Below are 72089 nucleotides of genomic sequence, written 5' to 3' on the forward strand. Positions count from 1 at the left end.
GCGGGCAGCCAGGCCGCAATACTGTGAACGGACAGGCGTTCTACACTAAACAGGCACGCTTATTCCAAGCACACTAACCTATAAGAAACGGCGTGGCGTAGAATGTAGAAAGGAAGGCACGAGTCAGCCACAGCATTGAATGGTGCATCAGCAAATGGCCAGTTGCAAATAGCAATAGTATGTATCTCAAGTATGGGGACTGCCCTCTATTACAACGGATTTGTTTCACAGGATAACCAGATGAAATAATTGTTGAGCCGAAGGAGTGGTAGACAAATCTTTTTGTAGCAAGCTTTGGAGCAGGCAGACCGTGCGTCTTATGCTTGATTAAGAATATACAGTGTTATGACTATAGCCGAATTATATGCAAATGCCTGTTTCGTTTCTTGTGCTCATATCATGTCATTTTGACACGTGAGCATAAATTAGAGGGCGAGGAGAGCTTTTATAGTGCTTTTATAGTGCCTATATATGCCTATTTCGGGCGTTGTAGCCTCAATTCGTATATGTGCCTGTAAATGTCTGTTTTCAAAATCGATGCCTATATAAACGCTATTTAACCTGAAATTTTGCTTTCAAATACCACTGAGCCCGGTATTCATGTTACCGGGCAAAATATAGGTTTCGGGACACTGTGTGGTGCAAACTACTCTTTATTTCACGAGTTACGTTTAGAACTGTCAAACTCAGAAGGCATTTTAGCCAAGAGGGAGGTAGACTAGCCTCTACACATGTATACCATCCATGTCGCGTCGTCTGCTCAGCCTCTTTCCAGTGTGCGCTCAGATGCGTAGGGAGCAGGAGGTGCCTCTGTGCAGCGGCAGGAAGATGAAGAATGAATGCGAAACTGTGGAGAGTCATCAGGGGAAGTAAGGAAGTAGAGTGCAGATAAAAAAAGCAATATCTATGTAGTTTTTGTTTTTTGTTTGTCATTTACTTGTGGTGCTTCACTGGGTCACCTGAAAATATTTATTTAGGCAGTGGAAAATGTTGCCTGCCCAATGAAAAGGTTTGTGTCACTAGAAATTTTAATTTGATCATTAGAAGCGGCGAAAGCATAATCTCAGGAGGTGAGCTTGAAACCTTCGCCGCTAACTCTAAGAAGACTTCGTAAGTCCAATTCCTTCCCCGCTATTGGTATGAAATTCACTCGGAGCTAAAGCATCACACGACGTGCATGAGCACGTCATGCGCGCGTAACCTACACTCGCATGAGATGCCCATGTCAGCCCGTGCGTGCAAGTGGTGTTCTGCCGTCTCGATGTTCTTTTGTATTGTACTGCGAGTTTTTTTGAGATGGATCCCTATCTGCAAGCACGTTTGGAGAGGCTGGCTTGGATAACGTATCCTTACCCCGATACACAGCGTCACACCGCTGCATCTTCTGCTAGGGATGATACACCAAAACCACGCCCAGCGTTGTGAATGCTGGCCCCGACACAATGCGCAAACTGCGAGAACACCAACGCAAACAAAATGAAGGCACCTTAGTCTCGCGTCTTTCTCGATATGAAATTAAATAAATAGGGCGAATAGATTTCGCCTGTGCGTTCTAACATTTTTGTAAACTTTCATGCTTCAATTTAGGCAACAGTTTGTACAAATTACACACGTTGTCTCAAATAGTTCTCGCAGTGTCACGTACTACTTTGACATAGGCAGGACCCTTCTATCACCTTCACCATGTTGGGGCGAACGCCCATGAGATGAAGGTGAAGCCGTGTTCAGTTTGGCCTATGACCTCTTTATGCCACGCGTAGTACTGGAAATCTTGGAAAATGAGATCTTGAGCGCTCAGTGCATTCATTCCTTTACGCTTCTCGAAACTCTTAAGTTTGTGTAACGACCCTTAAAGTGTTCACAGACAGAAGAAAAATTGAGCCTGTGTGGTTAGGCCAAGTTAATACGCCGCAAAAAAAAATCCTTCTGGCGCCTGGCACTCTGACTATTTGCGCATGTATAGCCCTTCTTAGCTATGGCACACAGAAAGAGACCCAGAAGCATATTTCTACGATGGTGCACACTTAACTGACCATGCTGAACTAGAAATGGATAGACCGTATTCTGCGAACCCCGCGGAAAAACGCATGTTTATGCTAAATCATTACCCGTTTGTACAATTATAAACTAGAACATTTTTGCTTGCTTTCATGTCGTAGAGACAGATACCACACCTGTTTATTGGAAAATTTGAGTTTTGTCAAAGATTATTCTGCCTATATTCACAATTTTGGAAGCCTGAAAGAGTGTTTTGGCCACCTATTATTGGTGCCTAAATCCCGGTTTTTCAGTGCCTATAGAGCTGGCCTCTATAGTTACGACCTACCTGACATGTTTTCGCAACGCCGAAGCAAAGATGATGCCCGTTTAAAACATCTACCGTACCTCAAGAAAAAAATTGTTGTTCTGATAACGTCGAGCTCGTCAAATTGGTTATGAAATGGGTGATGAAAGAGAACTGGGGCAAGTCCGTGAGAAACAAAATTTATTATTATACAGGCAAAGCAATTTTCATAAACACGCACCCATAGATGTGCTGCTGAGCAGTGTTCTACATATCAAGGCAGTCGAGGGTAGCTTGTACAAAAGTGTAATTGTGCCTATCATAAGCGGCACAGTCCACACGCTGGATGTGCTGCATAGAGCGCCCCGCGGCCTCAACCAGCAGAGCATGGCGATGTTCTGTCTTGGAGATCCCTCCCGGTGTCATGAGGAGATCATCCCTCCGCTCGCTTAGGAATACCTTTACACCTGCCTTGAACTTTGAGAAGAGCTCCTCAATCGGATTGAAGAAAGGGCTGTATGGCGGTAGCCACTTGACTGTGTGGTCGCTTGCCGCGAGGACAGCCTGTTCGGCGCGGCGGTGCGCTGGTGCGTTGTCAAACAGGAACACTGCCTGTATTCCTGGTTCCTGCTGTGAAACTTTACTCGACACTTCTGCAAGAAAGTCGTTGAAGACAGCCCAGTGGACCTTGTCGGCAATTGTCCAGTGGAGAAGGCCATTTGCTGACATGCAGGCTGTAACATTTAGATTCGCCCCTTTCGCACTAGTTGACAAACGGCATGCTGGACCACCTCGTTTCGCCCTACCGAAACTGCGCGAGCACCATACGTTGAAGTTGGTCTCGTCGTCTGCACCGTCGTCTGCATGACTGCCCGTCGTCATGCAGATGACGTGCAGACGTTCTACAATGCAGATGACAATCCCACGAAATAATGAATCGAAGAATTGAAGATACGTTTTAATTCGTGTTAGAATACCCTAATGCTGCTTATTTATGAATTAAAGCAATTGCTCTAAGTAAAACTGAAGCAGACGACATTCTGTCGTAGCTGTTTTCGGCGAGTCTCTTTCGCGCAGACGACAGGACGACGTTGTGCGACGCAAGCGACAAGACGGCGTAGTTTCAAGTTTCCGGCCAAGTCATCGTTAGGTCAGCGCTTTTGCAGTCCTGAGAATAAGTGAAAGTTTGCGCTTCGACCACTGGTGCTATGGAAGACCGAGACTCTCGGCGGCCCGGAAGGCCACGGAAGGCGCCTGCAGAACCGAAGAAAAAGTACGCTCGGGTTTCTCCTGTAGATTATTGCCGTATAATAGATGTTCACAGGCGCGGAGGTGATTTAAAAGTGCTCTCCGAAACACTGAAAATCAATATAAAGACCGTGCGTTCTATTGCCGCTAGTGATCGTGACACAACTAAAATACGTGGTGGTTCGTCGAGGAAATTTGGACCGGTTGTGGTGGACGCCCTGCAACGAATCGTACAGGGAAACCCATCCTTCACACTGGAACAAATAAAGAGAGCTCTCAAAGATGAGATGTCTAACATTGAAGTGAGCACGTCGACGATTGATCGGCTTCTCGATGGCCATGGTTATTCGGTGAAGCTGCTGACCCCGAGCCCCGTAGATAGAAATCGCGCCGACGTGAAACAGCTGCGGTGCCGATATGCCCAGTGGCTTCAGAGCGAGGGAACTACGCTAACACGATACTACATCGACGAGACCAACTTCAACGTATGGTGCTCGCGCAGTTTCGGTAGGGCGAAACGAGGTGCTCCAGCATGCCATTTGTCAACTAGTGCGAAAGGGGCGAATCTAAATGTTACAGCCTGCATGTCAGCAAATGGCCTTCTCCACTGGACAATTGCCGACAAGGTCCACTGGGCTGTCTTCAACGACTTTTTTGCAGAAGTGTCGAGTAAAGTTTCACAGCAGGAACCAGGAATACAGGCAGTGTTCCTGTTTGACAACGCACCAGCGCACCGCCGCGCCGAACAGGCTGTCCTCACGGCAAGCGACCACACAGTCAAGTGGCTACCGCCATACAGCCCTTTCTTCAATCCGATTGAGGAGCTCTTCTCAAAGTTCAAGGCAGGTGTAAAGGGATTCCTAAGCGAGCGGAGGGATGATCTCCTCACGACACCGGGAGGGATCTCCAAGACAGAACATCGCCATGCTCTGCTGGTTGAGGCCGCGGGGCGCTCTATGCAGCACATCCAGCGTGTGGACTGTGCCGCTTATGATAGGCACAATTACACTTTTGTACAAGCTGCCCTCGACTGCCTTGATATGTAGAACACTGCTCAGCAGCACATCTATGGGTGCGTGTTTATGAAAATTGCTTTGCCTGTATAATAATAAATTTTGTTTCTCACGGACTTGCCCCAGTTCTCTTTCATCACCCATTTCATAACCAATTTGACGAGCTCGACGTTATCAGAACAACAATTTTTTTCTTGAGGTACTGTAGATGTTTTAAACGGGCATCATCTTTGCTTCGGCGTTGCGAAAACATGTCAGGTAGGTCGTAACTATAGAGGCCAGCTCTATAGGCACTGAAAAACCGGGATTTAGGCACCAATAATAGGTGGCAAAACACTCTTTCGGGCTTCCAAAATTGTGAATAAAGGCAGAATAATCTTTGACAAAACTCAAATTTTCCAATAAACAGGTGTGGTATCTGTCTCTACGACATGAAAGCAAGCAAAAATGTTCTAGTTTATAATTGTACAAACGGGTAATGATTTAGCATAAACATGCGTTTTTCCGCGGGGTTCGCAGAATACGGTCTCTCCATTTCTAGTTCAGCATGGTCAGTTAAGTGTGCACCATCGTAGAAATATGCTTCTGGGTCTCTTTCTGTGTGCCATAGCTAAGAAGGCCTATACATGCGCAAATAGTCAGAGTGCCAGGCGCCAGAAGGATTTTTTTTGCGGCGTATTAACTTGGCCTAACCACACAGGCTCAATTTTTCTTCTGTCTGTGAACACTTTAAGGGTCGTTACACAAACTTAAGAGTTTTGAGAAGCGTAAAGGAATGAATGCACTGAGTGCTCAAAATCTCATTTGCCAAGATTTCCAGTACTACGCGTAGCATAAAGAGGTCATAGGCCAAACTGAACTCGGCTTCACCTTCATCTCATGGGCGTTCGCCCCAACATGGTGAAGGTGATAGAATGGTCCTGCCTATGTCAAAGTAGTACGTGACACTGCGAGAACTATTTGAGACAACGTGTGTAGTTTGTACAAACTGTTGCCTAAATTGAAGCATGAAAGTTTACAAAAATGTTAGAACGCACAGGCGAAATCTATTCACCTTATTTATTTATTTTATATCGAGAAAGACGCGAGACTAAGGTGCCTCCACTTTGTTTGCGTTGGTGTTCTCGCAGTTTGCGCATTGTGTCGGGGCCAGCATTCACAACGCTGGGCGTGGTTTTGGTGTATCGTCCCTAGCAAAAGATGCAGCGGTGTGACGCTGTGTATCGGGGTAAGGATACGTTATCCAAGCCAGCCTCTCCAAACGTGCGCGCAGATAGGGATTCATCCCAAAAACACTCGCAGTACAATACAAAAGAACATCGAGACGGCAGAACACCGCTTGCACGCACGGGCTGACATGGGCATCTCATGCGAGTGTAGGTTACGCGCGCATGACGTGCTCATGCACGTCGTGTGATGCTCTAGCTCCGAGTGAATTTCATACCAATAGCGGGGAAGGAATTGGACTTACGAAGTCTTCTTAGAGTTAGCGGCGAAGGTTTCAAGCTCACCTCCTGAGATTATGCTTTCGCCGCTTCTAATGATCAAATTAAAATTTCTAGTGACACAAACCTTTTCATTGGGCAGGCAACATTTTCCACTGCCTAAATAAATATTTTCAGGTGACCCAGTGAAGCACCACATGTAAATGACAAACAAAAAACAAAAACTACATAGATATTGCTTTTTTTATCTGCACTCTACTTCCTTACTTCCCCTGATGACTCTCCACAGTTTCGCATTCATTCTTCATCTTCCTGCCGCGTCACAGAGGCACCTCCTGCTCCCTACGCATCTGAGCGCACACTGGAAAGAGGCTGAGCAGGCGACGCGACATGGATGGTATACATGTGTAGAGGCTAGTCTACCTTCCTCTTGGCTAAAATGCCTTCTGAGTTTGACAGTTCTAAACGTAACTCGTGAAATAAAGAGTAGTTTGCACCACACAGTGTCCCGAAACCTATATTTTGCCCGGTAACATGAATACCGGGCTCAGTGGTACTTGAAAGCAAAATTTCAGGTTAAATAGCGTTTATATAGGCATCGATTTTGAAAACAGACATTCACAGGCACATATACGCATTGAGGCTACAACGCCCGAAATAGGTATATATAGGCACTATAAAAGCACTATAAAAGCTCTCCTCGCCCTCTAATTTGTGCTCACGTGTCAAAATGACACGATATGAGCACAAGAAACGAAACAGGCGTTTGCATATAATTCGGCTATAGTCATAACACTGTATATCTTTAATCAAGCATAAGACGCACGGTCTGCCTGCTCCAAAGCTTACTACAAAAATATTTGTCTACCACTCCTTCGGCTCAACAATTATTTCATCTGGTTATCCTGTGAAACAAATCCGTTGTAATAGAGGGCAGTCCCTATACTTGAGATACATACTATTGCTATTTGCAACTGGCCATTTGCTGATGCGCCATTCAATGCTGTGGCTGACTCGTGCCTTCCTTTCTACATTCTACGCCACGCCGTTTCTTATAGGTTAGTGTGCTTGGAATAAGCGTGCCTGTTTAGTGTAGAACGCCTGTCCGTTCACAGTATTGCGGCCTGGCTGCCCGCATTTCCAAGGCATTCTACGAAACACGAGAAGCAACAAAAAAGACGCGTACATCTACCCACACGACGAGCTGGAGTAAACGTGTCGCAGGGAGGTGAGGGTATCGGTTGAATGTTGCGTAATTGAGTATAGTTTGTAAAATGCTTAATTGTCATTTCGACTTCATTATTTCTATTTATTGAATGAAGGAGAAGCGCTGCCCTCAACAAGCGATGTGACACTGTTGTTGGGTTGTACCACACTGCTGCTTGAAGGTACTGTTGCTTCCATCGCATCTACACGAGTCAAGAAAAGCGTCAAGTCAAACAAAAGCCATGTAAAGACGCCTTTGACTGAATTTGAAACGCGCGATCTGGTGCCTATGTATATCGGTTAGTTGGTGAACGGCTGTGCAGCGCGAGAAGTTAGTTTTTTACTAGCAGACGCTGCCTGCAACGGCCTTCAAGTTAATGTTCTCTCAATGACGTTTCGTTTGATATTCATGAAAGCACGTTAGAGAGTGCTTGCATGACTGTTAGTCGTGATGACGTCACGTGAGTCAATAGTGATCAAGTCGGTTGGCCGAGTCATAAGTATAACATTATTGCTCTCTCACAGACGTTTCGTTCGATATGCATGAAAACAGGTTAGGACAGCGTGTGCGTGTGTGATAGACGTGATGACGTCACATGAGTCACTAGTATTCACGTCGCTAGGCCTAGTGAGAGGATTCAAGTTATTACTCTCTATAAGACGTTTCGTTTGATATACATGAAGGCAGGTTACAGAGTGCTTGCGAGGGTGTCAGGCATGATGACGTCACGCCAGTCACTAGTGATGACGTCACTGGGCCTTGTGACAGCGTTCAAGTTATTACTCTCTCAAAGACATTTCGTTTGATATGCATGAAGACAGGTTTCGACACTGCGTGCGTGTGGGATAGGCTAGATGACGTCACGCCAGTCACTAGTGATGACGTCACTGGGCCTTGTGACAACGTTCAAGTTATTACTCTCTCAAAGACATTTCGTTTGATATGCATGAAGACAGGTTAGGACACCGCGTGCGTGGGTGTCAGGCGTGATAACGTCACGCTAGTCACTAGTTATGACGTCACTGGGCCTTGTGACAGCGTTCAAGTTATTACTCTCTCAAAGACATTTCGTTTGATATGCATGAAGACAGGTTTGGACACTGCGTGTGCGTGTGATAGGCGTAATGACGTCACGTGAGTCACTAGTGATGACGTCACGCGGCCTAGTGCCAGCATTCAAGTTATTACCCTTTCAAAGACGTTTTGTTTGATATGCATGAAGGCACATTATAGAGTGCTTGCGTGAGTCTTAGGCGAGATGACGTCACGCCAGTCACTAGTGATGACGTCACTGGGCCTTGTGACAGCGTTCAAGTTATTACTCTCTCAAAGACGTTTCATTTGATATGTATGAACTCAGGTTAGACGCTGCGTGCGTGGGTGTCAAACGCGATGACGTCACACGAGTCACTAGTGATCACGTCACTCTGCCGATTGACAGCGTTCATTTTATTAGCCTCTCGAGGACGTTTCGTTTGGTACACATGATGGCAGGTTAGACATTGCGTGCGTGGGTGATAGGCGTGATGACGTCACCTAAATCACAAGTGATCAAGTCAGTTGGCCGAGTCATAGGTAACACGTTATCGCTCTCTCAAAGACGTTTCGTTTGGTATGCATGTCGTTAGGCGAGTAAATTACGTGTGCGGGTGATATTTGTGATGACGTCCCCTGAGGAACTGGTTATCAGGTGACTTGGCCGAGTTTTAGGTATCAAGATCCCGACCTTTCAAAGACGTTTCATTTGATATGCATGACGGAAGGTTAAGACAGTGCGTGCGTGGGTGATATGCGTGAGGACGTCACCTAAGTCACTCGTGATGAGATCATTGGCCTGGTTAATAATTATCAAGTTATTACTGTCGGGACGGCTTTTCCTTTGATATGCATGTCGAAGGTGTGAATAGTGCTTACGCGGGTGATAGGCGTGATAAAGTCGCGCGAGTCGCATTGTTTCACTAGTGACTCATTCATGGCTTTTCCCTGTTAAATTCACTCCAAAGCTATTCACTCAACGCATTCCCGAAAATTCTGGGTCATTTTGAAGTCACAATGTCATCAGGATTAAACTCACTGGCGTCCGGATTAAATCGGCTGGCGGTTGGATTAATTTCAGTGGCACTTGGATTAAAATGAATGGCACCTGGATTAATTTCAGTGGCGGCTGGATTAAACTGACTTGCGCATAGATTAATTTGGCTGGCGCTTGGATTAAATTGAGCGGGAAAACCTGTAGTAACTGTGGCGGAAACCCACTTCAGGCATCATTTTTCATCGTCGTCAGCCCCTGCGTAAATAATTGGCACAAAATTCCTCGCAAGCGTTAAGCGGATACCACGCTTCTAAGAAGAATGACAGTAAAAAGCATAAAGAATGCCGGCCTACTACCAAAAATTATTATTATTACCGCAGTGGGTATTAAGCAAGTGTGTTTGCAGCAGTTACCCAATGAGTGTTTAGAAGAGGCTCTCAAAGTCCGCTTTTCTAGCTTTCGCTGTGATTGTGCAGCCCCTTCAGCGCAGGTTTGTCGTTTTTATTTAAGGAGGGACTCAAGGAGTACACTTTATGAAAAGACAACTGAACTAAATACGCATAGAATACACTAAACAGCCAACAAAACTTGCACTCGTTAGGACAATTCAAAATTGCAAGTTTATTAGTGCATTCTTAAAACGAGTGGAGTCGGTTACTCATGATGCAGGTAGACTATTCCAATCTAATGAGGTCTTAGAAAGTGCCATTTCCTAGATATAATACATGGCACTATTTTTCTTCCATACTGATGGGGTTTTTAGAATACATTATTTTCTCGCTGTTGGCGTTCTAGTAAAACTAAATCAATAAGAAACAAAATTAGTACTCAACTCGAAAATTCAGCACGAGAAGGGTTAACACTGAGGAGAGAACTTCATTCGAAGCCAGTCCCTATTTGTAGCAGACCAGTACTCTACCATTGAGCTTGAAAATTCCTTTAAACAGACCCTATGCAGGTTTCACGTCGAGCTAGGAATCTTGTTGACATGTGTAATAAAGGTATTTAGAACAGCAAAGTAACAGTCACGCGCCACACAATGCAAAATGTTTATCGAGTGGGTCGTAGAGTGGTCTAGCCCATTACAGGAGCTTCATGTCTAACTCTTAATTGTCATCAGCCACAGTATGAACAAAGTGCACAAGGTCTTACAAGAGTGGCACAGGTAGCACGCTTTTCGAAAGAATGGGGAATAATGTCATAGTGGACGCTGGAACCAATCACCGAACCAACCCAGAACACCGAAATTGTGATTTGTGGTGCAGTGAGTTCCATGCAACTGTGATCAAAGTAGTTGACCCAATAGTGTTAAAAAAGGATCAATAGAGGTCATCCTTGCTGCTCTATCTGCGTTTGTGTTGCGCAACGCACGTAGGCCTTGCGCTTTTTTTTTGGAATGGTCCAAATATTGCACCCGTCTTTTGGCACCATAAGTGTCAAAATAGAGTATATTACTTCCTCGGAGGCACTTCCGCACGTCGGGACTGGTGGTTCGAGTTTTGAGCCTTGCCTGGTGAGACGAGGAAGTTAGGTGTGGTGACCTTGGAGTCGCTGGTGTATTCTTTCGAAGCACACTTCTCACTTGTACATGGCTGTTTGCAGACTAGGGAACGGTGACCTGAATCTTTCACATTTGACATCTTTCATCGTAACAATATCTTAGTGTACACTCTAAGCCAAAACGGAGCAACAGGGGTATAGGGGTTGCTCCTTTCAGGGAGCAATTGCATTGCCACTCCCATTACTCTCCTAAAAGGAGTAACTGCAGAGGGAGGAACCGTTGCTCTCCTTTCAGTTCCTCCTTCGGGGGATGAACAATTACTCCCTCCAGTTCCTCCCTGCAGACCAACAGTTACTCCCACCAGTTGCTCCCTGCCGACCAACCATTACTCCCACCAGTTGCTCTTCTAAGAGCAACAGTTACTCTTTACCGTTCCTCCCACGTGTTCGCAGTTACTCTTTGAAAACCAACTGCACATGCTTCCAGTTACTCCTTGGGGAAATGAGTATTTATCTCGAGTATGCTTGTCACACGCTTAACACATGGCGAGAGCTCCTTGGAAGAGCACTGCTTGGGTGCTTCTAACACAAAAAGTGGACAATATTGAAAGGAAAATAAATGCTTTATTGTTCTTTTTATGAGGCGACGTGTGACCACACGTAAAAGTAGACTTCGCCACACCACAGCCAGCACTAAACAAACACCATAATACATCAAAGGTTTTCTGCATCATCCGTGGAAAAACAATCTTGAATTTCTAGCATAGGGCAGTCTGTGTCATCATTGGTGAGAGAAGGGCAACTTCTCCAATTCTGAAGAACTCAAGTTTCGCAGCTGGTGTTTCCATCAGGCTAGCGCAGCAGAACGTCACCGCAGGCATATGTGAAGCATCTCATTGCTGCAAGAAAAAAAATAGAAGTGTGAGGTTAAACATGCCAGAATCAATTCGTAACAATGAGTCACACACACTGCAGCAGCGCTTACATTCTAGGATGTCTACTGCAAAACGAAATGTGAAAAAAAAGGAAGGTTCGGCCAAACGTTACTTGGCAAGCCATATAAATGCTGATGTGGTAGACGCTCTTCACATGATGTCTCAGACAGCAATATTCTGGAAGAAAATGTGCAGCACCTCAACAAGGCATATTTGTGGCAGTTAAAGATACCCTTAGGTTCAGTTAACTTGTTTCCTATACACAGCTGAGTGACATTTCTATGAGCCCATTCACCAATGGGCATTCTAAATGAGGTCATGTGTGTGGCAAATAACACGTACTGTCCGCTCATGTTAAAATACTTATTTAGCTCGTGCACATAGTTGCTCTCGATTCTACTGTTCTATCATACGCTGCTGCGTCTTGAATTGTGCAATACCTGTAGGCACAAGCCAAGCATGCAAAGCCTGCTTGAAAGCAACCATTTGCAGAGGCTACATGATAATCTTCAGTATATTTCTTTGTACCTGACGCAAACAGCTGGACAAAACTATAGACAAATAAATGTAGACCGTGCTACCTTCAAAAAATGCTTTAAATTTAGAAAACTAGGGTGCATTTGTTCACTCGGTTGACGAGTCACAGCCACGAGATATGTAAACGAAGCAATATATCTTAAGGCATGCACAGATATTCTGATTCTTTGTTTGACAGTGTCACAGATAGCTTGCCAATACATATATATTTGAGAGCAACAAGATGTGAAGCTTTTATTAGTTCAACGTCTTGTTGGTTCACAGCCAAACAGGTTACTGCATGTTAGACAAATTGGAATAAGCACACCATGGTTTCCAAAAAAAAAAGCATTATTAGAAGTTAGCTCCCGGTGTGAATGTCTGCTATTTATTTTGTACTGCCTTCTACATGTGCCACAAAGACATTTGTTGAAGATGTGCTACCAGTCAAGCCAAGATCGCATACTTGGTCAATGTGATGGAAATACAGACATTAGAAACACTGCCACCTCTAGTAAGAGCATAACACTTCAGTATCTTGGACTAGCAAAGAGGTGCACAAGAAAGTTAAGCCCACTCTTGCGGAACTTTGAACGCGAATATTTCAGAGTGGGGGAGGTCAACATGCTGTGGCACTTTTAAACCCACGAAACATCTGCAGAAAACAGGGTAAAGGCAAATCAAGAAACGCTGTTATGAAGGCCTGCACATGGACAGCTTTGTGAATCTAGGCCCAAGTGTTATGCTTTGTGCAAGCCAAAATCCATGTAAATAGGAAAAGCATACTTTTACGAGTACCAGCGTAAACAAATCTTGGCAGTTGGCTTTTTAGTACAAACAGCAATCCCTGCAATGAAAACATAAACATTTTATCTTAACGGTAACAGTGTGAGCACACACACGGGCCAGCGGAGCCATGTCGAATTGTCAGTGCCAGTGTAACCATGTGGCATAATGAACTATTCTCTGGCCAACACATGCACAGTTTGCCCCTAAAAAGCGATGCTTTCATATACGTAGTACAAAAAGTCTGCACTTACCAAAATTCACTTGCTTTCTGTACCTTAGCATCGTTGGGAGCATCTTTATCTGCAGTATAACCAAATTTGTGTCATATCCCTGAAAAAAAAGTAAAAGACATGCATCAAATATTGTTTCATTTGGTAGCAGTGAAGTCAGGTTAAGAACAGCCAAGTGGGAATCAGCCTAATTATGTCCATGCGGCAAATCCCAAACGGCGTTATTGAGGTTGTCGAAATTTTCGTCAAATGGTATTAACGTCAATATGTGACTTCAACGGCATGCCAAGTTTTCACAGCGCATAAAGATTTCATGATGCAGAATAATGACAGCGCTAACGAGAACATACAGCATTTATGATTGTCTTTTACAATATTCAGATCTGCTAAGGTTTTGCATCACTAAAGAAATCTGAAAGATTTGGGTCATTCCTCCTCCAATTGTTCTGTCAATATGTAAACTGCTCGCTTGATGGTGCACTTATAAAATAGTACGTTCAGCGCAGAGGTGAAGCAAGTGACGCAGTGATGTGGGCAGATTTTTTTTTTTTAGGCGTGCGGGGAGGGGGGGGGGGTCCGCTTATCTGAATAGGCCGGGCAAGCGAATATGGTCGTCAATTTGGGCTCCTTACGCCCGGCCTAAAAATTCTGTGCGCAACCGCCTGGCTATGCCAGTGAAGTGATGCGACAATGATTTGTTCACTTACTGATTTACATACAATTTACATCTCTAAAAAAAGCGGCCCAAGGCCCCAACACTCAGCCGTTAACATTACATAAAGCCAATGGTAGAAAAGTGCCAGTATGAATGCAGCTACAACCCCGCCCCAATGTTTTTTCAAGCGAGGTAGTGTTGCGGAAATGAACTTTTAACTGCAAAAGTACACTGGCACTGCAGTGGTGACAGGGGAAGCAAGAGGGTATGCAGGCGGTAATAAGAAGTAATTTAGTCTGATACGGCTAGCAATGGATACGGTAAATAAGAAAGAGCAAATCATATCTCTTTTAATAGTGCAACCACTCAACAATGTATTGTAAGAGCATTAAATGTTGCTGCAAATGCCACTCACCTGCACGCTGATGCATGCACAGTCCTTTGTCCGACGAGCGAACAGGCTTGCAGATAGCTGAAGACGTGTTTACGATGTGTTTGTTCCACCCAGCAGCAAAATCCACAACTACTTCGCGCTCCATAAAGATAAATATACACTAACCTTCATCACGAATAAGTAGAAACGCAAATCTGCGACACACACACACGATCAAAACATAGCTCACAAGCACGCACGTCCATGTGCTCGCCAACCACAGACCATATGAAAATGAGTAAGTAGTGCGAACGCGAACCTAGTTGCGCCGAAAAAAAAAACGTCCAGCATTGGCAGCACAGGCGTCAGCGCAATAATTTCAGTGTATTCTCCTAATACAATTATAAAAAAAAACTGAGGTACACTAAAACTCATAAATAAATATAAAAAGTTGAGTGTAATTTTTATTTAGTGCTAGTCAGCATAAACACTGAATAAAAATTACTTTGTAACTTACATCGTTTGCTACACTAGCGCCACACTTGTCGTGCGGGCGCAGATGGCGCAGATTTGTCATTCTGCCCTCAAACTACACGGTGAAGCGTGCTACTAAGTGTATGGCTGATGAGAAGCGCGTCTGGGTCCGCTTTTTTTTTTTTCTTTTCCGATATATCTGGGCGGGGGGCTCCTTATGCACGTGTTTCGGTGCTTGTACGACTTGGACGCCCTTACTTCGCGGACAAACGGCGTGTCTACGCTTTTTTTTTATCGTTGTTTTGCACGTGTTTCGGCGTTCGGTCCGCTTTGACGTGCCAACTCTCCATTCTGCTGCTGCGTGTGTTAGGTGTTTGCCGTACTGTATTCTCAGGCCTTCTGTGTTCAGTCAGCGCTGCTATCTTATTATCTACGGATGCTAAAATAATTCACTGTTTTGGTTTGGTGAAGTTTGGCACACAGAACAAACAATAATCTGGCCCATGAATATCAATGTGGGCGGCATGCATATTTGTGTGCGGTGTCCTGCCGGGGAGTAACCGTTGCGTGACGAGAGCATTTACAGCGGTTCCTCCTTCCGTTGCTCCCTTACAAACTTAAGATGAATACAGTTGCTCCCCCATTCTCGAACAAGTCGGCCATCTTTTTCCGCTTGGTCTTTTCGGAGAGTAACAGTCGGTCTGAAGGAGTAAAAACAGCCGTTGCTCCCATTTTGGCCATTTTTGGCTTAGACAGCCTACACTATAGTGTAGGCTGTCTTAGGTAGTAAGGCAGTTCACTGGATGAAACTGTGAGTAGAATTTGATATCTTGGGTTTTTTCGAATTGTTCATTTTTGTATCCACCCTAAGCTTTTTGCATCCGTCGAGAGGGCAGGATAAGGTAGTTTCACGAGATCATCATCATAAACGCTTCCACAAATTGTGTCCAAGATCTCTGTTGTGTACCGTGAAAAGAATGCTACATATGACATCAGATCCGGGACGCTTTTATACTGCTTCTTGTCTTGCAGTTCAACCTATACAAGGTTGCCTCATTAAATTGAAAACGAAGATTAGGTAATAAAAAAAATGTCGCGCTTTCACCAAAACGACGAAGCAATGGTTGCGTTAGCAACACATTTGAATGTCTTACGAAGCAAAAATTAAGGCTAGAAGCTTTCGAAGCAGTATTTTTTTTTTTCGCAGCAAACAAGCGCTTGCTAAGTAACCAAGCTTCGAGTGGCACAACCACAGTAGATAAGGCTCATGCGTAGCGACGACATTGAAGAGAAGCGCCTTCCGTCAGCAGCACATGCTGGTACTAAGGATTATACGTCGTGTGTGGCCGCTGGTGGCAGCTTATGTGTATAGCGCATCTGTAAGTGGACGGGCGCTCCAGGGTAAACTTTTGGCACTGTTTTTCGTGTTGAGAGCACCGCCAGTAGAAGCTGCCGCTTAGTCTGGGGGCAAGAGCGAAGTGCTGATTGTTGCCGCGATAACACTGAGACCATAACTGGTGCCCCCCCCCCCCCCCCCTGGTTCGCTCACGAGATACACGCCCGCAGACGGCTCCGGCCGGAAAGGTGATGTTCGCTCCGCAGAAAGAGGAGGCTGGTGCATCTTTACTCGTGGATATATACGTAAATAATGGCGGCACGAATAACCATATAATTGTTATTCTCTTATTTTACCATGCTCCGTTTTTTATCTAGTCGAGCCCGTATCCTATAGGACACGTATTGATTTGATTGATATTTTGGGTTTAACGTCCCAAAACCACCATATGATTATGAGAGACGCCGCAGTGGAGGGCTCCGGAAATTTTGACTACCTGGGGTTCTTTAACGTGCACCCAAATCTGAGCAAATGGGCCTACAACATTCTCACCTCCATCGAAAATGCAGCCGCCGCAGCAGGAATTTGAACCCGTGACCTGCGGGTCAGCAGTCGAATTCGTTAGCCAATTGACCACCGCGGCGGGGCTATAAAGCACGCATGTTTTACGCTATAGTTGCCCACGACAAAAATGGTTATTTTTACAGTATAATGCATACATAAAGTGCCATATGACACCAAGAAATGTTATAATAGAAGCATTGTTTGTCTGCACAAGCGTATGACATCAAAGAAATCTGTTGGAATTGTACCGTCTTCCTGCTTTATAAGCGCACAGCTGTAGAACACTGCGCGACCAAGGTTTAATGTATAATTTCAAGGCGCTGAATACATGGCAACATGATGATCAAGTGTATACACATTTTCAAAACTGTTACGTTTATAATTTTTTTGGCATTTATACACTGTGGCTACCGTCGCATTGTGCCACCAGAGATCAAGATGGTAAGTTTGATATTTATGTTGTTTTATAGTCTTCATCTTTTTAGATAGTTTTGATAAACAATGAAAGTGTAGATATACCTCCTACACGGTAACTTAGCGATATATATTAATTTGTACAAGAGCACTGTATAATGAGCAGTTGACTTAGTGCCACAGTCTTGTCGAACGATGTGTAATGTTAAAGCACATCTGAGAAGTGAAGCTGGTTGGACAGTAGGTATAGCGGAGGAACATAATAATAAGAGGATGTATGTTTATGCAATTGAAAAGGTAAATACAGGGGACGGAAACTCCCTTTACCTACCGTGTATGCTCTCTCGGCAGCAGCAGGACCATTTTACCGACTGGTGTCTGGGCATCCTACTATAAACAAATCACAAACAGAAAAATTCATCAATTGCGTCAATGATGAAGACCCCAAATAGAGGGAAAGAATGAAAAATTGTGAAGAGCAGGGCCTCCACGGATTCCTTCCTTTTTTACTCCGCATGCAAGTGAAATGCACTCGTGTCTTCTTTCAAATCAACTGGCCGATTGGGCAATAGGGCAATAATATAGTCAATCTTCTTTTTTACAATTTTGTTCGTGTTTTTTTAAGAAGGGAAAGTTAAGCTGACTGATTTCTCAGTGGGACGACAGTCAATCGACACAATTGAGATGCACTTTTTCTTGAATGTGTTTTATAAAAAAAAACAGGTATCTACACGTAGTGTGAAAATGTAAAATCATAAATGCAGCTTTAATCTACAACTGACATATGGAAATAATGAGCAAACGTTAAACCCAAAATATCCGAATTGATGCGAATATTGCCATCAATCGCGAGTAGGACACATCGCGTTTTATTAAATCACGCTTGTTATAACGGCGTGCATGGTTTTCTTACAGAACTTGAGTAACAAACGAGCCTGTAGTTCAGAGGCACGAAGAGGCTTTAAGTGATCAGAAGTTTTTCGAGAATGAACATGGCTGAAAGAGTGCTTCGGCAAGTTGACTTGTCTTCTTCAGGGCAACAACACTGGTTTGACGAAGAAAAGCTCACTTGGAATAAACACTGGCAGAACGCACGTACAGTTAGATTTTATTATATGCGAAGCACGAATGAGGAAGGCTGATAGGTAACATTAAACCCAGCACAATGTTACGAGGTGTACGCAAATTGGGCCGAACATTACTACCATGTCATGGATATCATGTTTGGACGTGTAATTTACCTTCGTCGTCTATTCACGTCACGTGATACCAGATTTCGTATATCTGAAGCTAGCGAAATGGCCGCAAGCTCGCTATGAGTGTAGGATGTGGTCATGATTTACATTATAAGCATATCATGAGTATCACGTTCGGACGTGTCATTTACCTTCGTGAACAGTTCACCTCACGTAATACCAAATTCTCTATATGTGGAGCTAGCGAAATGGCCACGAGCCAACTATGAGTGTAGGATGTAGCCTCGTTTTATGATACGCATATCATGATTACACGTTCGGACGTGGCACTTACATTCTCCAACAATTTAATGTGGCGCTAGCGAAACCTCCTCGAGCATGCTGTGAGCATTTCATATTGTCATGCTCTTATATAACACGCATCTCATAAATATGGTGTTTGGATCTGTCATCTTTGCGGCATTTTTATAGAATCCGTGACATTGCAGAAAAGGAATCACTTACGAGCTCTCAAGAAAACACAAGCCACATAGGCTACAAACGCCACACAGGTAAAAACGGCACGAGAGTCTCTCTGTACGTCAACGTTATCATTCACACGGTTTACGAAAATGCACGTGCATTTTCAACACACTGGTCACATACTTTCGTCATCCAGTCAAGTCACGTAACACCAAATTTGGTAAATCTGAAGCATGCGAAACGACCACGAGCGCATTATCAGCGTAGCATGTATACATATTTTACATGACACGCATGTCATGATTATCATTTTTGGAAGCGCCATATACTTTCGTCGTCCGTTCGCGTCACGTAGTACCAAACTTGTTATATGTGAAGCATGCGGAGCGGCCGCGAGCGCATCACGAGCATGGTATGTAGTCAAGTTCCAATATGACACACATCTCAATATTATCATGTTTGTAGTAGTCATATACTTTCGTCATCCATTTACGTATTATGATACTAAATTTGGTATTAGTGAAGCTAGCGAAACAAACGCAAGCGCTCTATGAGCGTGGCGTGTAGTCATGACTTTCATGACCTGCACCACATGATTTCCACGTTATGATATGTCACTTCTGTTCTCCATGTAGTCATGTCATACCATACCAGTTTCGCAATACGTCATATGAGTGAAACCACCGCAAGAGCAGCAAGACAGTGAAATGCAAATCACGACATTTATGTCTTACATATGATAATTGTTATGATTAGTCACATATGCTCGTCGTACAGTCATCTTATGGTCATACCGAATTTGGTATCGATATCACTATCGAAAGGGCCAGGAGAGCTAAAAGTCGTAGGCGGTAGATAGATAGATAGATAGATAGATAGATAGATAGATAGATAGATAGATAGATAGATAGATAGATAGAGAGATAGATAGATAGATAGATAGATAGATAGATAGATAGATAGATAGATAGATAGATAGATAGATAGATAGATAGATAGATAGATAGATAGACGCGCTCAAATTTTGCCGCAGTTCGGTAAGAAAAGTTTTGCATTTAAAAACGTTGGATTCAGCGACACTGTCATACCTTTCAGAAGCATTTAGTACATCAAGTGTATTTGAGTGACACTATCTGAAGTCTCACAAATTTTGAAACTGCGGCTACAAGAATTTCATAAACAAAAAGCAGTCTATAATTACTTGACACCACTTGGACTACACGGCAAAATTGACAGAAACTAAAACTATGTAGTTGAGACAAATCGAATTCAAGCCTTTCAGTAAACGTATTTTCCCGGCAGAAGCTTGGCTGCCGTATTTACCAATTAGTAAAGCGACACGGCATTTCTGTCAGTTTAGTCAGGCTTACATAGAACTAGGTTTACTCTAACGTACTAATGCAAAATCAGTACATAGTATAATAATGGGTCCAAATTTTTGTGCTCACCCATTGTTTTTAGGAAATGCTGAAAAGACCTTAGCGGAACTAGAAATCCCCGGGTTCGCACACCGCAGAGCCGCGGAATATATGGGTTGCCCGATTAATCTGACTTCCCGACTAATTCATGGTTCAAGTGTTGTGCGTAGCTTACTGTGAATTCCGTTCTCTGCCCGCCACAGCTTGCTATTTTTATCTCTCCCGTAGTTGGCACGCCAACCGAGCGAGATAACTGAGCGCGATTGCGCTTCTAATATCGCAGAGCGAGGGGCGAGAAGGAGAGGAGACAAGCGCTACGAACGCAAGTAAATCACTTCTCGCGCTTCGCCTGATTTAAAATACATAAAATAAGGCATAAAAAAAGACATATAAAAAAGTTACAGCTTTGCTGCAAAGGCGAAGCAATGAACGCGATAGAAACAAAGGAAATGGTCACAAGCAGCATGGCAAGAAGATCGAAACGTGCCCTGCGTTTCTCTCCCACAAATAACGCATGAAACGTACTCACACGTACTATCAGCGTCAAATGAAATCCGAACAGCGGAGCGCGTGTTTCACGCATTAGAAACAGTATAGTACTGGCCGTCCTGTCATCACCATTGACAGGTGTGCACATCCAGTCGGGAGCACTGCGTGATCCCCAAAGAGGGCATTGTCTCCGTTTTTGCCCTAGTTTTCGTGTGGTGATTATGGTGGCAATCGTGGGCGTGCCAACCGCTTTTGATTTTGTCACTCGCGATTCCTGGCTTTTACTTCAGCGTCGCAGTGCAATGAATGCGTTGGTAAGATAAAACAAATAGAGAAATATAATTGGTTTGTGGTTGATTTTCAAACGATCGTCGTATCTCATTCGCCTGCGCTGCTTCACATGCACCCTTCTTACAGAGACGAACCGGAAATGGCTTCACTTAAACTGGAAATGCCGAGAATTTCTTCGGAAGAGAGAGAGCCAATTGTTTCGCTTTACCGGCACGAAGTGAAACAGCGTGAAATTTCCAGCATTGTGAACCGAGTTTTGTCTACTATAAATAAAATTAGCCAGGCCTTCGTTGATTATTATCTCCTTGATGACAAACAGTGATACAATACTCGCCTTCGGCTGCACTAGCTACTCTGTATTTTTTTTATTTTGTTCCTTTCAAATAGCATTACCATACCTGGAATACAAGTAGACCTATCTCACTATAGACATCTATAGGGGGATCGCGCAGTGCTGCCACACCGGATGTGAGGGCCTGTCTATGTAAATCACTAAGGACGGCGCGCACTAAGCCATTGATAAGGCTTGTGTCACGCGCTCTGCTGTACGCGTTTCATTTGATGCCGATAGTAAATATGAACGTGAATAAGCGTCTCAGCAGTTACTTCGCTGTGTCTGAAAAGAGCGCTTTTTTCGGAAACGAAGACTGTGCAAGGATTGCAGTGACGTTTTTGTGCCCGGTAACTACAACAAAATCGTTCCGGTGCAAGCCACAAGCCAGTCAAGACGTACGATCCTCTCTACCGTGAGATAAGGGCGCGTGTGCGAGCATCCACCTTATCCTCTTCGTGGGGCAAAGTCCATGTGGGAGATGAGAGCGCCCGCCTCCGCGCGCTTATTGCGCCATCTTGATGAAAATGCCTAAAACACCCTAGCCCCTCCCACCCCCCCCCCCCCCCACAGAGACGCGCGCTGCCACGCGCTGATAGGGCCATCTTCGTGGTAATGATTAAAACACGCTAGTTCCCACCCTGCCCCCTCCCCTAGATGCCTATCACCAGTGGTAAGTGGTTGCTATAGAGCAATACAAAAGATCAAGAGAGAACGCTTCCATAGGCCCCTGGGCTGATTTGGGTTCGCAGCGCACCAAACAGGTGTGGTGAAACTTTGCAGCCTCAGAGATGCAGACCGCAGAAAAGACTGTGTCGAAGGCCATTTTGTAGTGGCTAGGTTTATATTACAGCCTCCGAGACCACTTCTACGTTCACGCTCATCTTTGAGGCCATACTTAAGCTGCACGTGTAAGCTGCACCACTCAAGCGGCAAGCACACGATGCCAATTTGTGTCTATGCACAAAAGTTATTACAATATAATAATCATTGGAGGAGCAAGAATTTTTATTTTCAAGTGATATTCTTCATAGACACATGCCCACTTTGTTATTGTTAGATAAACGAAGGCATAAAGAGAGGTTCAATGTACTGCGAGACGCGAAAATGCAGCTGCCCTATCATGAATATATAATCACACAATATTTAGGCATATACGCAACAATATAGAATTAACCAACGCGGAATAAAACTGCAATAAATAGACACAACTATACAGTGCACAACGCGACGCGGCAGTATATTTGCCTCAGCACTTGACTCCGGAACGAGCCGAAAAAAAGAACAGAAAAATGTCGGCTACGTTTTCTTTCCTACCTTCGCACTAATTTTCTCCTGGACACTATACATCGCTCTTTCGTGAAAAACAGTAACAAGCAGTTGCCGCAGCACGAACAAAGAAGTTTAGTTGTCATGCTAGCCGTTAACGAGGCAGGAGTGTTTACTGAAAGATTACGTCCTAGTTTTAGCTGGCAAACGTTTTTCTAGATACAGTACTTGTCTATTTGCGCTCGTTCGAGCTTCAAAAAATTTGGGAATGGCACAGATAACGATACTGAGCATCGCTGCACTTTTTACAAAATCTCACTTATTCAGTGAATTTGAATACATGTAGCGGCACAAAGAAAACCTAACAACGTGAGCGGCAACCAAATTTCTTGAGACAAAAGAGAATTTTTTCGCAAACGTGCTGCGAATCATTCCAGACAGTTTTCTTTCGTGTGAAGCAATCCACGAAAAGAGTACGCGAAGCGAAGAGCACAAAAAAAAATCTCTGAACCAAACAGCACAATGTCAGAAACGTTAGGTTAAGGCTTCATTGACTTTGCAATACGCACTCAATAAAGTATTGATGGCGCTCGTACCTAGCAGCAGCCAAATTGAGAGGCAGCGGAAACAAGTGACGATCACGACGCATGCCAGGCACGTTATCGCATATCATTCATGGCATCTATCTGCTGCTGCCTGTACTTCTTCATTGGCACAAATGCTCATGAATACGGAGCGTGACAACGTTGCCGTCACGTCGACACCATGTGCACTTTTTTCGCATCCAATTCATGCCCTATCCCAGCCCGACGATATCGTACTGTACAATCGCAGACAATAAAAACACGGACTCAAACCACTATCACGTACGATAAAACACGTAGACGTATATAAACTAGAACAGATACTGTAATAAATAACTAGTACCCGTGTTTTCTTGAAGCAGTGAGTAATGTGTCAACATTTACGGCGGGGTGAAGCTGCGTAGCAAAGCCGCTTTTTGGCCCGAGTGACCAATCTGGTCATTTTTATGTTATTCTTATGGCTGCTATGAAATGGGTGACGTCCCTCATAACGTAGCTGCTGGCACGTGGGCTTGGATACGACGCTAACACTGGCGTAAGTGATAAGCAGCTAATGGAGACCGCTCATGGCACCGATTCTGAATGACTTTTTGTTTCTCCTAGCCATATACAGCTTTCGCTGTTGATTGATTGATATGTGGGGTTTAACGTCCCAAAACCACTATATGATTATGAGAGACGCCGTAGTGGAGGGCTCCGGAAATTTAGACCACCTGGGGCTCTTTAACGTGCACCCAAATCTGAGCACACGTGCCTACAACATTTCCGCCTCCATCGGAAATGCAGCCGCCGCAGCCTGGATCAGCTTTCGCTGTACAAATAAATGTTTATTGGCCTGACCACGCGTACGAACGTGTTGTAGTGCGAAATGTAGACTCTGTGCCACCCCTCTTCTTAGATGGGAAAAGACGAGTGGCCAAACGTAGCAGTGCGTACTTTCTCTTGCTCTCCTTGAGTAGAAGGCGCCGCTACTGCAACGTGAACGTGCGGTATGGCCTTATGAGCGTCGCGCTCCACACAGTCGACACATGCAGCGCGCGCCCTAAACGAAAAGGCCTAACGAAGGTGACAGGGTTAGTCCGTTTTTTTTCCTCTGTGCACCTATAAGTTCCTTTCTAGCGTAATCTGTGCTTAAGCGGAGCACTGCAAGTGTCAAGTTACTTGTCGTTCTTCGTTTAACCTCCCATATCTTGCTATCAAATTTATTGCTTCACCCTTGCGAAAAAACTATAACGTTATTCTAGATTTGACAGCTCTGCTTGTTTTAATACAAATTCATATTGGACTACAAATGCCAAGAGAAAAAATAAGAAGTAGTACAAAACAGCCAAGTGAAGACGACGTTTACACAATATGGCCATAATGCAATGTCTTCTGCTTTTGTTCCTCGTCTCCTCCCGTGAAAACTTTATATGCTCTAGCTGCACTATTTGTTAATTCACATTGCAATACCACGAATAGTATTTTCTTGAGCTACAGTAATTTGGTGCCCATAGTGATAATGGATTGCTCGGTCACGTCATTTATTAAAAAGTTGAGGGAACGACAGCCAAGATAGGGCTACTCTTCTATACTTTCGCATAGCCCCTAAATATATAGAGCCAACTCCATTCGATGATGATGGGTGACGAGCCCAATTGACTCGCGGAAAATCTTTCTTTTTGGTGCTATCTACGGGTTCTGCATTAGAGTATTGTAATTCAAATTTTAGCCTCAAATTCAACGCTTTTCGGTACAAATAGCTGTCAAATTATTCCAGCGATCACCTTAACCTTGAGCAGGACATTACAAGGCACATACAAATGCTCATTTCAAATGCAGTGTTCGGAAAGCCACACTTTTACTTATATGTGCAATTTCTTACTTCGAAAATCCCACGGCATGCACCATTGAACAATATCAGCAATTTTGAGCATCGCAATTGTAGCTGTTATCTAGCAGATGTATTTTTTTCCACCACTAGTACACCCAAATATAAAATTGGTTAGCAGTGGAAAAAGGCTCGCTGCTGTAACGGTCAGTGGTTACACGGCAACTGATGGTCACGTTGTTGCACGCGCTCGGTCTGCGCACAGAGTGATCTTCTGTAACATAGCGTGATTGATTGATTTGTGGTGTTTAACGTTCCAAAACCACTATTTGATTATGAGAGACACCGTAGTGGAGGGCTCCGAAAATTTTGACCACCTGGGGTTCTTTAACGTGCACCCAAATCTGGAAACACCAGCCTACAACATTTCTCTCCATCGGAAATGCAGCCGCCACAGCCGGGATTTGATCCCGTGACCTGCGGGTCTGTAACTTAGCGTGTGCAACGTCACTATGAATAGTTTCGCCGACATAAGACAGCTAAGAACATGAAGCCTATAATGTTTATGTTGTTGGCAGACCATTATTGACTTTTTTTTTCAACATCCACGGGAAACCGAAAGCAACCAGACTGGCGCTGCATTGGACGAAGCTACTGAAGCTCCCAATAGGGTCACATGGTTCCTTACCTCTCGAGTTCACTGCTCTAGGTGAATTTCGACAGTTTGTTAATGGCTGCCTTAAGCGAACTGCCTATTGATGCAATGAAATTAAAAATAACCTGAATGGCTCCTGCGGGTGTCAAATGTGGTTTCTTGGTGGTAAAAAGAGCACTATGATGACCAGTCATGAGAAAAATGTTTGAAGCGAACGCCTGGTTAGCTTTGGAACTGTTCTTCCAAGACGCGGACTTCATTCGTCCGACCAGCTGTTTGCTCATTTGTCTAAATTTGAGCCGCGAATTGGTCAACGACTCCTCAAATCACAACATCACCTGTTAAAGTTTTCTGATCTACACCCAAGCTATACCTGAGAACTTAAACAACTCTTTAGTTGTCGGTAGTCGGCTCTAAAGGATTTGGGCGACGTTTTGTTTTCTATATTCGCACTCACTCTGGAAAATAACGAACGTTCAGAATAAGCTTTCCGAGACAACATTCGTTTTTTTTAGGATAGAAATGCACTTATATTTTTGATTTTTGCATTGCATCTTTCTGGTGGACACCGTTCAATTTTGCAATAGCTAGAATCGTACGAAATATCACTGCCGCTTTTCGTTTACAATAATTGGCCACCACAAAAAAAATGTGGCACAAATTTGTATAACACTAAAGCGGTCTTGGTGTCAGCAAAGCAATTGCGTTGACACAACTTATAAGGAGTTTTAGAACAGTCGTCGCACAATGCGACTAGCGTAACGAGTACGTCGTCAGTTCTTCGACCAATTACAAAAGGTTCTTGTTCGGCTATTAACTGTGGCGCATACCCACTTCAGGCATAATTCCTCATCATCATCAGCCACTGCATAACAATTGGCACAAATTCTTCGGAAGTTTTTTATCGGATACCCTTAAAATGAGAAAAATAGCATAGCAAATGCCAGCCTACTACAGTAAAAGGTTTATTAATAATGTGTTAGAGGTTATCAAGCAAATGTGCTTGCAGCAGGTTTGCTATGAATGTTTAGAAAAGGCCCAGAAAGGCCGCTCTTCTGGCTTTCGCTGTGACTATGCTGCGCTTTCCCTGCAGGCCTGGCATTTGTTTTTTCTTTCAGGTGCTGAACAATTTTGGCTTATGATGAAAAATCACTTACCTTTATTCCAGTTTTACTCCAATAATAGCATAATATGGACTGTAAATACGACTGTAACGACAAAGAAGAGATGTATAGTGGATCTAGTGAATCAAACAACCAATGACTATACAAACTTCACAAGACGTTACAGATGGGGAGAACAACAGTAAGTTTCTTTAGTTAATATATAAATGTTTCTCACATACTAATCAACTTAACTTTCAAACAGGGTCAGCAACGAAATGGATGGAGTGTTTTATGTACAGCTGCCTGCTCGTAATAGTAGCTATTATAATGCCATGAGAGTCAGCGTACACGGTAACGTATTGACGAAGATTTATTGAAACACTTTATAATTCACATGACACTCTAGAGTGGATGTTATTACTCTGATGATTTTCCAGTATTCTAACCATTTGATGCAATGAGCATGTGAAAATTTAAATAGCATAAATGCAGAAACCGCACGGAAAAAATCGTCTGTGGAAGAGCTTTCCGTGGAGAAGTTCGCCGTGTGGATACACGCTTGTATGAGTGCTAGGAACCCTCACTTCCTCACAGTAGGCACACTGTCTCGACAGTGTTCTGAACCTTCAGCTGAACGAGACTGAACACAATCCTTTGCCAGATTGAGGTCACGATTCTGAAATTCAGTACATACATTGAGTGCAGGAGTTGGGCAAATCGCTCGAAGAGTTTTACAATTCTGATTTGACTAGAGTGCGTCGACTCCGTTGAACCACTTTTGCTGTTTGTAGAAACATTCTTTAAATATTATCATATTCCCAAAGGAAACCCTCAATGAATGCTAAGCACCAGCATTGCGCATGGTGGCATGAGTGGCGTCACAGGTTGAGTGAGTGAAGAAACTTTTATTCGGTCCAGCAAAATGCAATAAAACACGCACCTGGCTAATCCCACGATGAGACTAGCACATCAAACCTGGCGGCACGCTTACGTCACGAGTTCAACGGCGCGAACGTGGGTGCTGCAGTGAGTGATGGAAGGTTTGTTTGAAGTGATGGCTGGCGTAGCAGATCTTTTCTTAAGGGAGGACACGGACGCTGGACCGAAACTGGCGCGCGTTTTGCCGTGACTACTATGGCAGTGTGATCGGTGGAGTGCCCGCTGAGGTGTTCCTACAGACGTTCGGCGTAGAAGTTGGCTAGGACCATATTATTGCTCGTTCCACTTATCGCGCTGGGTAGTTCCTTTCCAGCCGACACGCACTTCAGCGAGCACCCGTCACGCATGTAATCGACGAGCTATTCTTCTCCTACTCCACTAACGGCAACGTCGAAGGCTTCCGCGAATATATATATGAGGTGCGCGTCGACATGCCTCGCCGCGATCAGTGAGCGTCTTCTCTAAAAAGCACAGAACCTGCTCTTTTGGCAGTTTGTAAGCGAGCTATAGCACGAGGGTTGAGAAGGCGCCCACGCACACGGCAATGAGGAGCGTCTTCGAGAAAGTCCGGATCGTTCGTCTAGGTCACCTCCAGATCAGCCGGCGGAGCCCGGTACTGGCGGGTGGGTGCTTCGACGGGAGGTGCGCGGCGGTGCTTTCAAGACGTTGCCGATGACGGAGATGTCAAAGGACTCGCCGGCGTTGGCCTTCCGCTGTGAGCGCTTTCAATAGGCTTTCTTGGCTCACGTCTCGTTGGTGTTACCCACGCGCCTTCTCCCTTCTCGAACGCAACTTGCTGGCTTGAAAAAGATAGGATGAACTTAATTTTAGGTGTGATGGTTCTATGCCGCCAATTTCCCATGGAATGGGTAACTTGCCGAGCGGCTATGACTTCGTTCTACCGAGCACCAGGCCGAAAGTGCGCTTGTACCTATTTACCCAGGAGGTACCTGGCGGCAGCAATTATCTGGCTCCCACAGCTTCGCCGAACGCTAAAATATTTCAGAAAAACTCTGGTGGGTTATGGTACACCCAGGGTTAATCGCATAACCCTATGAAACTGCCTTTCGAGAAGAGTACCGAGAAATAACCGAGTCGCAGGTTGGTGTATTCATCGACTCATTGGGAAAAACCGATGGGTTCCCAGAAACATACATTGTGGCTATGCATGTTAAGCCACCGGTGCAGTAGACCACAGCAACCAAAGCGGAAGGCCACCGACACCGTGGTCTTCCACTGCCGAAGCTTGCGTTTGCCTTTCCTGGATTGCACCTCATCGGCGTTTCCGGCACGACGTCACCATTCCAGAACGCAATCAGCTCTGCTAACCCTCGCAACGCCGGCGACGGCCATGTCAGGCCAAATTGCATCGGTGCATGATTTGGCGGGAGAAGGAGCTTCGCTTTCCGGCATCCTCTCCATCGCACATAAACGAGCCGAAGGAGTGTGGAGTGTTCACTCGATGTGCGCTCGAACGTTGCGAGCGGTGGAGAGGGTGAAGCCAGAGAGAGGTGACCCACGGTGAGCCAATGCCACCAGAAGGATATTTTCAGACCTGTTCAGTGCCACCACGACGTCCCTCGTTTTGCCCGAGGAAGCACGCGTACGGGAGGCTCCGAATCTCTCACCACCATCGTCTCCCGTTAAAACACATAGCATTAGTGGCTAGTTTTACGTGCTGAGCAGCTTTATTCTGTCTCTTGTGACAAAAAGGCACTGATTTAGGTACGGTATCACGCCTGAAAGCGTTTCGAGATTTGTCTGTGAGCCATATCTTCCAGGAAAAAGTAAGAAAGATTGTGCGCTATCGAACGTGTGATCGATCCATCAGAGCAAAATATCATGGCCTAACAAAGTGGCGAAATAAGATAACCTTTATTTATGCGTTTTCTTATTTCAACACGCACACACACACGCACACACAAACAAATACACACACACAATCTAGAACTTCCAGAAGATTTGTTGCTACTCATTGACAAAGTTTCTGCAGCAGCTTCTTTTGTACCCTTCCGAACATGTGTCATCGTAGACACGTAGTTATGGAGGAGAGTGCATGCTGCTGCCACAAGTCTGTTATTCTCACAATATCAGAATGATGTCTATTGCAAGAGAGGACAAAATCTTTCACTTCACAAAAAATTATTGTGCCCGACAAGACATTTTCGTTTGGCCTCTCTAGCACGAGTTCGTAGCCGCTCATATAACTGAGGGCCTGGTAAAATTCTTGGTACTCCTTGAATTTAGAATAAACCGGGCAGCCCCGTGTGTACATCTTCACTTCCGGTACTTTGATCGGTATAGTTGGTAGTGGTTTGTAAACATTATAGCTTGAAGTAGAGCTCACGCACATGAAAACTATTTATAAAAGTGCTTTATCGCAAGTGTCTACACGCAGCTGAACTTCAAAGAAACATATTAGACGAAGGTGCTGGCGAGACTGGTGGAATATTATAATACCGCAATAAAGGGGTAAAAACACCAGCAAGAAAATAATATGCACAACACCGATTCACTAAGTACTGCAACAGCATTCGTTTCATTTTTATCAACCAAAAAAATCGAGGTAACACAAGAAGTCTGCAGCGCTAGTTTACTGACCCTGAAAAAAAACGCTTGTTTTGAAATTTTACCGCCACACATGTTTATTATTTTAATGTAAGGACAAGTCAAAAGCGCACACGACAGTTTTATGTTGGAGCAAGAACGGAATATGGTGAAAATGGTACCATTGGAATGACTTCGAAATATGCAGTACGGGCACACGTACCTTCGGGTCACGAAGAAAACGAATGGCAACGTCAGATCGACGAACGATGCACTCCCATTTCGTTCTTTGATGGTTCTTAGGTAACGAGAACACTCGCGACTTCGATCCATATCCCGCGACAATTCACCACGCGTCTTTGCTTGACCGTTCGGATTTACGGCCGTACACATTGCGAATATCAAGTGCACAAGGCGCATCGCCTATCCACGCTGAAGTTCAGGGACACAAGAAAACACTTTTTCATCGAGTCAGGACGTGCGAGCGACGACCGCAATCCAATAAAAATCCATCACCGTGTCATCTGTCGTAGCGAGTGCGCATGCGTGTTTTTTTTTTTCGATTTTGCAGCCATATTATTTTACTCTCTTGAAGCGTACCAGTGATTACAAGTAGCGTTTCGTACTAGGTGTCGCTTTTTTCATTCCATGATGCGCTCAGTTGAACGGAGGCACGGTGGCGGGAAAGTGTACTCGGCTCACTTCACAGACAATGCAGAGCAGCCGAACTTCACGTTAAAAGCTTCTTTCGCAGAAATTCCGGTGCAGGTGTCTACGTAAGCGGCGTTATTAGTGGGCGAAAATCAGCGCGTTCCGCGTGGCAAAAATGTGTTCGATGTTACGCGCACAATATTTCTTTTCCTTACGGCACGTTGTCTGTATCTTGTTATATTATGTTAATAAACTGAAGCATTCTTTCGGCACAACGCTTCTATGTTTTCGATTCCCGCGTTCGTGTTTCACTATAACATGGTACGCTTCAACTAAAACGTACGTGCAGAAAAGAGAATTAATGACGTGTAAAACACCAGTTTGCTCTGAGACAAGATATGCAATAGCTTTAATCAGGACGCAGCGGGTAGCGTACACTTCACTACCACCGCGCTTCTGCTGAACTGAGCGAATCACGGAATGGGGAAAGTGACGTCTAGCACAAAACGCTACTTGTAATCACTGGTATGCTGCAATAAAGTAAAAATTTATGGCCGCGAAATTGAAAAGACGCGCATGCGCACTCTCCACGTCAGAAGGCGCGGCGATGCAGTTTTATTAGATTGCGGTCGTGGCTCGCATGTGCCGACTTATTTTGTCAACAGGTGTACACCAGCCTGCCACTAAAATCTTCGTCAGGCTTGACAAACCTGGCCTGTCGAGTGACGCGAGCAAGCGTAGGCACGTCTGTGCAGCGAAATGCGGCAGTCTAAACGAATTGACGTTAGAGCCCGCTGCAGGTATTGTGAGCAGGCCTGCAATTATCTACGTGGCATTGGGCGAGCGCGTGGCAGGTGAACGAGATAGGGACGTCGCCGTGTACTGTGAGGTGACGTCGTTCTAGTCGCACGGGGGGACAGCGTTACACAGGCTAGTCAAAGAGCTGCTTCGCATCTGAAAAAGAATACAGTCGCCATGCACATTCTACACTCTAGCAGTAAACACAGTTACAATGTCTCAAAATAGCGCCGCACATTAAAGACAGATAACCACATGAACATTGCCATCATACATAACACAGACGGACCGTACATATGCGGCTTGCGAAACCGACAACTACAAACTGTAACTGGTGGATATATATACCTATGATATCTAGTGACCATTTGAGTCTCAATGGGACACCATATCTGTTACGTGTAAACAAGAAACAGAAGTTCAAACTGGCGACGCGCTAAGCTGCACACGTAAAGAAAGACACACAAATGCGCAGGTAAAACACTCGCTAGGCGCTAAAATGCACACGAAAACAAAAAGATACACGGACGCACAGGCAAATGACACATGGGTTTCATACCTGTGCCTGCATGCATCTTTTTTTGTGTGTATGCAAATTAGCGCGTCGTGAGTGTCAACAATGTATGTACAATAAACTAGCTCCTACCTACGCTATTCCTCTTCTGACCGAATGCAGACTAAACAGTCGAGGTACACTGGTATCATTAGCAAGATTGTAGGCGCATCGATTTTTTAAACTAAAACTACATATGTTATAACACCGTTGTCATCTGTAAATTACAATTATCAGCCGGTACACTGTGATATCGGCTCAGTCCAGCACAGCCACTTGTGCGCAAACGAGAAAGGCGTGGCTACTTGCTGACAAATAAATTTCTTCCAGTAGGGCTGGCCGACCGATAATTCACTATGTTACGACCCGACGTTCAAGCCGACATACAGTGCCATGAATGTACGCCAATAAAACAAAGCTGCTCGACTGAGAGACACCCAGACCCATCCCTGGCTACCGTTTTGCTTGGCTATCCTTCGTTTTGCTTACATCGGTTGTGTGAATAATTACAAAGAGAAGCTTTCAACACCAAAAATGAGCAAACTTCAACCTTCACTAGCCACCTCGCCACCTCCGTCGAGATCAGTCCGCTTTAAAAATCACAGCATATCCATGAAGTAAATGATGATGAGTTGGGCGAAGCGCCCTCGTCTGTATGTTCATCCATACGTGCGTCCGGACTGACGCATGGACGGACAGACAAATGGACGCACGGACAAATGGTTGAACGCACGGATGGATGAATGGAAGCACAGATGGATGAACACAATGATGGTCTGACAGAAGCTCGGCGTACAGAAGGATGGGCAGAAGCACGGACGGACGGACGTAAGCATGAACGGAAGGACGCAAGCATGGACGGACAGACAGAGGAATGGACGCCCACACGGACAGATGGACAGACGGATGAACCGAAGAATGCATTGACAGAGAGGTAGCATGAATGGACGGACAGACGGACAGAAGCACGGATGGATGTAGGGACGCGCGGACGGTTGCACACACAGACGGACAGATAGATGCTTCGCTCCACTAATGATCATTCACTTCATGTACATGCTGTGAAAACCACTAATGTCATCTCGTTTTATTATTCCTATGGACATATACACACCATGCCATATATTGAGCAAGTCATAAGGTAGAGGTGGCTACTTACTTTATAAACGGCTTTCCGCAGTGGCGAACGGCTGCTGCCACGTTGGAACACGTGACCTAATGGACTTCTCCTTTGGTCTTCTTCACTGTCGCCGATGGCCGGCTGATTCGCCGCCGCCACTACTGGGTTGAACGTCAGCTTTTCGCCTGATGGCTGACAAAAATTAGGTGCAAATCTTTTTTTTTTTCAAAAGTCAATACCATCACCGTTTCTCGCCGTAGGCTGCAAGGCTTTTGCTACACGCCAGATTGTGGCCATACCTCCAAGGAAAAGGCCATGCGCTTGAGTGTGGTGGCGCCATCTAATTTTGCATAGACAAACAAGCATAAGCGATTTCGCCACTAATATAACCCATTCGACTGCCAGTGAAAGTAGGCCCAGCGTACTAGCTGAGTCCGTCAACACACAATCGGTCCTTCTGGTTTTGAATGTACTTGATTCTGAGAAGGCCCGCCATGATGGTCTAGTGGCTAAGGCACTCCCCTGCTGACCTGCAGGTCGCGGGATCAAATCCCGGCTTTCGCAGCTGCATTTTCAATTGAGGCGAAAATCCTGTAGGCCCGTGTGCTCAGATTTGGTGCGCGTTAAAGAACTGCAGGTGGTCGAAATTTCTAAAGCCCTCCATTATGGCGTCTTTCACAATCATATGGTGGTTTTGGGACATTAAACCCTACATATCAATCAATAAATTGATTTAGGGAAGTAAATATGACTTCACAGCATAGTTTTGGAATTGTTCCATCACTGTTTTTGTTTTGTTTTTTGCGTATGGTGTCCACACAAGGAGCGATGAATATCAACGCAACGCACTTTCAGCCACTGCACCAAGTTGCCGTCGAATCCTACCGGGCGTATACTAACCCCACTTCGCCGACTCAAGTGAAAACAGAGAGTTGTTTAGTTCGCAATATTGAAGTAACATGATGATTGGTAGGTGGGGCTTAACAGCCCGAAACCCCCCTATGTTTATGAGAGACGCCGTAGTGGAGGGCTCCGGAAATTTCGACCACCTGGGGTTCTTTACCGTTCACCCAAATGTGAGCAGACGGGCCTACAGCAATTTGCCCTCTATCGAAAATACAGCAGCCGCAGCCGGGATTCAATCCCACGACCTGCGGGTCAGCAGCTGAGCACGTTAGCCACTAGACCACCGCAGCGGTGCTTATTGAAGTAACATGATGACATACTTTCGTATGAAAAGCGAGAGAGATAAAGAAAGTTGGAGGGTGAGAAAGGAAGGCTGGGAGGTTAACTAGACATTGGCATCCGGTTTGCTAGCTGCAGCGCTTAAGGTGGGCAAATAGCAGCGAGAAAAAGGCGGTAGATAGAGTGGGAAAAAAACTTGCGTGAACTCATGAGAAAACATAAACGCACACAACAAAGACCTCCTCGTTAAGATCGTTCAGAAAGGCCGGTTGATCGTAAAAAGTGGGGTAGCGCTTTTAGGTCCTTCTTCTGTGAAGTTGCATATTGTCAATATTGTAGAATTCCTTCCTCCGACAGAAGTTGACTATCTGATTTGCTAAGTTAATTTCAAAGGCAAGATTGTTGTCTACTGCACTCCAGGCTGTCACAAAGGCTTGCCGGGTAGTTTTTTCTTTGCCAAAGTGGTCACAGGCTGCGGTGTTGGCCATCCCAATGCGGAAAGCATAGACGTTGGTAAACGCAAAGCTCATCCACAGTCTACATAAAAGGGTCTGGTCTGCTCGGCAAAGCCTCGACGGGACTTGCAGATTTAACATAGGGTGAAGCGAGTACAGACGGGCAAGCTTGAAGTGCGGCTGATTCAACTGTGGCGTGGTTTCTTGGCGAGCAATCCGGCAGAGCTTTTGTCAAGCATCTGTCCTAGAAAGTGGTAATAGCAGTTCATGGTCTTTTGCGTGGGTTGAGCGGGTAGCTTGATCGGCCCGTTCTATGCCGATGATTCCGCAGTGACTGGGTAATCACTGAAATGTAATTTGGTGCCCTTTCTCAGTCAGGTGGTGTACAACCTCTGCTATTCTAGAACCAGCTGCTCGTGCGATCTATGGCGTAAGGCTGATAGTAGAGGCTCCATTGCCGCCTTCAAGTCGCAGAAAATAGCCCACTTGCGGGTAGGTTGATCAATGACAAATTGTGACGCGGTACGAAGGGCTGCCAATTCTGCGGCCGTTGATGTTGTTGCGTGATATGTCTTGAATTTATTCGTCGTAACCTACATTGGTATTACGGCTGCTCCGGTTGAGGTGCTCGGCCGAACCCATCCGTCATTGTATATATGTATTGAGTCTTGGTATTTTTCATACAGGAGAAGTAGAGTGATGTGCTCAAGAGCCGCTGATGTCAAATGGGCTTTTTGGGACGTCAGGTATGGTAATAATATTAATTGGTTTTGCAAGGCACAACAAATTATCGGTATGGCAGACTCACATGTCTAGCGACCGGAGAGAACGAAGTTCGGAAGAAGTCACCATGTGTGGTCACTCTTTTGCAGCAAGATGTGCGTGGTCGGTCCACTGGTAGAGAGGCTAGGTGATGACAAGGAGCTTGTGCAAAGAATCGTATGTGTGCCATCAGCGCTTCAACGAAAATGTGGGTCTTGATGAGGTGGTCCCTTGTGATAGCGACAGTTGCCAGTGTTGATGCACTTTGGGGCAACTCTAGACAAAGCCGGAGTGCTTGAGCTTGGACACTTTGAATCATTCGTATACTTGCTTGACAGGCGTCGGTTAACGCAGGCAAGCTGTACCGAATGAATCCAAGAAAAAGAACCGTGTATAGTCGCAACATAGCGGCTGTGGACATTACGCAGTTCTTTCCAGGGAAAACGTGAACAAATGGCGGATGCCTGTCAACCGCCTTTTCATGTATAATATATGTGGGCACCATGAGAGGTCTCTTTCAATTAAAACACCCAGGAACTTGTATGATTGGAGGTAAAATATCATTTCGCCGTTAATCATAATGCGGTAGTTATGCATTGGTTTGAGCGTAAATGCCACAAGCGCTCATTTCTAAGAGGAATTAGAAGGTTGGCCACTTTTGTCACCAAGTCCGACCATTTATTCCATGACCTATGCATTGGTATAACTGACAGAAGATCGGCCATGTGCAGAGTACGTGCAGGAACCTCGAAGTGTTCCCCCGATGCTTAGAACGACATTTCAAGAACAAATGCAGCGCAACCTTACTAGTGACCTAATTGTCAAGGTTCTCACAGTGCATCTTTCAAAGACTGCCCGTAAATATAGGAGAAATTTTCTATTCTTAGGCGAATGGTACGAGATAGCCCTACCCACAAATAGGACGCTGAAAAAGTTCGGTGAAGACGACGACGTCACCAATGAAGGTCTTTGCGAAGAACACAGTCAACTACAAGAATCAAGTCAACGCATCTTAGAATGGTGCCCGCTGCAGTGTGCACCACGGCGAAGGCAGACTATGGAAGCGGGAAAACGAGCAGATCTTCTGCTAAAGAGTGGCTGCTACTTAGGCGCACGCCACTTGTGGAAGAATCACAGCAGAAGACGCCTCCATCTTAGGAAGCTGCGACAATACAGGAGCAGTGGAACTTGGATATCCAAGTGATTGCTCTTCTACGCCCCTAAATAATGCCATTCATATGGTGTTACACAACATGCACAAAACTTCAGCCAGAAGTGCACTTTGAGTACTGGACACTCTGGGTTCAGTACTGGCAGCTTTTCACTAAAGGCACTGTTTTTAGGAAAGGAGGTCAGAAAAGCAACAATGTTTCTGTGGAATGCACGGGGACTTACATCACGCATTGCAGATATCCGTCGGTTCGTTTTCACCAAGATGTTTCCCATCATCGTCATTTGAGAGCCAAATTTATTGAGCTCTATCAGACTCTGTGAATACGAATAATTTATCTTGGCTTGTTTTTGTGAAAACAGTTGGGTCGTGCTGTTTATTCGCGTAGCTTGACCTAAATTCTTCAGTTGGTACCACCTGACAAATATAACTAATATGTATGCTTAAGAGTGAAATAAAAGTCTTACTGTCACTGTAGTCGGTGTCTACCTGTCGTATATTAAGCAGATTTGAACCCCGAAGACTAGGATCTATCTTATAATTCACTGCTAGCCCATGGGTCATCAACAGGTACCCACCGTACGCTACGAAGAAGCCCGAAGATCAGCGCAAAGGGCAGAAGTCTGTTAACGTTTGTTTCAGGCAGCAAGCTGTGCTTGTTAAATTATGGCAGTCCCACATCTTTACGTGGCCCTAGATACAGCAGCTGGCTTGACTAGGCTTTTGTCTCTTGAATTCTCGTCAGATAAGCAGGATAGTTTGCGGACATAGAAACACACGGAGTGACTACATTCCCACATATGTCAAGATCAGAGGATTATCACTTTGCAAGGTACGCGCACTATCCAAAGAGTGGACTGGACCAAGTTGGAATCTCTCATAGAACAACGCTGTAAAAAGAACAGCTCACTTGACTAAGAAGAGGTGATAAAGACAACAGTGGAAGACACAGTGTGCACGCTTACATGCTCTTGATAGTAATGTAATTTGATATAGAATTAGAATGACTTCAGGCTCACAGACGACGTGTGGAACAAAGGTACCGACGCACGAATGCAATCGGCGATTTACGAGCCGCTAGACGTCTTCAGAAGAAGATACAACGCCGCATAGACAAGCTAGAGTGACAACGCTGGGCTGCCTTTTGCATGCCGTTAGATCCCCGCTAGCCTTTATCACACTTGTGGAGGACAGTGAGAGGGCTCCAGACAGTTTCCGTTAAGCGGTCACCATTCAAGGCTCTAGCCCTCTCTAAACAGAGATGAGAGGTCGACGTGGCAGAAGAGTTCTGTGCTAAATCATCAGGTCAGCTCGCATATCCCGACATCACGCACTCACGTGGTGACACGACATCACGCCATCACCGCATGGACCAACGTTTTTCAATGCATGAGCTTAAGAAGCACGGGCTTTGTGTAGACGAACATCAGCACCCGGGCCTGATCTAATATCCTATAGAGAGCACTGTGTCACATTGGTGAGTGTGCGAGAAGTGCCCTCCTCGAGATATACAATGATTCGTGAATAGAGGGCACCCTCCAGTTATCTAGAAGACCAGCCATTTGGTTCCATCTGAAGCCTGGCAAGACACCATTAGTGCTCCCATCGAATCGCCAGGTTCCAATGGCTAGTTGCTTGGGCAAAGTGATGTAGAGGATGGTACTACGACGGCTGGAATGGTACCTGGAGCATCGCAACATCTACCCAGACGGTATAGTGGGCTTTCACCGTGGCCGATCATCAATTGATTGCGTCCTAGACCTGGTCAGCTACATGCAACACGAAAAAGGCCGTATGTGTCTCAGCGCTTCTTTATATCTTGATGTTAAAGCGGCGCATAATAACGTCACTCATGAAGCTATTCTTACCACTCTCAAAGAAGTAGGAGTGGGTGGTCAGTTGTTTTAGTGGCGAGGCAGCTATCTCTCTGAGCGATCTTTTTTTCGTGAAAACCGTGGATTGTGACACTTCGCTACAATACATTCACGATGGTGTTCCCCAGGGTGGTGTACTAAGTCCTGTACTATTTAACCTCATGCTAATCACTCTCCATGAGCATCTGCCAAAAGCTGTCAGATTGTCAATGTAGCAGACGACATCTACGTTTGGATGTCTTCAGTAACGCATCTACAGCTGCAAACGCGAATTCCGAGAGCATGAAATAAAATTTTTACCAATGATCTATGTATCAGAAGCTGTCGATATGGATGCAGATTTTGATCGACACGGCCGCTTTACTGACATATTGTCGCTTGCGCAAAAAAATAAACTATGATTGTTCATAAACACGCCTGTACTTATTGAATGAGATGGTTGTCAACATAAAACTGTGCTTGAAAACTTGTGCGAATAGCGAGAAACTGTTTTGATTGATTGATTTGTCGGGTTTAACGTCCCAAAACCACTATTTGATTATGAGAGACGCCGTAGTGGAGGGCTCCGAAATTTTTGACCACCTGGGATTTTTAACGTGCACCCAAATCTGAGTACACGGGCCTACAACATTTCCGCCTCCATCGAAAATGCAGCCGCCACAGCCGGGATTCGATCCCACGACCTGCGGGTCAGCAGCCGAGTACCTTAGCCACTAAACCACCGTGGCGGGGCAGCGAGAAACTGTTTGTAGACTCATCAGTAGCAGCCGATAAATTGTTCTTACTTCCCGTTGTTTTTTTTTGATATAGTAGATTCTGAAGGCGAGTTAGTGTTGTTCGCTTCCGGGGCGCCACATGCGTGCTTCGGCAGCTCCCGGTATTTGATGAAGACGTAAAGTTTAGTTAAAAAATAAGATTTCATTAACCCTCAGTGTTTCCCACGTTACGTAAAGGGGTGGTTTTTTACTAGACTGTTTACGGCAGATTTGGGCTGTGGCGAGATGTACAGTTAGTCAGTGAAGCCAAAAGGTGCAGTTTCAGGGGAAGAATGCGTTCGTGCCTGCGTCTGCGTTCCTTGTTCCATCCTCAGGGTTGCGGTCAAGTAGGCGGCGGTTACTATTCTTTTATTAAATTTACCTCTTGTTCCGCAACTGTTTTAGTGCATTGATAAGTGTAACTTCTTCTTATTTAATGTCTGTCTTTCCTCCGGGCCACAGGCCTGCCCTCTGGTGAGCCTCTGTTTCCTCTCAAGATCTTCCCCAGGAGTTGTTTCTCCACAATGAAACCCGTAGCGTTCCTGTCGCTTTGGTGCCGACCACCGGTGGTTTTGTCCGCATGAAAAATCCCAAGACAATCTAACCGGAACTTCGTGCGATCGCTCCCCACTCTCTACTGAAAACAGAGGTTCGTCAGTTTGAATGCGGAGGGATACTATGCTGCTCACCAGACAAGGCTTGCTTCGAAGACCTTCTAAAGTGCACTACTTTTGCATCATATCCGGTGAGCTCTTTTATCTCACCTCATCTAGCTTGCTGCAAAGGATTGGTTCGGGGGGTAGCCGCAAGTCTAAGCCCAGCAGAAGTCTTGGACATCTTTTCACCAGCAGGTGTTATTTCTGTTTACCGCTGTACCAAACAGGAAAACAAATAGAAAGTTCCCACTGAAACTGTAATTGCCATATTCGCTGGAACAGATCGCTGTCACACCTGTCCCGTTTATTAGGGAGGCGATCGCCGGGCTAATTCCAAGAGCCGAAGTATCGGCCCCCCGAACCGCACCACGAAAGCGTGGACAATTTAGAAGTGGTCCTTATTGGTGCGCCAGCGGACGCCGGCTGTGGCCCAAAGAACAAGACAGAGCCGAGAGTTGATAAACAAACAAAACTATATTCTCATTAACGGCAGATCAAAAACAATACACACGTATGCACACTCCACAATAGTTACATACAATACGTCACCAAACAGACAATGTACTACACAGTACAATCAACCACACTTGAAACAACGGACACGGACAACAATACGCACTACAATGCAGTCGCATGCATTGAACAACCAAGACACTTAAAGACTAAAGAGATAGAAAACCTATCCAGTCCAAAGTTCTTGGAACCAAAGTCGAGATGATACTCTTCCGAGAATCACTCACTCAAAGTCCAGCGTTGTTGTCGTTCCGCAGCCCTCGAAGTTTCTCTTCCAGGAAACTTCCCGTCTTCAATTGGCCACTCTTCAAACTTCAACTTCTTCGCCGGAAATCCGTCGGCTTCACACACGCAGCTGTTGCCCGCGTCTTCGCTCGATAGCGGTAAACCCACGCTCTTGCCTGTAGCTCGAGCCGTCCCTACGGACCAAAAACTTCGCCGTCTACACGGCGGAATCTCTACGCACTCTGGCGCTCACTTCCGTCTCCTCCTGTTCTGTCACTACGGGCAGAACCTTCGCCGACTACACGGCGGAATTCCTACGCGCTCCGGCGCTAACTTTCCGTCTCCTCCTGATTTCTCGTCTCGGCTGCTCGGTTAAATACCTTGCGCGCGACTTTCCAGATGTTTCTCGTCATTTCGTCGGCGCGATACGCAGCGAAGGCTGGGGAGAGGCGAGACGCTTTGTCTGCGCTCCGCGTCGGATGACTCAGCTCGGTCTGACCCCGCCTCCTTCGTTCTAGAAAAATCGCGGTCTTGCTGGGCCGCCGATGTGGGGTGAGGAGGATCGTCTGCGAAGCCGTGCTTCTGCGGGGAGAGCGCGCGCCCGGGAGCCCTGGATGTTTGCTTTCTTTTTTTTCTTTTGACCTCGCGGCGTTTCTGCCGCCCGTTGTCGCAAGTATTTGGCGGCGCGCTCTTGTTTAGCGCTCGTTCTGTGACACTGCCCCCCACTTTAAGAATATTATCTCATAATATTCAAAAACCACACAGACGAGCGCGAACAGTCACCACACATTCTCACAGACTGTAACACAATCCGTCGCTCATGACACTTCACATTCACAATATATCACTCAATACAATCGTACATTGTAGTTCAATTCCACAACACATGAAATATAGCCACAGGTGATGAAATATAGCCACAGGTGATGAAGTGTTGTAGGCATGTGCCTACAACACTTCATCACACATTCTAAACAATACAACCGTACAAAGTTCTGTCTATCCAACATTTATACAACACTATACATCACACCATCGCACAGAACACTGATTCACTCGACATACACTTGAGACACAGGATAACAAGAACCTTAACACAACATATGTCACTCAGCCCTGCCGAACACATTCTGATTCCACCTCAGCACCTATCTTGAGTACTTCGAACAGCGCTTGCGCCCCCTTTTGCGGTGCTCGCTCGATCTCTTCTTGTGCTTCCACGTTCTTTTTCGGCGAGCCCTTTCCAACGACGATATCTGAGGCGTCGTCTCAGCCATCGTTGTCTCTTCCGACACCGTTAACGCGTCATTACATTCGACGGGTCCTGTCTGTTTATTTACCCGCTTGATAATGCCTCTACATTTTGCCCGGCTGGCCAACTCCGTCTCCTTTACATTGTCGGTCGGTTGAGGTCGTGCCGACGTAAGTCCGGTTGCTCGGCCCGTGAACTTATTCGACACGATCGTCTTCTCCTTCGCTGTCTCTTGCGCCGCAGCTTCACCTTGGGCTCTAGTGAGATCCGTCACGGGATGCTCCTCCACTGTATCTCGCGGCCGCTGTGTTGGCGAGGGCTCTATCTTCGGGTCTTCTCCCAAACATTCTGGATCACTTGGCCCTCGCGCCCCGACGATGTTTCCGATGACAAGGTCATACAGGGGGGTCGTCATGCATAAAGCCGTAACCTTCCCGCTGAAGTACGGGGTTTCAACCTCAATTTCTGCTTCGGGAAGCATCCGGACCGTACGGTCAATTAGGCAAACCGGTCTCGTTCTGCCTGTCAACTCTCTTTCCCGTACCAAATTTCTCCTCACGATAACCGTGGAGCTACCGGTGTCTCTTAGAACCGCAATCTTCTTGCCTGCAATCTTTCCAGGAAGCGTTGGCATTCCCTTCGTAACACCGGTTGGCTGTTTTGACATTACAGCCCCCACAATAGGAATTTTCTCCCCATTCTTCAACTCTACGAATCCATCAGTGACGGCATTATTATCAGATTTCGGTGCCGCTTGCACACAAGATACCTGGTGAGTTTGACTCACTCCGTTCCGACAAGCGTCTGCTTTGTGCCCAGTCTGACCACACTTGAAACATTGTACAACCGTAGGGCTCGTAAAGATCGTTCGACAGTTTTTCGCGCGATGACCCACTCGGTTGCACAGAAAGCATCGCGGAATGCTCTCTGGTGCACGCTTATTTTCTTCGGGAGCCAATTTCTTCGAATCATCGGGACAATCCTTCTTGACCTTGGCCAAATTAGTGCCACCTTGCGCTTCCAAGAATTGATCAGCCAATTCAAGCATTCCTTCAAGTGACTCAGCCTTCCTCTCTTTCAAATACAGCGACAGGCTTGGGTGGCAACTAGTAAGAAATTGTTCTCTAATTAGGAGCTCTCTAAGTTCATCGTACTCCTGTGCTGTCCCTGAAAGTTCAATCCATCTGTCGAAATAATGGCAAAGTCGGGCGGCATACTGCGTAGCCGTCTCACCATCAGCTGGCTTTCCTGTCCGAAATCTGTCCCGGAATCCTTCCACAGTGAATCTAAATCGCTTCAACAAAGCCGCTCTTTCACCTTTGCGTAGTTGGCTGCATCGGTCGGCGTCAGCCTACCGTACACACTGAGCGCTTCACCACTCAAGCAGGTACTCAAAGCAGTTGCCCATTGCTGTTCCGGCCAATTCTGGCTCCTCGCAATCGTCTCAAATCTGTGGAGGTACGCGTCTAGGTCGTCCTTCCTTTCATCAAACGCTACGAGCAGCTTGCTTGGGTTCAAGCGGAAGCCGTGATCTTCCCGTTCGCTGCTTTCAGCTCTAGCTTGGACGGGAGTTTCACTTCGCTGTTGCAAACGGAGCAGCTCGAGTTCCATCTCGTGCTGCCGCTGCCGCTCCCTTTCCTCTCTTTCTTCTTTCAGCTGGCGCTCTTTTGCCTCTCTTTCTTCTCTCGCCCTTTCGGCTGCCAACTTTTCTCGCTCCAGCTCCAACTTCAATTGCTGCTCTCGTTCTTCCTTCAGCTGTCGCTCTTTTGCCTCTCTTTCTTCTTTCAGCTGTCGCTCCTTTGCTTCTCTTTCTTCTCTCGCCCTTTCAGCGGCCAGCCTTTCTCTCTCCAACTCAGCTGCCTTTTCTTCCTTGGCCCTCTCTGCCGCCAACCTCTCTCTCTCCACCTCAGCTTCTTTTTTCGCTTTGGTTCTTTCGACCGCCAACCTCTCTTTTTCCAGCTCGGCTGGTTTTTCTTCTTTGGCTCTCTCTTTTTCTTCTTTTTCCTTCTGGGTGACCCACTTCCGTAGTTCGACGCCAGAAAGACCCATCTTTTCACCAAGAGCAACTAACTTTTCGAGATCCATTGTGTCTCGCAACTCGCAACTAAAACCTTGCCGCGTGCAAAAAGTATCTGCCTAAATCAGTCTATCGGAACACTCCCCTGCACTCGTTAACGAGAACACTGCACAACACACAAAATCGTTCCGATAGCAGTATCAACAACTCGAGGCTCTTTCTCACTACTTTGGACACACAGTGCACCAAAAGGTCCTGTCGCGGACGCCAGATTAATTGTCACACCTGTCCCGTTTATTAGGGAGGCGATCGCCGGGCTAATTCCAAGAGCCGAAGTATCGGCCCCCCGAACCACACCACGAAAGCGTGGACGATTTAGAAGTGGTCCTTATTGGTGCGCCAGCGGACGCCGGCTGTGGCCCAAAGAACCGAGAGTTGATAAACAAACAAAATTATATTCTCATTAACGGCAGATCAAAAACAATACACACGTATGCACACTCCACAATAGTTACATACAATACGTCACCAAACAGACAATGTACTACACAGTACAATCAACCACACTTGAAACAACGGACACGGACAACAATACGCACTACAATGCAGTCGCATGCATTGAACAACCAAGACACTTAAAGACTAAAGAGATAGAAAACCTATCCAGTCCAAAGTTCTTGGAACCAAAGTCGAGATGATACTCTTCCGAGAATCACTCACTCAAAGTCCAGCGTTGTTGTCGTTCCGCAGCCCTCGAAGTTTCTCTTCCAGGAAACTTCCCGTCTTCAATTGGCCACTCTTCAAACTTCAACTTCTTCGCCGGAAATCCGTCGGCTTCACACACGCAGCTGTTGCCCGCGTCTTCGCTCGATAGCGGTAAACCCACGCTCTTGCCTGTAGCTCGAGCCGTCCCTACGGACCAAAAACTTCGCCGTCTACACGGCGGAATCTCTACGCACTCTGGCGCTCACTTCCGTCTCCTCCTGTTCTGTCACTACGGGCAGAACCTTCGCCGACTACACGGCGGAATTCCTACGCGCTCCGGCGCTAACTTTCCGTCTCCTCCTGATTTCTGGTCTCGGCTGCTCGGTTAAATACCTTGCGCGCGACTTTCCAGATGTTTCTCGTCATTTCGTCGGCGCGATACGCAGTGAAGGCTGGGGAGAGGCGAGACGCTTTGTCTGCGCTCCGCGTCGGATGACTCAGCTCGGTCTGACCCCGCCTCCTTCGTTCTAGAAAAATCGCGGTCTTGCTGGGCCGCCGATGTGGGGTGAGGAGGATCGTCTGCGAAGCCGTGCTTCTGCGGGGAGAGCGCGCGCCCGGGAGCCCTGGATGTTTGCTTTCTTTTTTTTCTTTTGACCTCGCGGCGTTTCTGCCGCCCGTTGTCGCAAGTATTTGGCGGCGCGCTCTTGTTTAGCGCTCGTTCTGTGACAATCGCCCTTCGGAGATCAAGGCATGGCCGCTTGTCTATAAGATCGAAGCTTTGGCTCTCCGTCCGTTGCAATGTGCTAAATGTTGGCGCTTTGAGCACAATACTAAAGGTTGTCGATCGGAGACTCGATGCCACATATGCAGGGCCATATACGGGGCTGGTCATAATACTGCTGAGTGTCAATCAGACAATAAGACATGCTGTTTGTGCAAGGCAAATCACGCTGCAGACGATCCTAACTGCCCTGCAAGATCAAAGGAATTTCAGGTGATTGAAATCATTAAAAGGAGACGATGCTCTCGTAGAGAATCAATTTCAGAAATTCAAAGCAGGAATCAGGGTTATGCCGGCATAGCAGCTCGTCCACCTCTTTCTATGGATGCATCACTTTCTCAGTCCATTTCTGCTATGGTAGAAAAGGCCGTAAAAAAAGTATAAGAAAAATTTTTACTCAATCTGTCCGACTCACTCGATAATATTATGGATTCACAGATGTCAGGCGCATCTGATCGAATAACTAAGCGTATCCAACCACCTAGTGCCTCAATTAATAAACCTGCCGATTATCAGTCAAATGTCTCTATCGATAATGAGGCAATGCCTTCCAGATCTAACACAACTGAGCAGGAAGGTATATCTGATTCAGAATCAATAAGTAATCAGTATGTAGATATGGATGCTCACCTTTTGAAACGCATCAGATCACCCACTAGCAAACTTAATAATTCTTCTCATCCAAAAACAAAAAAAGAGTGTGAAGGAATCTAGGACTAAAGCGGACTTCTGAAAAGACAGTATCTTAGATCAAGCAGTTGCTACTGCTTGCTTAAAATCATAGGGTGCCTTAGAGTACTTCAGTGTAACTGCCGTTCAATTCTCTCCGCAACTACAGACTTATTATACCTAATTTCTCAACAATCTCAAGACGTCACAGTTTTACAAGAAACTTGGCTGTCTGCTGATCAAAACTTCTATCTAAAAAACTATCAGTGCTTTCGACTGGACCGAGACTCACGTGGTGGAGGATTATTGTTTTTCATTTCATCCAAAATTTGTCATAAAGAACACTTAGTTTACCGACAAATGTCACACGATTATGAAGTATATATATAGAAATTCACTTTCCCGGATGCGCGCCACTACCTATGGTCAACAACTACTTTCCGGCTGGAATAAAAGATGAAAGAGCCCTTGACGTGACTGTGAGTTTTAGCAGAAACAGTATACTATTTGCGGGAGACTTCAATTCCCATCACGTGTCAAGGGGATTCCGCACTGATTCATCAGGAAAACGGTTATGGGACTGGACTAATCGGAATAACCTCATTTGTTGGAACTCCAGAGTTCCGACATTCGTTAGATGTAATTCGAGGTCCGTCTTAGATTTGACATTTGCTAGCTCAAGTGTGACAATGTCGTCTTGGACTGTTCTTGATACCGCTACAAGTAGTGATCACTGCCCCCTGGTATTTGAAGTCAGCATTCCTTTAGTGACGGTAGATCGCCGGGTGCAAAGTTTTGTAAACTACTCTAAATTTAAAAAGAATTCACAGTCAACGCTGTCTTCTTTGCCCCATAAGGAAGCAAATATGAAAGCTATGAGCCTTTGTTCCACCCTAAAGTGTACAAATAAAAAATCATAGTTCACTATATCTTCAACAAAGGGAAAATTCTTATCTGCCTGGTGGAATGTAAATAGTGCCAGGGAATATAGACGCCGCAACGCTGCATGGAAAAAACTCCTTACCAACCAATGTCCGACTAATTGGAGAAATTATTTATTTGCTAAAGCTACCTTTAAGAGAACAGTTTCATTAGCGAAAGACGGTTATGAAGAAAAACGGTATAGCTATCTATCCAAGAGCGGCAACAAGAAAGCTCTATTCAGATTTCTCCGTAATTGTAAAGCTATTACAGCACACGTAAATATTGACTCAGTTATTTTTTCTCCAACTGAGTTGGAAGATACATTAACTGAAATTGCATTAAGATTGGAGAAGAGATTTACATCACAAATCAAAATAAAGTGTGCAAAACCTTCATTCGGGAATGATTTTATTGAAGTATTGAAGTGAAGGGATGAACTTGCGCACGTCCTTCGTATTCTGCCAAACACAGGTCCTGGACCAGATAGCGTCACTTCAGAAATGTTAAAGATATTATTCGCCGTCTCTCCTGAACACCTCCTCAACGATGTCGACTATTCACTTGAAAATAGTTGGATACCTCCTGACTGGAGACTTGCAAAAATTATACCGCTTCTTAAAAAACAGTGACTAGGAATGCAGGTAGATAACATTAGGCCAATCGCTTTAACATCACACGTAGTTGGGTTAATAGAAAGAATACTTTACGTTAGAGTTACGAAGTTCATAACAGATAATGCGATACTCAGTGCGTGCCAGATTGAATTTAGACCAGGTTACTCAATATGGTGGGCGCATGTTGATTTAGAGGCTCGTATAAAGCTTTCTCGGCACAGACGACAATATGCGGCCCTAGTAACCCTTGATTTAGCCAAGGCATATGACAGTGTTGAGCATCCTAATCTTATCAATGCCCTAAAAGAGCTTACGTTCCCGCAGTACATAGCGAATTGGATATACGAATTTTTGAAAAACAGAAAATTTTATTGCTTCCAACGAGGTGTTACCACGCCGATGTATAGCCAAACGAGAGGTGTTCCTCAAGACTCTGTTCTATCGCCTGCGCTATTTACCATTTTGTTAAGTTTTGTTCTGTTTGTACCACTGAGTGATCAGGTACAAGTATATGTATATGCTATATGCAGATGATATCGCGTTCTTTGCATCTGACAGCGATATTTATTTACTACATTCGACTTTACAGTGTTATTTGGCAGCATTGAAAACCTGGTTTCAGAAAATTCATATGAACAAGAACGTAACTAAAAGTGCTATGATAGTTTTTCTATTGGACGCACCAGTTACTATTTCTCTTCACTACCATGAAGAAATAATTCCCCAGGTTAACTGTAATAAATATCTGGGTGTACTGTACGATCAAAAACTGAGCTGGCGTGACCACATTGAATATACTAAAATTAAGGCTACACGCGCTGTTGGAATGATAGGTAGGCTTGGCCGCCTCCGCTCCGGTCTTTGCAGAGATACGCTGATCATGATTTATCGCCTGTACGTTCGTCCGATTCTTGAATTCGGATGTGTACTATTCTCTGGTGAACCAGCATACAAAATAAACCCCCTGATTCTCTTAGAGCGGGAAGCTCTACGTAGTTGTTTAGGTGTGCGAAAATTCACAGCTAACAATGTTTTGTATCAAGAAGCTCTGATACCCACCCTTGCTTGCAGATTTCATATTTTAACAGTAAAACTTATTTAAAAATTTCTGAATTCACTTTAGGAAGGCGACAGTTTGTATTCTTTGCCGAGCCTGGTGTCTTTTCTAATGAGCATTGGTTCCGTGTATATAAACCCCAAGTGCTATTTGTTCAAACACTTCTAGATGCTTTAGATGTTAATATATTCGAGATCACGCCATCTGTCAAACCAATCGGTCAAGTGCAAATAAAATTTGACGATATCTTCCCCATGAACGCTAAACACTTGCCCTATGAATATTTGATTGTTTTATTAGAACAACACCTGTCTCAATTAGGTACTAATATAGCAATTGCAACGAATGCATCTATGAGTGGCGAGAAGGCAGGTGTGGGTATTTTTTCTCTCTCATTATTCTGGTCATTTTCATTACGCCTCCCAGATTATACACCAATCTTTGGAGCGGAATTAATGGCCGTTATACTACCTATTCGTAAACTTCCTGGGACTCATTTGACAGCTGTCATAGTGTCTGAACCGCATTCCGTGTGTTCATTTTTATTATCGTCGTCGACATCAGCAGTACTAGAAACTTTTAAATCATTAATCCCAGCAAACATTCGTCTAGTGCGAATGATACGGGTGCCAGGCCATCGTAGTATAATTAAAAACGAGATGGCTGACACACTTGCGCGAACATCTCTTGATCTTCCGATTGTGCCAATCATGCCTCCTACAGCTTATGTAACAGCAGCGAGGTTTAGAAAACTTTCCCTTCTTGAAGACTCATCAAAAATCATGATACCGAATCCAGATTTCTCGCATTTGCACTTCTTATGGAATAATAAATGGTGTCCAACGCGTAAATTGGAAGTCTTGATAACAAAATTACGTTGCCGTGTACCATTTCTTAATTTCTACTTAAACAGGTCTGGTCTGGTGCCATCCTCTCCTGAACATTAGGTGCCATCCTCTTCTGAACCTGAACATATCGACCATTTTCTTAGCACATGTGACCGGCACATGTGAAAAACTGCTTCCAAATTTTATTCAGGAAACTAGGAATATGATTTAATACTCCCAATATTTTGTCTTTTGGGGCCACTTCATTGGGACACAGCCACAGGAACATCTGCGGGGCTTTCTGTGTATTCATATATAACACAAGAAGGTTACCTTGCTGAGTCAGCGATCAGCTCTTGAATTTTACTAGCCACACTGCCTGCTATTATTAAGCTGATACAATGCAATGATCCAACTTTCAGGAGAATTTCATATAACGATTCCACCTTAGATATTCAACAAATTCTATTATTTCTCTCCCCCCCCCCTTTTTTTTTCCTCTTTTTTACATTGCGCCAAATTAATTTAAAGTCAAAACACAGTAATCATATTCCCCTAGTCTAGTAAACCTAGAGGTATTAACTTGCATTAACCACCGGCTTCTTGGCCAATCCCCCTTAGTGGGTGAGAGCCACAAAAGAAAGGAACAAGCAAGCAAGCAAGTTTTAGAGAACTGAACAGGTGATAAAGAGGTGCCGAATAGAAATCTTGCTGGCGGATGCCTTTGTTTTCTCTTAAAGGAGGATTTTTCTCTTTATAACTAACGAGTTTTGTGCCTTACTTACCATATTGAATATTAGTTCGCGCCGTAAACTTGTTTTGTCGGTGGGTTAGAAGTTGCTACAGTTCCATGCTTCGGATTGGTGCATGCTGCTTTCGTTTCAGACACCAAGCCTTCAAGATCAGAAAAGCTTGATTTTTACCACTAAAACTTCTTTTAGGCTGACGCAATAAATTACAGCCATGTCGTCTACGCTCAAAAAATTGATTTACGGGAGAGTTATTTTACTCGGCGGAATCCTGGTGACGCCTGCTCTAGAATATTTTCCATTGGTATAGGCAGGAGTGGAAGACTCTGTTCACCTCACTTTGGCGTAATAAGAGCACAAAATGGGTACTCTCTCTTAGTAGTAAAAAGTTAGCCGATTACACGGCATTCAAGGAAAGAGTATGTTCCGCGGCTAACTCTCCAGTGCTCCTCCACGTAGTTAATGAACGGTGGCCATAGTGATACAGTTGCTCTGTTATTAGTCCCTATATATCTGAGTGTATGTCATTTACGTTTAGTCGGATTTTTCTCTGGTTTATGCAAGTCTTTGTTTTTCTCTTTTTTTCTTTTTTTCTCCGTCTTTTTTGCTCTCCTTCCCCTCTTATTTTCCTTCTGCTTCTTCTTTCGTACCGAAAGAGTAAGCAAGTGTTGTACCCCTCCAGGTTGAAGTTGCTAGCTTGCTCTCTCCCTCTTTCCTTTGTGCCCTTGTGTATCCGTGTATGGAAATCAAATTAATAAATAAAATGGTGTTACAGTCATTTTGGAAAAGTATTAGCGTGGCAGAGGTTTCAACGTGACCAGCGAAATGGCGCAAAGTGTCAGCGCGCTCGTGTTAAACGGCATATAACATCTGTGTTTCGTCAGATGATAGTCTTACGTTGCGTAATGTGCGCATTTATGCTTCCCTTCTGGTATCGTTTATATATCAACCAAGATTGGAAGCTAGGTGGGCGATTAGGACAGAAAGAGGAACGTGGGCCAATTAAAATATCGCGTTCTGCTTTTGTAAGCGAAGCTGAAGCGTTCACGAATATTTTTGCGTATGTGGATGAAATCAATGATAAATAGAAGGCACGCCTAAATGATCCATCAGCGTTCAGACTAATACAAAGTTTGCTCTTTACATTGAAACAAAGAAAACTTGCGCAAACTTTTGGTCTGTAGAGTGCGTATGCCTATACAATCGGATTCAACAAAAAAAAATCGGGGAATATGAGAGCAGTATGAAAAGCGCTCTAATCTCCACTTACAACTTGATGTTCTTTTCAGGTGCAAGAACAACGATCGTATAATCACCCCACATAGCTGCAGGGCAAATTTAGAGGATTTAAAGTGTACTGTGGCCATGCTCACGTAAACTGAAGTTTGGCGCAAAGAAGTCAGCCAAAATAGTGAAGAAGCTCTTTGCTCTCAAAGGAAAATGCTTTAACCTCGTATTCCTTCTGTGCTTCCATCATTGTTGCTCTGGTCACATGTCGAGTTGTCTTTGACCTCTTGTGAGAAAATATTACGCCTTCGTGAAAACCACTCCTACGAACAGGTGCTGTGAGACTGAAGACATAGTTCAATGCAACGAGCTTCATAAAGTAGACTGCAGACCGGTCTCTGAAGCGAGTACATTGTGATCGTGGTCCTACGTGTCCCTGGCCAGCATAGCGACTAAATAACTGATGCAGTTTTTTATAGTGGACCGGTTTAAACTATCGCGTGTAGACGTGTGCGGAGGTTCTCTGCCAGTGCTTCATTACACATTCCTTTTTTCATTTGTCCCCTTCATCAGGTTCCCATGAAGCCGGGTATTAAAACGGGCACCTATCTCGTGGGCCTCTCTGTCCTGCTTCTCGTTCCTTTACTAAAGCTCATCATCCACAACTCAGTTTTTGTTGTGCGTTGAAATCTTTCTTTGTGCTTTATTGTTTTCTTACTTTTTACATCAGCTGAAGGTTGTTCATTCATATGCTAATAGAGCTATTACAAAAACGACATCCTATATTTTCAAAAATCTGTTGGCACTCTTGCCGGATGTCCGTACCCCTTCGCTCATCTTGGCGTAAATAAAAATTAGTGTAATATATGCTGTCAGCTCACACTCGCTTTTATACGACCTTATTTTTTCATCTTTGATACGTGAAAGCGTAGTGGTTGCATCACGGCTTACTTAATTTTGCGAGAAATTTCACGAACACTTATTGCTACGACTAAGCAACCACGCCAAATGCTGCTAATAAAAGACCATGTGCGGAAAACATGATGTTTACGCACAACTTGTGCGCTCGTGTGATAATACTCGTACCTCACGAAGTGACCTTGAAACACAGATCTTAGGCTTCAGCTGTAAAATGTGTTGTATACAAGAAATTTCATGCCCTCGTAGTAAAAAATTTTTTCTAAAAAATCGATTTGACCGAAATATAACAAGATCACAGACATTTTGCCATGTAACCTGGTGGCATCAGTATACACTGATGCCGAATGAGCGAGAGTCACCCAGTCACCTTCTGTTCACATATGTCGGTGGAAAAGTCGGCCTATAGGAGGTCACAGTTGCCTAAAGCCGAGTTGTCGTGGCGAATGAACCCTGATTTCGGAATTTTTTTTTCTCGCTCTCCCCCTTTTGTTTCCGTGAGGGCGTCACCACAATGCTGAAGTCATGGCTTGATACTCAGCCGCGTTAACTGTAAGCTCTGTCTTGAAACACGTGGCGTGGTCGGCGTTATAGAGACGTTTCCTTTGTGTTTTTTTAGCCTCGTTCTTTTTCTGCCGGCTTCACGTATGTAAGTAGCGCCGCAATCCCCGCATTGTAATTTGTTTACGACACTGCTTTGTTCGTTCAAAGGTTTGCAGTTTTGTCTACCACCACACTCCTGGAGCTAACCAACACCTTTCTTCTTTCGAACGATTGCTGCCCATGGCAGTATGGCGAAAAGCACCCGGTCGAGCAATCATGCTTTGACTTATGCAGCCGCTGAACGAGACGAGTGGCTGTCGATTTCGATATGCCAAAACAAGACACTGCTGACGCAAGGGGATGGCTGAGCCAAAAGAGTGCTTTTTGATTTCATGAGAAGCAGCAGCAATTCTCGCGTGATGAAGGACATCCTTACCTGCATTGTGAACATGAGTGAATTATTTAACGACACATTGGCATTGCCCCTGAAACCACTTAAGTGGTCATGTCAGAGGTACCCAGATTGCAACTAGAACACCCCTACTTGGTTAATATCCGCATTTTTTGTAGAGTTTTTAATATTGTTATTAAGGTGGCTTTGGAAATACGCCAGATTTTTTTATAGACACTGTTCTGCGTTGGCCACAGATGTGCCGCTCGAGATTGGTCGTTGTTGCTGCTTTGGGTACAGCCACAACCTAAACAAGACTTCCTTGCAAAATATTATGCCCATTCACCACACCGTGGCTTAATGCAACGGTGCACTTCTTACGCTTGTCCACGCAAATTCGCGCGTGGCAGCACTGTTATTGTGTACTGCTACACCACTTTGTTCAAACCTGGAATTCGTTTTATCAGCGTGCCGATTCTCCTGAACGGCAGGACGAGCATGCATAGAAGGAAGTATCTCCTATGCACGTTTGGTGTCAAGAGACACTGGCGATAGTGTGCACAGTACCCCTTCTCATGTTTAGTGTAACTTATTGCTTTTTTGGCATATTTTCCCAAGCAATACAAAACGTCTTCTTGACGCAAACTTCTGAGCACGTTGAGGCACATAGTAGATGTGATCGCTTTAGTTTCTTTTTCTTTGCACAAAAGATGCATCAAACAGAAACAAAATAACAGTGCTTCAATGATGCGACGACGCTACAAGACGTTACCTGTGGCAACTTCATCTCTTTGAAAAATCCGCAAGTGGCCGCAGCGTGGCGCCCCAGTCCGCCTACTCGCGAAAACCGAGAGTTTTGTGCGCACTACCTACAGGTATGCATGTAATCCCTGTGGGTTCAAACATTCACCGCTACCAAAGAGCCAGATAACAGGCGTCCTAAGACGCAGTTAGCTTCGAGGCACGCATTCCGACGTTTCATGAGGCAGTCAAAACAATAAAGTTCTGCAATCTTTGTTATTATCTTTACTTGCCAAAACGTGTTCCGTGCATTCACTATTTTTCCTTGAAAATTCAGGAAACCTTCAAGAAACCGAAAACTTAACGAGAAGGCTCCAGTGCTAAGTTGAGCATGTCACAAAGACCTCATTATAGTTCTTAACCATTTAGAATATGTTTCATAAGGTATCTTGCTTATATTTAGTCGCTGCGTAAAATTGCTGTAGCAAACCTTTATATGGTCTCAACACTTCGCAAAAAAAAAAAAGATACGCGGGAGCCTGTGTGACATACAATTGGTCTAGACTGTACTGATAAGGGTATAAAATCCAACCAGCTGAGTTTTTATTAATCAAACACGGAAGATGCCCATCTATATATAACTTTCAACGCGAAGTCTTGTTCAGCACTGTGAAAAGCATATAGTGCATAAAGAAAGAGCGGGAAATTGGTTTATCTTTCAGGACTAAGCACATATTTACGTCAATCTGCTTTCCTGTATATTCCAAACAGGTCAACCTCCATCAAGCAACGAGACGCTCCAATTTGTAGACTCAGACTACACTTGTGGCATTTTCTCTGTAGTTTTTTATGGGAATGGTACGTAAGTGAAAACAAAACTCAGGCGAAGTGTTTTTGAATGTTTTTTTAGAGAGTGCAGAGTTTTTACAAAATTTCTGTCACAGTCACAATCAGCTCGTTTTCAGACAAGTGCTCCTATATATGTTTTGGTAAAAATACTGTCTCAATTGAAGCTACATTGATCGGACTACTTACCAACAATTACATGTTTAATTTTTTAATATAAGTTTAGGATAGTTCTTTTAAGAAAGTTCATGTGCATGCCAAATTATTACACATGATTTCTAATAAATAAGAAATTCGAACTAATTATTCGAAATATTGATGATTGACTTTCATAGAGTTCGGATGCCACCTACTGATAACTGACTGTAAATTTGCCAAACGAAGATGATATTTTTTAAGTCATTCAATATTCTGTTGGAGCAACAATAATATCCTTTTACACTAACTCAAGTGGTTATTGTAACTAATTGAAATTAGAGTGTCAATGAATATCTATTCATTCTGAAATGATTCCTTCTGCGGCATAAATAAAACAAAATCTTCGGCTAAGAATATCGTATAAGTTCCTTTCTGACTGCGTTCATTTGAAGCAAAGGGCCTCGCCACAGTAGTCTAGTGGCTAAGGTACCCGCCTGCTGACCCGCAGATTGCAGGATGCATGCATGGATCCCGAAGATTGCGGGATGCACGCGCCATGCATGCTACATCAAACCCGATTTAAGCTTGACACGAATGACCAGAGTGAATGAAGGCGCGTCGTGATCGCATCTTATCATAGAAAGCGGCAGCTAATCTGAGTATAGCGCAAACGAATCACCTCAATTTCGCATGTTTTTTTTTTTTCTGAGGTTTGTCTCAAGCTGCGCAGGAAACGCGCCCTATTCACATTTTCTTTATCAGGGAATTATAACCCTTGCGGCGAACCACGGCTACGCATCTTTACGCTGGGAGAAGAAATAGCTTTTCATTTTTTAAATCAACAAAGAAGAAGATTCGCACCACACATCCAACCAAGTATTTATTGATTGATATGTGGGGTATAGCGTCCCAAAACCGCCATATGACTATACAAGATCCCGTAATGGCGTGTTGTATAGTCATCAGAATCCCACTTGGGATCCTTTAACGTGCACCCAAATTGCAGCACACGGGTCTACAGCATTTTTGCCTCCATTCAGATTGCAGCCGCCACTGCCGCGATTCAATCCCGCGACCTGCGGGTCAGCAGCTCGGTACCTTAGCCACTAGATTACCGTGGTGGGGCAACCAAGTATTCAGAATTCTCCTTGCCTATATAAAAGATTCTTCAAATTTTTCTGTCTATCCGTTGCACCAAATGAAGGGAGCCTTTCGAGAATACGCCCATTGTACACAATAAGCTGTATTTCATATTTGTTGCATATACGAAAGCTGGTAAAATGCTCTGATAAAAGCATATGAGAACAGTTTGGCTGTGTAGGCAGATTTTTAGGAGAGCTAATTGGCCATTTCAATTATTGGGAAATTGTAGGCGTCTCTTACTGGAAACAGTCTTGATAACGAAATAAAGTTATGTGTTTGTTAGGGTTCGCATGCGCTTTAACGTTATCTATTCCAGCAGCTCACTGACCATACGAGCTATAAAAAGGTTCGATAATTGGAATAATCATTTCACTTCTGGAAATATGTGTTCGTTCATTAAATTGTTAAGAGCAGTGAAGGTACAGAGTTATTGTTGGCAAAGTGCTTTAAGAATACCTTATGATAAAGCTGAATAAAAAAAAGAATTCTGTTGAATAGACAATCTTGCGTTTCCTTACTGGTTTAGTGCAGCCATGTCATATTTCAAAATATAGCACCAGAAGTAGAATGAACAACCTGTAAGCAAGACAACTTCGTGGCGTTTATTTTCGCGTTTAATTTTTTTGCTTTTTCGCTTCATAATTCGTTTATCGCGCATCACAGCATGTTTAAGACTCTGAGAATATACAGCGGACGATAATGTCACCAAAAGCCCTTCGGAAGTTAGCACTGATACAAACTCTGTACATGTCACGAGATAATATTCATACGAAAAATTCAGAGAGTACATGTAAAAGGCTATCTAATCAATCTCGCACTAAGCGTTTAGTTACAATTTTGTACTAGTTCAATGTTGATCACTAGTGGCGTTCGCATATTTATACTTGAATGTATACTGAGTGAAAAAGGGGTGATTTGCTGACAGGCACGCACTCGTGTGGTAGAGAAATGCTCAGTTTTTTTTTTGCTGTAAGTAAGAGCTTTTGAAACGTAGACTGCAGTGCCAAATAAAGCTAGATGAATGGCGTAACGCACCTAAAGCAACAGCTGCTGCCAGAGGTATCAAGGGCAATATGTGCGCGTTTTTTCATTTGTTCGTACGGCGAGAAAGAAGGCCAATCATATTCCACGGTTTGACCTAACGAAACTGTACAAAAATACGCGTATCAGTCGTGTCGAATTTTATTCTTGGTGGACTATCAACGTAGCCACAGCCAGGTAATGACTAGAAAACAGGTGTTATCAGCTTTTGTCGAGTATCACAGCGAGCACCCAGTGTAGAATAATTCACTTCCGTGCTTCGTTGGAACCAGCCTGCTAATGTACCGTAGCTTTTCTTATGTACAAGCAGCGTGCCCTATTATTGGTGTTAAAATATTGCGTCCCATATTTCTTCATTGTTCTCAAAATTTTTCTGTACATATTTTGAAAAACATCATTCATCGCAGATTCTAACAACGCTGCACTTCTTACAGCTGTCTACTTTGACATACGTGTGAAGAACACGACAATTGAGAAACCGGATCGTGAGTGCATTGAAAAATTCAGAGAACTATCTTTTGGTACAATTACAACAGTATATGAGAAGAATTGCACTTTGTCTGAATAAAGGTGAAAGAAAATTCACAAGAACCGTCGAAACATATTCCAATGTAGCACTGACTTAATAAACTTCCACCGATAGTAAGTCAATGAACCTAAACATTACTGCTTTATTTAAAGGAAAACAGATTGCAAAATGACAACACCAAACGTTCTGGGGGGTGTGGTTTCAAGAACACCTGTCTCGAGGCAGTCGTGTGGACAGAAATTCATGAACCTCCAGGAAGTTAATGATGACGAGTGGGGCGAAAAAAGGTCTTAAAGTTAAAGTGTGTTCGAAGTGTCATTACGATGGGTTCAAATGGAGACCAGAGCTGCGGAATACATCGAGAAGAGGAGAAGGACGTTCAAGGTGGCTATCAAATGTAGGCCAAAACACCAGAAGGTTGCAAAAGTAACAAAGGCATGCTTACAACTTGAATGAATGTAGCAGAGAGCTTATCATGCGTTCTAACGTGGCTGGAGCGTTGCGAACACCACCTCACATAAGCTAGAGTTGGTACAACTAATCCGGACTCACGAGCGCATTTTTCTTGTGATTTTTTTGTCCACAGCATTTAGATAATAACCGGTACGTAGGTGTAATAACCGGTACGAAGGTGTAGTGATAAGTACCCTACATAATGTAGGCAATAAATAGCTCATCAATTCGAATCAAAGTGTGGACACCCTTTTTCGTGATTTGATTCAGATGACGATGATCAATGCAGAAGAGCCACGTGTTCTTTATTTTTACCAAGGGCGACAGACAGCGCCCAAGGATTGATGAGGTCTCAATAATGACTTTGGTTAGAATCTTATCGCTTATTTTGGTATAACCTTACGCTCTGATGCAGATACTCAATACGATCGGTGGTGAATGAAACCATCATCAATATCATTGGCTATTGTTGCAAGCTGAATGCGCCCCAAGTGAATAAAGAACTCGGAAACGCACAGTGACCCATAGGTATCGGTCCTCATAGAGATAATCATGTTCCTTATGTTCCGAGTATATCATAAGTGTTCCCTCTTTTCTAATCTATGGCAGTTAAATCTGAAAATTTATCGAAAAAGGCTAAATTATCTGCTCGGAATATCACTGTGGCCACATCGAATGCGACTATTGAAAGTCACTGTTGGCGCTAATTAATGACGTCTCGCGCTATAGGCACGAATGGTTAAACGAGGCCATGATAGCGTTGATGGCATGATTGTGATGGTATAATCACATGGCCTCCTCTACCGCTAGCCTCGCACTGTGTCTTGGCGCCGAAAGAAACCAAATGTCTGTGTGCGTAAAAATGGTCTTTGAACTACGCTGGATACCCACTGAAAATACTCTTGCAAAGTGACCACTGCACCATAATTGTTCTTCTTGTGAATGAGCAAAGTACCCGCCTTAAATTCATCTAACACTACACGGCAACCTGCCCAGCGCCTCACACTGTTGCTGAATATTATGATTGAATATATGATATATCTGCTCTCTGTGTAACCTCCGGGATATAAAACATGAACTTGTTGTTCAAGTATTATGTTTTAACGCCCCGCGCAATCCTACGCTTCTGCCACGCAATATTCAATGCTTTAAAGAGGTTACTTACAGTACATGACATTCGTGCAATGTTTTCTTTCGCCAACATGGCCATAGGAAAAGTACCCCCAAGCCTAGATGGAACTCTAAAACTGCCACAAACGCTCGACGCCGATGGCGTCACAACCAGGGCAAGAAATGAGTCCAACGACACCATACGAGACGCATTAGAGTAGGACACAAATGTGAATCAAGCGTATGCCTTAGCCTGGTCACTGACATGTGCAGTGTAAACACAGTCAGCCATACGGTATACTAATAAGCAACCGGTTTTTTAGCATGTCCTAATAAAAGCAATGACGTCTCAGAACGCTTAGCATACTGTCATTATTAAGGGAATTTTGGGACTTTACACCTCTCATACCAATCAATTAATCATCATCATCATCATAATCACCATCATCAAGAACTAACTCCGTCCACTACTCGACAAAGGCCTCTCCGATGTTCCGCCAGTCAACTCGGTCCTGTGCTTGCTGCTGCCATTTCATACACACGAACAATTTAATATCATCTGCCCATCTAACTTTCGGTCTCCCCCTAACCCACTTGCCTACTCTGGAAACCTTGTCAGTCACGCTTAATTAACAGTGGTTATCTTGTCTACGCGCTACATTCCTGGCCCATGTTCATTTCTTCATCTTGATTCCCACTACGATGTCCTTAGCCCCGGTTTGTTCCCTGATCCACTCGGCTCTTTTCTTGTCACACCGACCATTTTGCTTTCTGTTGCTCGCTGCGTCGTCCTCAATCAAAGCTGCACCCCTTTTGTAAGTCTTCAGGTCTCTGCTTCATAGCTAAGTACCGGCAAGATGTGGCTGTTATAAACCTTCTTCTTAACGTATAGTGGCAATCTACTTGTCAAGATATGAGAGTGCTTGCCTTATGTGCTCTACCGAATTCTTAGTCTTCTACTTAATTCAATCTCACGGTTAGCATTCACGGTTATTACCTGTCCTAAGTGGACATTGTCTTTTACAAATTCTAGTGCACTATTACTTATATCGAAGCGCTGTTCTCTTCCAAAGTTGTTGTAATCTATAATCATGAGTTCCAATTAGTCCCCTGAGTTACTCAGCAATGCGATGTCATCAGCGAAGCGCTAATTATTGAGCTACTCTTCAATAACTCTTATCTCTAACTCTTCCCATTCTAGGCCTCTGAAAACCTCCTGTAAGCACGCGGTAAATACACTGGGGAGATTGCATCCCCCTCCCTTACACTCTCCTTGACTAATTCTGTTGCTTTTTTTATGGAGCACTATGGTAGCTGTATGAACGTGTTCAATTGTTGAGTAGCCTGTTCAAAATCCTGCTTATTCCTTCGGTTGATTGAATTCTATTGTTACCTTTATTCTAATATCAATCACTATTGTAAATAGCTTGTATACTACGGAGAGCAAGCTCATCGGCTTGCAATTCTTCAAGCCCTTGTCATCTCATTTTTTTATGTATTAAGATGATGTTAGCATAATTTTAGACTCTGGTACTCTTCCCGTCAGGAGGCACCTCGTAAACAGGGTGGCTAGTGTTTCTTACACAATTTGTCCTTCATCTTTCAGCAGATCTGAATTTACCTGGTCCTCAACAGCAGCTTTACCTCTTTGCATGCTCTCCAAGGCTTTTCTTACTTCTTCTATCATTACTGCTGGGGTGCGATCAGGGTTTCTGCTAGTTCCTATAGTAAGGTCGCGTTGTGCTGGCTACTATACATACCTTTGTAAAACTCCTCCGCTTTTTAAACTATCCTATCTCTCTTATTAGCTTTTTGCCGTCCTTGTCCCTTAGTGCATACATATGAGTTTTGCCTAACCCAAGTCTCCTCTTTAGTGATTTGACACATCCCCCAGTTTTCAGAGCATGTTCAACCCTCTCCTTGTGATAGCTTCTTACATAGGATATCTTATGCCTAATAATAAACTTCGAAAGTTATGTCACCTGTATTTTGTCTGCTGTGCTTGAGGCTTTCATGCTTTGACGCTTCTTAATGAGGTTCTTCATTTCCTAGGACAGATTCTCAGTGTCCTGTTTAACTACAGTACCTCCAACTTCCGCTGTACACTCTGTAATAATATTCGTCAGATTATTATTGATTGCGTCAACGATAAGGCTGACTTCCTCGATAAGAGCCGAGTGCGTGTCCTGAGGCGAGACTCTGAATTTCTGTATTTTCCATCTCAGTGCATGCTCATTGATTGGCTTCTTGCGTATCAGTTTCTGTCATTCCTTCTTCAGGTTTTGGCGAATTCGAGACCGTGCCATTTTATGGCCACTGCTTTTTACCATGCCAAGCACTTCCACATCCTGAACTATGTATGGGTGTACACTCTGGGTAAAGTATATTTCGTTGTTACTTTCGCCATTAGGACTCCTCCATGTGCACCTATAGCTCTCTCGCTTTAAGTAGAAGGTATTCCAGATTCTTATATCATTGCGTTCTGCGAATTCTTTACATAGCTCTCCTCTGGCTTTTCTAGTAACGATGCCGTAATCTCTTACTGCCCGGTCTCCAACCTGCTTCTTCTCTCTCCTGGCATTGAAGTATCCCATCAGTATAGTATACTGTGTTTTTATCTTGCTCACTGCTGATTTCACGTTTTCATAGAAGCTTTCAACGGACGCGTCATCATGGCTGGATTTAGGTGCGTAAGCCTGTACTACCTTTACCTTGTATATGTTATTGAGTTTAATTACAATGCCTACCACCCTTTACGTAATGATATAATATTCCTCTTTGTTGCGAGCTATGTTTCTGTGGACAAGGAATCCCGCTCCCAGTTCTCCTCTGCCAGCCAAGCCACGATATCACAGGACATGCCCATTCTGTAGCACTGTATAGGCCTCATCTGTCCTCCTAACCTCATTAGGCCATATTGCATTCCATTTAACACCTCGAGCTCCTCGAACAGTACAGCTAGACTTGTCTCACTAGATATTGTTCTAGCGTTAAACGTTGCCGAGTTCAGGTTCCAATAGACGCTGTCCGGACCCAGAGGTTTTTAGCACCCACTGCTGCATCGCAGATCTGACCACCGCCGCAGTTGCTTCGCAGCCACTTGGGATTGAGGGCCGTGAGTAATTGACGTATGCAAGGAGAAGGTAAATGTCAGATACTGCACCAGAGTGCCCAATTCTTCTCTTGTGAGAGAGTGCGTTACCGGTGGTGGTCACCGGTGAGGCCACACCTCAGGCCTCCTAATGCAGTTCCATCATCCCGCGGATTTTTTAAATCCACTTGGGAACTGCGCTGCACCTGTATTCGAACCACGGACCTCTTTCATGCGAGGCTTATGTTCTAACCACTACGCCATCGCTGCTGCTCGGGGTTCTTTATCCAGCGTTTTTAACGGGGTTCTTATAATGGGGTTTAATAGGGTTATTAACCACGCACCCAAATCAGTGCACAAGGAAACACTAATTTTGCCTCTATCAAAATTAGCATTTTCGGCTCTTTCGAATATGCAGCTGCTGCAGCCGGGATTCAATCCCTGACCTGCAGATCAGCAGCCGTGTACCTTAACCACTCGACCACCGTGGCGGCGTACGCGGCCTGTTATCGCCCAAGCTAAGGGCGAGGGCTACGGCCGCCATTGTCAACATGGTTTCAGAGTTTTCATCACCGTCTAATCTGTGATCTCTTCGGTAGTTACAAAAAATTGGCTGATCTAACGTACAGTGAGAACTGATTATCTGCGAAGCACAAATGAGGAAGGTCGATAGGTCACTTTAAAATCAGCACTATGTTACGAGGTAGACGTAAATTGGGCCGCACATTACTTCCGTGTCAAGACTATCATATTTCGACATGTATTTACCTTCGTCGTCTATTCACGTCACGTGATACCAAATTTGGTATAAATGGAGCTAGCGAAACGGCCGCGAACGCATCATGAGCGGGGTGTTTTCATTTCCTCACATGGCACTTATAACATGACTATCATGCTTGCACTTGCCATATACTTTCGTCATTCATTGTCATCACGTAACACCAAATTTGGTATATGTGTGGCTAGCGAACCGACCGTGAATGCACTATGGGCGTAGCATGTAGTCAGGTTTTACTTGACACACATGTCTTGATTATCATGTTTGGACGTGTCATTTACCTTCGTCGTCTATTCACGTCACATGATACCAATCTTGGTATATGTGGAGCTAGCGAAACAGCCGCGAGCCTGCTTAAGTGTAGGATGTAGTCATGTTTTACATGACACGCATATCATGGTTATTACGTTTGGACGTGTCATTTACCTTCGTCACAAATTCACGTTACGTAATATGAAATTTGTATTTGTGGAGCTAGAGAAACCGCCACGAACATGCTGTAGGCGTAGCGTGTAGTATTGTATTACATGACACGCATATCATTACTGTCATGTTTGAGTGTGTCAATTACCTTCGTCATCCATTCACGTCACGTAATACCAAACTTGGTCAGCAAGCGAAAGGGCCGCGCGCGCATCATGAGCATGGTATGTAATCATGTTCTTATGTCACACCCATCTCATGATTATTGTGTTTGCACCAGTCATATACATTTATTATCTATTCAGGTCTGGCAACACCAATATTGGTAAATGTGAAGCAAGCAAATTGGCCCCGAGCTCATCATGAGTGTGGTATGTTGCCATGTTCTTATAAGACAGGCATTTCATGATTATGATGTTTGCACTTGTTATTTTGCGGCATCTCTACAGCACCAGAGACGTTGTCGAAAAGGAATGACTTACTGAACTATCAAGAAGACACAAGCCACACAGGCGAAAACGGCACGAAAGTATCTGCGTATATCGTCGTCCTCGTTCACAGAGTTTATGAAATGGCACGTGCATTTTCAACACCAGTCATATACCTACGTCATCCACTCAGGTCACGTAACACGAAATTAGGTAATTGTGAAGCTAGCGAAACGACCGCGAGCACACCGTGACCGTAGCATGTTAAGATGTTTTACATGACACGTATGTCATGATTATCATTTTTGGATGTGTCATTTACCTTTGCTGTCCGTTAGTCTCACGTAATACCAAAGTTTGTATATGTGAAGCTCGCGAAACGACCACGATCGCAGCATGAGCGTGGCATGTAGTCATATTTTTAGCTGACACGAATCTCGTGATTATCATGCTTGCACTAGTAATATAACTTCGTCATCCATTTACGTCCTGTGATACCAAACTTTCTATAAGTGAAGCTAGCAAAACAACCACGAGCTCACCATGAGCGTGGCATGCAGTCATGACTTAAATCACATGTATGTCATGATTTCCACGTTAGGGTATGTCACTTACGTACTCCATGCAATAATATCTTGAATACTAGTAATGCAGTACTTCATGTAAATAAAACCACCGCCAGAGCAGCAAGATCATAAAGTGTAAATGACGGCATTTTGGATTTAGGCGTGATGATTTTCATGTTATCACTAATCAGTTATGTTCGTCGTACAGTCATGTTATGGCATACCAATTTTGGTATTGATACCATTACCGAAACGGCTTGAAAAGCTAATAGTTGTAGGCGGCTATATAGATAGATAGGCAGACAGATATGCTCAAAGTCTCCAAAATTCGCTAAGAAATGCTTTACATTTAAAGAAGAAAAAAGTAGTAAGGCTGAACGCCTTCTGTCGCCTCACCATGTGCGTAAACCCTGCACGCACGCACGCCGTTGAAAACAAAGAGGAAAAGACATGGATACGGCGGAAAACTATTCGGTAAAGCTTCCTCTATATGGAGCACGGCGTGACATATGTGACGTTAACAAAAAGAGTGGCACTGCCAAAGCAGAAGTAGTTTTCTTTCTTTTTTTTGGTTTTGGTGGAGAGGGAGGGTGGGCACATCTGCGCATGCACCCGCGGCGGCAGGAACGGTGGCTCGTGGGGCGCACGCCCGCGTGCCAAAAATTGCGAAAATCTGTGCCAAATTTTTAGTTTATTTGGGGCGAAAATTTGTATTATCAAGGTTTTCTGCTGTAGTTTTTTTTTGTTACTAGAGGTCACAAATACATGAGCTTCTACGGAGTGACGACGGGGAAAAAAACTTCATTATATCTAGAAATTTATAGTATGGGCGTTCGTTACAAGCAGTTACCTGTATTGACCAAGTGCATATCACGAACAGCCAAGCATTTTCACATTTTGTGCTGGGTCTGAAGAGTTTATAATTACGCTATTTAGTGCGATAGCAATTATATGGACACTCTTGGCTGAATTTTGCCGCCAGTGTCGGGGTCGACGTGGGCGTTCGCATCGATGTCGTGCCCCATCTATGTATACGCATCGATATATATGAAAATGCAAGAAAGAAAATATACAGAAAAAACACTTCGGCGTGCGGAATCAAACGTGCGACCTCTGTGTCGTGAAAGCGAGACATTAATCACTGAGCTACCCGGGGCACATCATTCACCGTTCAAACGGCAAGCTACTTATATCAACCACTTACCACTGCTCACGAGTATCTTGGACGGGGGGGGGGGGTAATTGTGTTTTCAGCATTACCATCAAGATGGCGCAAAGAACGCGCGTTGCCACATCGCGTGGCGGCGCCCGGTCTAATCTCCTTCGTGTACTTTGCCGTGCGAGAAAAGGGCGCACAAGGAAGCGACGCTCCCTCGCGTGACCTTATCTCGCGGCGGCGAGGAGGGGAAGGTGGTACGCCTTTGCTGGCCTCGAGCTTTACCTGAAACGATTCTGCTGTAGTTACCGGGTGCAAAAAGGTCACTGCAATCATAGCAGTCTCCGTTCGTGAACAGCGCCCGCTTTTCAGACGCAGAAAAGTAACAAATGAGACACCTATTCGCGTGCATCCGTACCTGTGAGTGACCTTTGAATTCGTTGCTCTCGCGTTCATTGCTTCAACTTTCCGGCAAAGGTGGTACTTTTTAGGAGCGAAGCTTCTTAAGGCGTGTGCTGTGCGTCCCCTGTATGTAGCCACCTCTCGTTCAATTCTAAGTATTACGCTAGCCACAGCCCGATCTAAAGGGTACAGCCATATCCATCCGTCCATCCGTCCATCTGTCCGTCCGTCCATCCATCCATCCATCCATCCATCCATCCATCCATCCATCCATCCATCCATCCATCCATCCATCCATCCATCCATCCATCCATCCGTTCTTCCGTCCGTCCGTCCGTCCGTCCGTCCGTCCATCCATCCGTCCGTCCGTCCGTCCATCCATCCGTCCATCCGTCCGTCCGTCCGTCCATCCATCCATCCAACCATCCATCCATCCATCCATCTATCCATCCATCAATCCGTCCGTCCATCCGTCCGTCCGTCCATCCATCCATCCATCCATCCTTCCATCCGTCCGTCCGTCCATCCATCCGTCCGCCCGTCCGTCCGTCCGTCCGTTCGTCCAAAAGATGCAAGATGTTATAAACTAAACGGTGGTACGTGTAGTTGATTATGAAAGATGCGAGGTGTTATAAAATAGGAATGATGCCACATATGGCGCGTGTCATCGTTCGATATAGTGCGGCGACGTACGCTAGGGGGAGCGTTGCAATAAAATTGAGTGGGCAAAATGTACGGAGGATTCATGGTTTACCAGGTTTACCTCCGGAGCTTCGCCCACTCATCATCATTCACTTCGTGGATAGGGCGGCATTTTTTTATTACTCTCGATACTATTGCTCACTCAGAGATTGTTTGAAGGTGCATAAATTGCTGAATGTTCATCAAAGCACTGCATTTTTTTGAACTGTCAACATATTCACATGAAGGGACTTATTAGTTAGCTGTATGCCTCACTGATATAACTACAAACCTGTATATACTGCTCAGTCGATATTCACATACGAGTGCACTATATAGGAAGGCCATATAACCTAGATAATCATCTATAATTGTGAATACACTGGCACTTTTTGGAGGGACTTAAAAAATAGGAAGGGTATTAGCACCCATCAGTCAAGTGAGTGGTTGCATAAAAGTTCACACAAAGAAAAAGTTTCTCACAGCAGTAGTAGTATACAAATCATCATCATCATCGTCATTATTAGGCTGCTACGTCTACTGCAGGACAAAGGCCACTCCCATGTTCCGCCAGTTAACCCGGTCATGTGCTTGCTGCTGCCAATTTATACCCGCAAACTTCTTAATCTCATCTGCCCACCTAACCTTCTGTCTCCCCCTAACCCACTTGCCTTCTCTGGGAATCAAGTTAGTTACCCTTAACGACCAGTGGTTATCCTGTCTACGTGCTACATGTCCGGCCCATGTCCATTTCCTCCCCGTGATTTCAATTATGATATCCTTAACCCCCGTTTGCTCCCTAATCCAGTCTGCTCTCTTCTTGTCTTTTAAGGAAATCTGGGATAGTCAAAAATTATATGTATGCACTAAGGGACTAAGAAGGCAAAATAACTACCAATATGGACAGGATAGTTAAAATAGCAGAGGAGTTTTACAAAGATCTGTACAGTAGCTGGGACAACCACGACCTTAGTACTATAAGATCTAGCAGTAACCCAGATGACACCCCACTAGTAATGATAGAAGAAGTCAGAAAAGCTTTGGAGAGCATGCAAAAAGGCAAAGCTGCTGGTGAGGATCAGGTAATATAAGATCTGCTGGAAGATGGAGGACAGATTGTGTTAGAAAAAGAAGCCAGCCTGTTTAAGAGGTGTCTCCTGACGGGAAGAGTACCAGAGTCTTGGAAGAATGCTATCATCATCTTAATACATAAGAAAGGAGATGACAAGGACTTGAAGAATTAAAGGCTGACACGCTTTCTCTTTGTAGTATACAAACTATCACATTCACAATATCAATCAGGTTATAGAGAAATGCTCAGAGTATAAACAACCACTATACATAGCCTTCATAAACTACGAGAATGCGTTTGATTCAGTAGAAATATCAGCCGTCATGCAGCCAATCAGGGCGCCGATGAAGTATATATAGACATCCTGGAAGCAATCTACAGTAGATCAACTACTATTATAGTGCTTCTTAAATAAAGTAACAGAATACCAATCAAGAAGGGTGTGAAGCCAGGGGACATAATCTCCCCAATGCTGTTTACCGCGTGCTTACAGGAGGTTTTCAGAAGCCTAGAATGGGAACAGTTAGGGATAAGAGTTAATGGTGTGTACCGTAGTCACTTGCGCTTCACCGATGACATTGCATTGCTGAGTAACTCAGGTGACGAATCGCAACTCATGATTACGGAGTTAGACAAGGAGAGCAGAAAAGTAAGCCTTCAAATAATCTGAAGAAAAGAAAAGCAATGTACGACAACCTCGGAAGAGAGCAGCACGTCGACATAGGTAATAGCGCAGTTCAAGTTATAAAAGACTATGTCTACTTAGGGCAGGTAATAACCGCGGAGCCGTACCTTGATATTGAAGTAACTAGAAGAATAAGAATGGGGTGGAGCACATTTGGCAAGTACTCTCAAATTCTGACAGGTAGATTGCCACTATCCCTCAAGAGGAAGGTATGTAACAGTTGTATCCTGATTGCCGGTACTTAGCTACCGAGCAGAAACCTAGAGTTTTAAATGGAGAGTTCAGCTTAACCCATATATGCTCAAACTAAGAAAACATGAAGAAACAAATATTTTTTGTTACAAAGAACACACTGGCACTCTTAGCAAAAGGTACAGGTTATTTTATTTACACTCACTTCAAGGCAACACTATTTTCAAAGCCGTCCTACTTGTAGGACACTGGGCATTAGGGGTGCTATGTGCGGGTGTGGTAGACCTTGAAGCACTTCACGTGCACACCCACGTCGCACTTCTCGCCACGAGTTGTTGTCTTCTCGTAGCAATGAGCGCACCTTGTTTGCTTGGCTTGAGGAATAACAATATGATCAGTGCGGTCAAAACGACTGACTGCTTGAATGGCAGACTGGCGGGCTTTTCCACGGGAGGGCTTGCATTCATATTTCTTCAGTTAGGCCATAGCAATAGACCTCCGAAAACAAAGATACTCGATGTTCCCATTTTTCAGCTTATACAGCTGCAAAGCATTGTTCACGGATGCATCGAGAAGGTAGGTAAACAGAGATGAGTACCACTTTTTTCCCTCTGATGGCCGTCCTGTATTTGGAGATGTTTTGGTCCATTCTGTCTACACCTCCCATGTTGGCATTGTATTTAGCAATCAATAACGGCTGGCTTACCGCAACTTTTGCCTTCTTTTCTCTAGAGTATCATTTCACCTGCTGCGTTGGCTCCGCTCCATGTGCATTTGAAACAACAGTAACAACACTATTGTCCACCCAACAGCACACAATTACTTCACTCTCACAGTCTACTCTGTAATAGAATGTGTCTCGTTCTATACCTTTCATATTTTTTTGTGCTGGAAGTGAACATTTTTCAATCCTGTTTTCACGGACAGTTCCAGTGCACTTCACGCCCAAAGTGGTGAGTTTTCGAACAAGCTTCAAGCTCATAAAAAATTGTCAAAAAACACGTGAAAACAAAGGTCAGTTTTAGACTTGAGCCTGCCCACCATGTCCACCACAACGGAACCTCCGAGACCAAGGTCAATTTTGCTTTCAGGGGCCACGCCATATTTTCCTTGGTAGGGCTCAGTTGACAACAAGTAGCCGAGAGGTGTGCACAGGCACCACAACTTGTATCCAAATCAGATTGGTTTTCCTTTCAAGAACTGTTTACACTCGTGCTTTCCGAAATATTCACACATGCTTTCGCGATGCTGTAGCAATCTGAAAGTGGTGCGTACAAAAGAAACTTCTGATTCAGAAGCTTGAATAATAGCCGCATCTTGGCAAATCTCTCATCCTGAAGCAGGTTGTTGTTGTCGGCAACATGCAGATTCGAAAGTATTGCTTCGAAACGGTTACGCCTCATAGAGTTCGCAACAAGTTCGTTGTGGCAGTCTTCAGAAATTTCCCACAACATTCCAGCGAGGTACAGGCACGTACCCGCTGAGAAGAAGCACGCCTATGACACACTTCATTTCTTCTTCTGTCACTCCTAGGCTCCGATTTTTTTGGTCGGCATATCGGTTAGTTTCTTTCACGAGAAGCGCGATGACGTCGTCATCAAAGAATTTCTCGAATGCATCTGCGGGAGTGAGGAAACTTTCATCCTGTTCCTCTGCCAACCACTTACTTTGAGGTAGCTTTGACTTCAAGTCTATCTTGTCCGAGTTTGCGCTGGATTTTGCGACATTTTTGGCTGGCTCCCCCTCGTCGTCGTCACTTGATGCATTGTCCAGGCCAACAATTTCCGCTCGAAGGACGCTTCCAGGCAAGTGAGCCATGTCAGTGTCATTTTCATCCCCGCTTTCTTCCCCAGTCACTGTGGCTGCGAAATTGTCCGGCGGTAATATTGCCAGTGTGGAGGGCTCGCTGCCACCAGCATCGACAATGTCTAACACATCGTTCAGAATTCTTGGTGGCGCTGTTTCCGCATAAAACACCGGACACGGTATTCCCTCCCTGAAAAAAAAATCATAAAACGTGATCAGGTCGAATTCATATTATCTACTCAGCGTAAATGTTAGCCAGTGCATTTTTTGTATTATTGTAGAGAAAGAGGCGGGATCCATGCAGTGTGGCGAAAAAAAAAACCGCGAACACAAGGGTATTATCACTTCCTTTTCAAAATACCTGCCGAGAACAACAATTCGTCCATAATACACCAGATGGCGTAACATGTCCACAAGCCTTGCGTGAAAGAAGCACTATAGTCACTATTGTGCTTACCCCCATCGTTAAACTACGTAGCGGTTGCTTCTGGGCACTTACACCGCCCCATGACGCCTAATTTGCCCAGTGTCCTAAATATAAGACGGCTAGGTTTAGCGCATTGTAACTTATTACTTCCTGCATCTTGAACAACACTACTGAGCCTAGTTAATATACATACTCTTATGAGGCGGTCGACACATTATTGAGGTTTTCGACAGTGAATAAATTTTCAGTACTTACTTTTTCCTCGGCTTCATGGCGTCTTCCGTACAGCGTGTGGGCTCGGATGGAGAGTGGAGTTCATCACGCGGCAAAACGAAGGGCAAGCACAGTGTAGGCTTGCACACATCAAGGCGGATGCTTGTTTGAAGCATTGTAGGGTGGCGCTACTGTTCATTTAAAAGAATAGAGATGTTAGCGCACATTAAAAAAGCGTCCTACATGTAGGACACTGGGCCCATATGGGTTAAACTGAGGACGACGCAGCGAGCAATGGAAAGCCTACGAATAAATTTATACAAACAACTGATTGCACAGAGAATATAAACATAACAACTAGCGTACACTGATTTGACCACTAAGAGACATATAAAAAAATTATAACTAGCTGTAGTGAGTAAAAAAGGTTATAACACCGGAACAATCATACACCGTGAAGAGTTGAAGTGTACTTTTCAATTATTATTATAGGTACTGGCAAATTAGTAGTTTGACTTGATGCGTAAAGTTTGAATCTTCTCATTGGTTGAAACTACGGGTTGGTGGCTTCAGGTGTCCTCAGTATTATTGCAAGCCGGCGAAGAGGTCTTTATTTGATTCGAATAGCATTTTGGGAGTTCTGCCTATTATTTGCATATGATTA

General features: G+C 44.5%; 2 protein-coding genes and 1 long non-coding RNA gene across 4 annotated transcripts in view; 1 reads left to right on the forward strand and 2 right to left on the reverse strand.

The window, feature by feature from the left end:
• Positions 1-11333: 11333 nt before the first annotated feature.
• On the reverse strand, positions 11334-14500 carry LOC142764954 (uncharacterized). The gene is made up of 2 exons (XR_012883981.1): positions 14270-14500; positions 11334-13299 (listed from the first exon to the last, which is right to left on the reverse strand). It is a non-coding gene; the product is annotated as an uncharacterized LOC142764954 (long non-coding RNA).
• Positions 14501-16885: 2385 nt separating this feature from the next.
• LOC142764955 (uncharacterized) lies at positions 16886-58029 on the forward strand. Of its 2 annotated transcripts, none has more exons than XM_075865496.1 (5): positions 16886-17042; positions 26639-26825; positions 26889-26977; positions 55017-55103; positions 57848-58029. In XM_075865496.1, exons 1-5 carry the CDS (start codon positions 16904-16906, stop codon positions 57979-57981), a joined length of 636 nt encoding a protein of 211 aa, XP_075721611.1. In that variant the 5' UTR covers positions 16886-16903; the 3' UTR covers positions 57982-58029. The 2 variants fall into 2 exon arrangements, with proteins under 2 accessions (XP_075721611.1, XP_075721612.1); XM_075865497.1 differs by having other exon boundaries at positions 26689-26825.
• Positions 58030-72010: 13981 nt separating this feature from the next.
• The window catches only part of LOC119167990 (uncharacterized), a 22722-nt gene continuing 22643 nt past the window's right edge, over positions 72011-72089 (reverse strand). Inside the window, exon 4 of the mRNA XM_075865498.1 lies at positions 72011-72089. This exon is cut by the window's right edge and continues 129 nt beyond it. Within this exon, the coding sequence (XP_075721613.1) occupies positions 72073-72089 (17 nt within the window). The 3' untranslated portion in view covers positions 72011-72072.

This window comes from Rhipicephalus microplus, chromosome 6 (assembly GCF_043290135.1).
Source record: "Rhipicephalus microplus isolate Deutch F79 chromosome 6, USDA_Rmic, whole genome shotgun sequence".
Taxonomy (NCBI): domain Eukaryota; kingdom Metazoa; phylum Arthropoda; class Arachnida; order Ixodida; family Ixodidae; genus Rhipicephalus; species Rhipicephalus microplus.

Coding starts and splice junctions, on each gene's coding strand:
- LOC142764955 (XM_075865496.1), top strand. CDS start 16,904: ATGTATAATTTCAAGGCGCTGAATACATGGCAACATGATGATCAAGTG. Junction 17,043..26,638: donor TGCCACCAGAGATCAAGATG/GTAAGTTTGATA, acceptor TTTTTCTTTCAG/GTGCTGAACAATTTTGGCTT. Junction 55,104..57,847: donor TGTAGTTTTTTATGGGAATG/GTACGTAAGTGA, acceptor CACTTCTTACAG/CTGTCTACTTTGACATACGT.